Below are 72,089 nucleotides of genomic sequence, written 5' to 3' on the forward strand. Positions count from 1 at the left end.
TTAAAATAGTTTCTTTTTATTTTTATTTGTCTATTTTGTTCTCTATTTATTAATATTGAAATAAAATTTGTGTACATTCTCTGCTTATGTCGTGTGAAATTATATTGGGGTAAGTTATTGTGTTGTTATTGTTACATTATCAACTTTATCAAAAACAAGATTTTATTTTACTTTTAACTTTTAACATTAGTTATTTATTCTTCAAATTATTTCTAAGACTTGAACTTATACACAAATTAATGTGAATATTATGGTTAAATATATACTTGATGTGTTATTTCTTAAAAAAGTTAATTATAGTATGAGTTTTCGCCATTAACGTGTACCTTGTGCAGAGTAGCTTAATTTGAATTCAAAGACTAGAGTGAGCTCCTGCATTCGGAGTTGTCAGCCTCTCTCTGCTTTTGCTAGGACTAGTCTTTACTTACTTTCGAAGACAGATCTGTATATTTATATTTACTTTCTACTATTTACATTCGAAGTTTGATATGTATATTTAGATCCGATTGATACAAAGTTTTGAAGATATTTTATGTTTAATTGATTTTCTTTCTTTCCTTTATTTTGATAATTGTCCTTTATCTTCCGCATGATAGCTCGTTGCTTATAGTTCTGGGCTATGAATTCAACTTACCTATTGGTGGGACGTATAAAGTGTAATCATGATGTGAGATTTTTGATCGTGAAAACCTCGAAACAATAAAATCCTAACCGTTTGACCATTCAATATTTATTTAAAAAATGTTGATTATATCGATAAACAAATACGAGAAGAGTGAATTAAACAAAATTGTTGGAAATATAGGAGATGAGGCGAAGCAGCCTGAATTCTGCATCCTAGATGGCGAAAGTCCAGTGGCCAAAAGCATCACTAGCTTATGCTTTGACCTGAGTAGCATGGGACACGTGAAATCCTGTGTGACTCAACAAAGACCACATTGCAGGACTAAATACTCATGACTGGTGAATTTTAAGCTCATCTAAAATTTTAATTAAAAAGAAATGGGATGAGTTCTGAAAAAATAAATCTTATAAAAAAGTATAATAAACAACTCTATTTTTTCACTATGCATATATAAATCAAATTAAATACAAATATAATTAAAAAAAGAAGTTGTGAAAAAAGCCTGAAGAAGTTTGATGGAAATCACCAAATTTGCCCTAGTGCAATACAGGTAGAAAATAAAGGAACCTTTTAGTTGCATTCATTGATCAACTTAATTTCGACTCTCAGCGCCATATGAATTTTTTTATTTTTTTTTGTGAAATGTCCTTGTGCATGTGTATAATATTTTTCTAATTGTAAAGCAATATTATATTCTATATAATGTTACAATCAATTTGGTACAAAAATTAAAAGCTTAAAGTTTTTAAAGAATTGAGTGGGACTTAACTAGTGGATAGGAAGACGTATTAGGGGATTAGATTAGGAGAATGATAGGGGTAAAAAAAAACCCATATTTTTTAAATTAGTATTAAGTACCTATAATAAGATCCCATTATGATAGTCCCTCCTTTGTTTAATTACTTGTACATTACCTCTCTATTTTTACTTATTTATTTTGCTCTCTAATTTTTTAATATTGAGATAAAATCCATGTATATCTTTCACTTATGTCTTATGAATTATATTGGAGTAAGGTTATTATTATTAGGGAAAAATTACATCATCCACTTAAATAATTCAAGATTTTATTTTATTATAACTTTCAATATTAGTTATTTATTCTACAAACTATTTTCACATAAAGACTATACACAAATTAATATGGATATTATGAGAAAAAGAGAGTGAAAAATACTTTAACTTACGTTGAAATTGTTGTTATAATATCAAACTTTATGGAGAATTTTTTACTTCATGAACCATTTTATTTAATAGTATATTTTAAAGGTATATATATGTGCACACATGGATATATTACTATTTATAATTATGCAATATCTTTTATGTCCACGTGAACACATATATACCCTTAAAATACACTATTAAACAGTGCATGAGATAAAAAATTCTTTCCAAAGTTTGATATCATTATAATAATTTCAGTCAAAATTCAGATATAATTTAAAACTTTTTTTTCAATTTTATGATGCAATACATATACTTGATTTATTAATTTATTTTAAACAGTAAAACTCCATTAAAAGTGTACAAGAAAAGTAGTATATGATAAAAAAACGTAGGTGCATGTTACTGTATTACCTGAGACATTTATGCGTGGCGTAATACCAAACTAGAATTTAGAGATGTGAATATAAAAGTCTTCCATCTTCTTTTAATTTTGGGCAATATACCATTAGACTATTTTATCTTTTAAAAAATGTTGGTACAAATTGTGGTATAATTTTTGTTACAAACATGTGGAGAATAGTGCATCCAGCACATATATCATATTTTACTCCAACATTTTGTGGGACTAATAAAATCAATTTACATAATTATAATGGGGTCCTAGCCAGTTAGAGATTATAAATCTCATAGGAGAAACCTCTAATTGGCCTACTAGCATCCACACTTGTATTATATGTGCACAAGGTCTCAATAATCAAATTTTTACAGGTTAGAGCAGTTTGGATTTTATAATATATATTATATATGTATATGTTTTGTTGATAAAGAGTATGTATCACTCTATATAATATTTAATATATAGTAACAGAATAGGGAAAAGAGAGGAACTTATAAGTATGACGTTCTTGTAATAATTTAATATTTTCTTAATATTGCCTACCAATACTTAACTTTGTGTGGTCCTATTTATTTGATAAAATAAAAAAAACACGTACATGTGGTTCTGTTCTTTTCTTTTTCTTCTCTTTTTAGGCCATTTTTGTAGTATTTAACATGGTCTATCAATACGTAATCTTTTGTGGGCCTATTTATTTTTTATAACAGATATGTGGGTTTTCTTTTCTTTCATTAATAATATATATTGTGGATTTATCTATTTATTACTCTTGATGTCCTTGGTAACTCTGAAAACATAACTATAATATAAATAGTGGGATGATTGTTATCACAAATGACAATCAAATAAGATAAAAAAAAAAGATTATCTTATCATTATTTAGTTTTATTCCTCCAAACAAACAAGCCCCTCGTGTTTTTTTCAATGTTCCAGAAGTATCGACTTTTTGATGTCACGTTAGTTTTGACATCATGTTAATTGCTCTCTTCATTTCTAACGTTGACAAAAGATGGATTGTTAGCCTATCTGTTAAAAAATAAAAGTATTGATTTTGATAAAATTTTGCAGAAACACAAAGTAATCAAAGTTTACAGAATCAGTATAAGAGATGAACGGAAATTAATTAAGAAAAAATTTAAAATCTGTAATGTACCAGAATCTGGAAAAATTTGAACAGAAAAAGATCAAGTCCATTGAACTCACAATGTCCCTTTAAGGAAATTATTCCACTCTAGTATCCGAGGTTTGATTTGGAATATGACCTCCCAGGGTAAAATGATCTCAATCATCAGAGTATAGATACCAAAAACTGTGGTGTCAACGAACCAATCAACAGCAGTAAAATACACGAAGTAATTTGTTGTGCAGAAGAAGAAGAAGAGATCAGAAAAATTCGTAAGGAAAAAATCCGAAGAGTGAATGGTATTTATAGGCAAGAGGAAAGGTTGCAACCCTTTCAGAATCCACACAACCATTAATGAAAGTTTGTTACCTTTCAAATAGTACTACTGTTCCTGAAAGTTGCAACCTTCAGAACAGTCATTTCAAAAATGGCGGAAAATTTAAATAAAATGGGAAAGTTTCTAAATCTAACGGATCGTGTGCGGATCCGAGTCGGGTCGCATCGGGTTAATCAATTAAAAAGTTGAAACGTTTCGGTTAATTTCAACTAAATAATTGAAAACATTTCTGTTATCAACTAATTAATTGGAAATATTTTGGACATTTAGTTAATTAAATAAATAAATAAATAAATAAATAATTAAAACAAACTTTGTCTATAAAATAATCTCTCGATCATTTGCCAAAGCCGTAGACGAGCCGAGCGAGCGACGACGACGGCGCGAGGGGGTTCCCTCTTTCCAACCCTTTTAACAATTAATAGGAGTATTTCTATATTTAAATTCTCCCATTCTTTTTCCACCACCGATGAGGAACAAATGCCTTTTCATTAAAGCATAAGAGGACTTTCAAGTTCCCAACTCTTCAAGTTCTCAACTTTTCAAGTTTATCTCTTTCCCTCTATTTTCCATCAATTCTCGCTACGTACCCAACAATCCCCCACATTGATGGGAAATAGTTATGACATAGAAATGCATAGGCAAGTGTGTACTTTATAGGCAATGATTAATTGCATCTGGATGAGTAGGTTTCCCCTTGGACTTTCTGTAGTGAACATATGTCTGATAAACTCGATCAATCAATAGATGAAATATCTTTGAACCGTCGAGCTTTGGTGTATACCTAGACAACCATATGTCACACAATTAGCCCTTTACTATTTACGAGTTTTACGGTTGTGTTCGTTTCAGTCATGAACACCTCCTGGTTTCATGAGTGTATAGAGTATAGGCTTTTGACATAAAATTCTCTTTGGAGCGGCTTCCAATTCACACTTACATAGGTGATTTCTAACCGTGTCATCTCGTAGATACATTATTTGGTCAAATCTACCAAACTTAGAAAATCATTAAAAACTTTAAGTTTTATTACCTCATTAACACGCCTTAAGTTTTACCTTGTTCCTGAACAATGTCTTCATTATGAGAATGAATTGAGTTAATTGACAATGTCGAACCATCAGCCACAACTTTATTTTTCTCCTTGAATCTAGCTCTTGGGGTCTCCAGTCTGCTAGATAGAGTTACCGTCATGCTGACTTGTCCTAAGCCGTAAATCCATTTCCTTAGATGATCTTTCAACTAGCTCTCTCACTAGGCTTTTCGTTAGTGGATCTGACACATTATCGCTTGACTTTACATAGTCAATTGTGATAATTTCACTAGAGAGCAGTTTTCTTACGGTGTTATGTCTCCGTCATATATAACGAGACTTTCCATTGTACATAACTCTCCCTTTCCTACCTATTGCTGCTTGACTATCGCAATGTATGCAAATAGGTTCAATAGGTTTGGGACAGAATGGAATATCCTCTAGGAAATTCCGGAGCCATTCAACTTCTTCACCAGCCTTATCCAAAGCAATAAATTCAGATTCCATTGTGGAGCGAGCAATACATGTTTGTTTGAACGATTTCCAAGAGACTGCTCCTCCACCAAATATGAACACATAACCACTCGTGGATTTTACATCATTTCACCCGGTGATCCAATTTGCATCACTATATACTTCAATCACAGCAGAATATTTATTATAATGCAAAGCATAATTTTGTGTATATTTTAGATAACCCAACACATGTTTCATTGCCATCCAGTGAGTTTGAATCGTATTACTAGTGAACCACTCAGTTTACTAATAGCACATGTTAAATATGGTCGCATACAATTCATAATATACATCAATCTTCCCAACACTCTGGCATATTCCAATTGAGAGTCACTTTGACCTTCATTCTTTTTAAATGTACAACTTAAATGAATTAAAGTTTTAACAACATTGAAATTCGAATACTTGAACTTATCCAATACTTTTTCAATATAATGAGATTGAGATAATGCTAGTCCCTGGGGAGTTTTGATAATCTTGACCCCTAAGATCAAATCACAACTACTAAGTCCTTCATATTGAACTTGCTGGACAGCATGCGCTTAGTAGCATTTATATCGTCAATGTCTTTACTCATTATTAACATGTCATCAACATACAAACAAAGAATGACTTAATTATTCATAACATTTTTAATGTAAGCACATTTATCACATTCGTTAATCTTAAATCAATTTGTCAACATTGTTTGGTCAAATTTAGCATGCGATTGTTTGGGTGCTTGCTTGAGCTCTTTCCAATCCTTTTAACAATTAATAGGAGTGTTTCTATTTTTAAACTCTCGTATTTTTCTTTCCACCACCGATAAGGAACAAATGCCTTTTTATTAAAGCATAAAAGGACTTTTCAAGTTCCCAACTCTTTAAGTTCTCAACTTTTCAAGTTCCCAACTCTTTAAGTTCTCAACTTTTCAAGTTCCTCTCTTTCTTTCTATTTCCCATCAATTCTCGCTACATACCCAACAAAATATAGTTTATGTCAAAGTGATATTGTCCAGTGATATTATTAATATGGGTTATGGTGTAGCGATGGACTGTCTCAACCTTAATCAGATGTATTGGATTCGACTCCTGGATATAAAGAAAATTATGTTAGGAGTGTCATCCCTTAATTGACTAGGACCTACAATGTGTAATTTGAATTTATTCAGCTCTGAACACCGAATGGATAATTAAAAAAATTGCAATGATCTTGTAGTGATCTTTACATTGTTATGGTGTGGAGGACGCTGGATGGATAATCTTTTTGCTTAGATATTTTTCCTAGTCTTAATTTATTTTTCCAAGCAAGTTTATAGTCAAGTTCCAATACATGTCTCTCATTGAAATTCTTACGAAATAAAAAAAAACTAACATCCACCAAGAAATATCATCCAGGATTTCAAACAAAACATTTAGATCATTATTACTCTCATTTTAGGGTTCCACAATTGTAGCTCCGAGGTTAGTTATCCATAAATAGTGCAGAAACTGAAGTAAAAGATTTTCTTCAAACAATCTATCAGTTGATTACAATTCAAAATTGAATAGAATTTACGACTCTCCCTAAAGTAGCATCCAAGAACTTTAAATCAAATAAATCTTATCTTCTAAGTAAATCCTATAAAAATGTATTTATAGTTTCTAAAAATATATACACTTTTTAAATAAAACTCAAGTTTGTGCATGTATTATGATAGTACACATGTTGATTTACTGCTTCTTTTTTGCCACATAAGATAATGACGATAATTTTTTTTGCGTCAAACCTACGATGAAAGGTAGGTCTCAAACATTGTTAGTCTGACTTACTAACTTGTTGATTTTAACTTTAAATTTTTGCCTAAGTATGAGAAAAGTTGTCTAACGTGTTCCAACAAAGCCACGAGGACAGTAAGTTAAAACACAATAATTTTTACGTAAAAAACACCAGACTCAAAAGGTATAAAAAATCACAACCTGTACCCCTAAAGGATTTAGCTCCAACTTCACTAAACCACTGAGCCTCCACAGAAGATAGATTACAAACTTTGCAACCTACCTTAATTTCAAGTTATGAATTTAGATTACAACTCTTGTAATCTTAGGAACTAACTCTAATTCCTAACTTTCAATACAAACCTCCCAAGGTATGTGTTCTTTACTCTTAGATTTATCACAACCTGAAGGCAACACTTTTACTCTAGTTGTCAATGAACTAAGATTATATCAAGACTCATTCACAATGAAAAACTCCTAACACATAAACTGTGTAAAAGGATCAGGTTCTTCAATGTGTTCCTTCAGTTCACTGATAACACTTGCAAAGTAAATTTCTCAATTGCCCTTTTTTGCTTTGTAAATGCACAATTATTCTGGAGGACTTCACTTCTATTTAAGCACAATTATACCGCCCCGCCAGGCGTTACATTCAAATCCGGCAATTCCAGCCCCTCCGTCAAAGTGGCAGGATCATATCGAGACTTGAAGAGTCGAGAGAGTAAGCCAAACTTCAGCCCAATCGTTGGGGGTTGCTTGGAGGCTAAGATGAACATTAATGCTCACCATGCCCAGCCAAGAATATCCCCCAATGTTGGGACAAAACATTTCTGCCTACTTTTGAGCTTTTGTAAAGATTTTGATTTGTAGCTTTTCCTTTGGGATTTGTCTCCAAACGTTTTTGACTTTCATATAAGCACTTTGTATAGAATTTTTAGGCAACTTATCTTGTAGAAAGACTTGGAGAAATATATTGAAAAATTGGCTCTTGCCTCCCAAAAACTTTTTCTTCCTTGTATTGCCTTTCCTTGATTGTTTTATGGGCTGCATTTTGACTGTCTTGTTTGTTACATCCTTGGGTGTTGTTTTGACTGTTTGGACTGAGTTTTAAAGGGTTGTGCAAGCCTTCATAGACTGTTCCACGAGGTAAAAAATTAGCCCTGTGACATGTGATATCAGAGCAACGGTGAAGCATGACGTCAAAGTCCCAACGGAATGATGAGGCTGTCCAAAAGAAGGAGCTTAAAGTTCGGAGGGACCCTTACAAGAAACGTGACAAGAGTAAGGTAAGAGAACCTTTTTGTAACCCTTCTCTTAGTGGTAGAGCTGCTGGTGAAGAGGGGGAAGGGTCGGACATTATACAACTCGATGAAAAGATTATCGGAGTTGAGGCGGGGTTGTCAGCCCTAAATAGAAGGATTGTTGTTGTTGAGAATAACTTTAGTTCTCTTGAATCTGTGGCACTTGAAGGGTTGGATGATGTGAAGAACAACCTTGTTGAGCTTGAGGAAGTTCACTAAGAGGGTTTGTCCAACCTCGAACTCAAGCTCACCGAGGCCCTCTCCTCTCTTCATAGAGAGTTTGAGGCACTGAAACTGCAGGTTGATGAGGCTGCCGAGATGGGGGTTGCTGCTCCCGTGACTGTGCGTGAGACACGCATTGAGGCTCCCAAACCCAAGGAATTTTGTGGGGAAAGGAGTGCTCAAGATGTTGAAAATTTCTTGTGGTAGATGGATGCGTACTTTGAGCACGTGAACATGCAAAGCAAGGCTGCCAAAATCAAAACGACTGCCATGTATTTGACTGATATGGCAATGTTGTGGTGGCGGAGAAGGAAGGCGGACATGGAGAAGGGGGTTTGTATTATTGACAGATGGGAGCAGTTCAAGGGAGAACTCAAACGTCAATTTTACCTGCAGAATGTTGTCCATGAGGACAGTCGGAGGTTGAGGGAGTTGAAACAAACTTCCTCTATTCGGGATTATGTGAAAGAGTTCACGAAATTGACACTCTAAATTCCGAGCTTGACCAGTGAAGACTTGTTGTTTTACTTCTTGGATGGTCTCCAAAACTGGGCCAAACAAGAACTTCAAAGACATCAAGTTCACGATGTGGATGAGGCGATAGTAGTGGCAGAATCGCTCAACGATTTTCAGGCAGATGCGGCAAAGGAGAGGGACAATCGGAGCAAAACTGTTCCTCCCAAGGTTGACAACAACAAGATCAAAGGCAGACCAACTCCAAACCGAGGCAGCGACACGAAAGGTAACACTAGTGATCAACCTTCTAATTTCTGCAAGAGTTATGAGGACCGCAAGGAAGACGCTCCTCATCGTGAAGGTTGTTATATTTGTGAGGAGATGACACATACTGCTCGTTATTGTCCATCCTTGAGAAAATTGAGTGCAATGGTGACTGCTGAAAAGCAGCAAGAGAAGGTTGCGATGCAAACTAGAGGTTCCGCCGGGGAGCAACGGGGGCAGAATAGCAGGACAGACAAGGGAAAGAACGTTGATGTTGGTATGTTCAATCATATGGCTTTGTTTTATCATATTTCACTTGCTGCTTTGGCTGCTCAACCGGCTAGTATCAGGTCGCGCGAGTCACTGTTTGTCGATGCCAATTTGAATGGCAAGGACGTGCAGATTATGGTGGACACGGGTGCGACTCACAACTTCGTGACGGAGCAGAAGGCCAAAGATCTTGGCCTGACTTATGTTGCTAGCAACACGATGTTGAAGACGCTCAATGCCCTCCCCACTTCTATCCATGGCTTCGCTACTAAAGTCCCCATTGATTTAGGAGGTCGGACGGGGTTGACCGACTTCACCATTGCACCTATGGACGTGTTCGATATCATTTTAGGGCTGGAGTTTTGGTACGAGGTTAACGCGTTTATTTCACCGCGTCACAACCAGATGCACATCAGCGACACCGGAGGTTCATGCGTGGTACCCCTTATTCAGGTACCACAAAACGGGATGCACTTATCGGTGATGCAAATTGTTAAGGTTTTTAAGAGAGGTGAACCAACCTTTCTTGCTGCCCTTGTTGCTTTTCTGAGGCAGTTCCATTTTCTCATTGCATTGAGCACGTCCTTAGTGACAATAGGGACGTGATGCCGGAAGAACTTCCCCAACGGTTGCCACCCCGAAGGGAAGTTGATCATCAGATTGAGCTGGTTCCCGGGGCAAAGCCGCCTGCCATGACACTTTATCGTATAGTGCCCCCAGAATTAGAAGATTTGAGGAAATAACCCAAGGAGTTGCTTGATTCGGGACACATCAGACCGTCTAAGGCGCCATTTGGTGCACCTGTTTTGTTCCAAAAGAAGAAGGAGGGGACGCTGCGATTATGTATCGATTACTGAGCCCTCAACAAGGTCACGGTGAAGAACAAATATCCCATTCCTTTGATTGCTGATTTGTTTGATCGATTGGGACATGCTAATGTGTTCACGAAGATGGAATTTAGGAAGGGTTATTACCAAGTTTGGATTGCCGAAGGTGATGAACCTGAGACGACTTGCGTGACTCGTTATGGTGCCTTTGAGTGGTTGTTCATGTCCTTTGGCTTGAAAAATACACCGGCAACATTCTGTACGTTGATGAACAAGTTGTTCCATCCCTACTTGGATCAGTTTGTGGTCATCTATTTAGACGATATCGTCGTCTATAACAATAGCATGGAGGATCATGTGGAACACTTGTGCAAAGTGTTCAAGGTTTTGCGCGACAATGACTTGTGCGTGAAGCAGGAGACAAGGTGGAATCCATTCAAAATTGGGAGGCTCCAACGAAGGTACCCAAGTTGCGGCCCTTCCTTGGCCTTGCCAATTATTATCAATGTTTCATTTTTGGCTATTCGGCTATTGCTTTCCCACTCACTGATTTGATGAAAAAGAATTGTGAGTGGGAATGGTCAGATGCTTGTCAAACTGCCTTCGAGAGACTTAAGGCAGCAGTAACGAAGGAACTTGTTTTGGCCTTGCCTGATTTCACTAAGGCAATCGAGGTTCACACCAATGCTTCGGATTTTGCTATAGGTGGCGTCCTAATGCAAGAGGGCCACCCGATAGCGTTTGAAATTAGAAAATTAAATGATGCGGAGAGGTGGTACTCTGCTCATGAAAGGAAGATGACGGTCGTAGTTCATTGTCTAAGAACTTGGCGTCATTATGTGTTGGGTGCTCATTTTGTCGTCAAGACGGACAACGTCGCGACGACCTATTTTCAGTCTCAAAAGAAGCTGACTGCCAAACAAGCCCGTTGGCAGGACTTCTTGGCGGAGTTCAATTTCACATTAGAGTACAAGCCGGGGAAGGCTAACCTTCGGCGTACGTTGATCAAAGAGGGGCACGACACTACATGGGCTGGTCATCTTGGGCAGAAGAGGACTTTAGCCTTGTTAGAGGCTTCTTATTAATAGCCTCGGATGCGGGACAATATCAAGGTGTATGTGCGGACTTGTCTTATTCGTCAACAAAATAAGGTCGAGACGAAGGCACCGGGTGGATTGCTTAAGTCGCTGCCCATTGCTGAAAAGCCTTGGGACAGCGTCACTATGGATTTCATTACATGCTTGTCGAACTCGGAAGGGTTAGGAACTATCATGGTCGTGGTGGATCGCTTCTCAAAGTACGCAACATTCACTGCCACGACGGCCAGTTACAAAGCTAAGGGGAGGCAGCCCGTATCTTCTTGCGCGACGTCGTCAAGTATTGGGGCATCCCCAAGCACATTATTAGTGATAGAGACCCTCGATTCATCCGCACATTTTGGAGAGAGTTATTCAGTCTCTTGGGATCGAAATTGCACTTTTCGACCAGTTTCGATCCACAAACGAAAGGACAGATCGAACGTATCAACGCGCTCTTGGAGTGTTACTTGCGGCACTATGTTAGTGCCAACCAAAAGGATTGGGCCAAGCTGCTGGACACTGCCCAATTCTCATATAATTTGCAGCGGAGCAAAGATATGGGAAGGAGCCCTTTTGAATCAGCAACGGGGCTGCAGCCTAATACACCCCAATCTTTGCCTGTTGATGCCGGCTTGAAGAGTTCGGGTGCCTATCATATGGCGAAAGCCTGGGAGGAGCAAGTTGACCTTGCACGATCGTATCTTGATAAGGCAGCCCATAAAATGAAGAAGTTTGGTGATCGGAAGCGGTGTCCAGTTGACTACCGAATTGGGGATCGAGTTATGGTGAAACTCAATCCAAGGCAGTTCAAGTCATTGCGGAATGTGAGTCAAAGCTTTATTCCCAAGTATGAGGGGCCTTTCGAGATCATTGCCAAGGCTGGCAAGATTTCCTATCGAATCGATATGCCCCATCATTTGAGGATACACCCCGTCTTCCATGCAAGCCAATTGAAACTGTACTTTCAAGACAAAGAGTAGGGGCAGTCCGGGAGAGCTAGAATTTTCATCACACCACCGACCGTGGACAAGCAGATCGAGGACATAATTGATCATCAACTTGTTTGTGGAAAAGGCTGGAACAACTCAAGCTCGCAGTTCCTAGTCATTGGAAAGGGACAACACTGTAGGAGGTAACCTGGGAAAAGTATGAGGACTTGTGGCAGTTTTGCGACAAGGTCCACAATTATTTGCAGTTGTGTAGTGTCGGAGTCGTCATCAAATCAGGTGGGGGAGTGTGTACCTCCCCGCCAGGCGTTACATTAAAATTTGGCGATTCCAGCCCCTCCGTCAACGTGCCAGGATCATATCGAGACTCAGAGGGTCGATAGAGTATGCCAAACTTCAGCCCAACCCTTGGGGGTTGCTTAGAGGCTAAGATGAACAATTAATACTCACCATGCCCAGCCAAGAATATCCTCCAATGTTGGGACAAAATCTAATGCAGCAGTTTCCTTATTTGGCAATAAAGCAGAAAAGCATTTCTGCCTACTTTTGAGCTTTTGTAAAGATTTTCATTTGTAGATTTTCCTTTGGGATTTGTCCCCAAACGTTTTTGACTTTCATATAAGCACTTTGTATAGAGTTTTAGGCAACTTATCTTGTAGAAAGACTTGGAGAAATATATTGGAAAATTGACTCTTGCCTCCCAAACTTTGTCTTCCTTGTATTGCCTTTCCTTGACTGTTTTGTGGGCTACGTTTTGACTGTCTTTTTTGTTACATCCTTCGATGTTTGTTTGGCTATTTGGACTGAGTTTTGAAGGGCTGTGCAAGCCTTCATAGACTGTTCCACGAGGTGAAAAATTAGCCCTGTGACACAATTCTTCATAGAGTCATTATTCACTTCAAACTTTTATTTAAGCACAATTCTTCAAAGAGTTATTGTTCACTTCGAACTCTTCATTGACTTAGAGTTATACTTCAAGTAAGACTTCTTCTTCAATTCAAATTCCTAGCTTCTTCGGACTTCCTCTTCAAATTACATTTATTGATTCTTTTGTATTGTAATCGAACTCCAACACTTCAATTCAACAGTAACTTGAAGAGTTCTACTTTAAGTGAGACTCTCTCTTCAATTAAAACCCCTTACCTCTTTAGACTCCTTATTCAAATTAAAGTCATAGTGATGTCTTCTATTCAAACCATTACTATGAGTTATGTGATGATACATCGTTTAGCCTCACACTTTCAGAACCTTTTTATACTTTGATGGGGTATAGAACCTACTACTAAGAGGATCCACTAGTCTATGCCAAAAAAACATTAAGCGATCATCTAAAAAGTATGACACTTTCTACCCACATTGACTTCATAGTTTATGAGAGCTGTGAGTTATTTGAACTCTCCCTATATCGATGTTTAATACTACTCCCACAATATAACTAGCTCATATGTTTAAAACATAACTCTTGTGGTTTGACATTATTACTAAAAATCTTTATCTTAAAAGAAATGGTACTCAAAACTATGTTAGAAATCTCAATTTCTTTCTCTTTTAAATGTGAAAACATTTACTCTTAGAAATACTTGATTCCTATATATCCATTTTGAAAAAAAATCATGAACTCAACTCTACTTTTTCTGAAACTCAACTGCTCAAGTCTCACATGTTTAGAAAAAAATGTAAAAGACTTCTCAAAATATGGTTCTAGCTGAATTATGGACATAAATGACTCATTTTAAGGTTTCCAGTAACCATAAGTAGAACCCAATATTCGAAACTCAACAACTCCAGAACTCAAAAACTTCGATGATACTACTCATTTCAAGAATTCTCAACTCAAAGGGTTCGTGCGAAATTATGAGCATGAACAACTCAACTCAAGGACCTTCATGGGTAATAAGTAATAGTTCCATGATTAGGAATATAATATCAAAAAGGTAGGAACTCAATACTCAAGACTGGGAGCTTGAAGATACTCCTCCTCTCAAAGGTACTCAACTTTTGGAGTTCATGTGGAATTTATGAGCATGAACGACTCGAGTCGAGGAATACAAATCAATATGGGGCTTATGTATATGAATCTTCTCATTCTCATACTTTCTTTCTCAAAAGATAGCTCAAATTAATAGTTGATCCGAAGGATTCACAATTGAACTCTGCTGTTAACTCTTTTTTAAATGTAACTTATGAATTCAATAGTTATGATTCATGGATGATAATGTAGACTCATGAATACATTCACCTCATTCTTATACTCAATTGTTCGAGACTTGAAACAAGTTATTAGAAGTTGTAGAAGACTCCTAAAAAAGACTCAAAATGTTCGAAGAACTCTTAAGAATTAATTCTTAATTCTACCTTGAATTTGAATTGTGAATTCAAGATTATGATTCATGTTACAAATGATTTCTAGGTGTTTAGAAGTAGTTTAGAGTTATTAGCATCAAAATGGAGTGAAGGTACACTTTAAAGGGAATTAAATGGGACAACCGACAAAGAGGAAGTGGGGAAGACGACCCAGGTGCAGGGCACCTACCCCTTAACTTTAGAGGCTGCTTATTGGTGCACTGCTGGGGCGGCTTCCCAACCCTTTTAGAGAATCTGGGTCGCGCTGCCCCAGCCCTTCCCTCGGCAAAATTTGATGAATTTCGTCTCTCATTTTATGATAATAAATCGTTTCTAATCGATTTTTTTTGTTAAAGAAAATTACCCAATGCAAGTACATAAGATTTTACAAGAAAAACACAACTCTTAATCTCATCACGATTGCCTTTAAAATTTATCAAACCCATCCTAATTCAAGAATGAAATTAACAATATTTCAAACGCTTATCAAAGACTCAAATCTTTCAACTTTTGAGAATGAATTTACGTTGAAAATAACATGATTGGAGTGTGGGTGAACAAAAGCAACACTATGAAAACTTACATACCTCTTAGGGATCAAACCCATGGCAAAAATTTGCAACAACTCTCAAGAATCTCAACGAACGCCTTGATCCTTTCCTTTTTTCTCCTTTTTCTCTTCTTTTTTCTTCTTGAAATGTTAACTAAAACCTTAGGTGTATATCAATTTAGACCCCAAAAGGCTTACTAAAAATGAATTAAATCTAATTGGATAAGAAAAAAACCAAAATACCCCTCACTATTTTCGAGTAACTTTACTTAATTAGACATTTTAAATTCAACAAGGCATATCTCACTCATCCAAACTATAAACTTAGCAAACTCAGTGGTGTTGGAAAGATAATTCTATGAACTTTAATTTGATATCTTATAGGCCACCTAACTCATACTGTGCTAAAAGTTATGATCGTTTGATATTGACCCAAAAATTTAAAGGAACTTAGAATGACTTGAATAAATTCTCTTTAGCTTTTCTTGAAACTCAAAGTGCTACATCTAGTGACCTTATTATTCAAGAAATTTAAATTTCTTGGTAAAATCCTACTCACATCGAAGGATGGTTCGAGTCTTATTTCAAAAAAAATTGAGGGGTGTTTTAGAGATGAAAAAAGTACTCATTTCCTAACTAGTTTTGCCTTGTTTATTAGGTTGCTTGATGAGTACCGTGTCGATTGGTACTCACTCCTTACTTCTACACATATGTAAGTTCTGATCCTAGACCCGTGTCATCTCTTCTTCTTTATTCAAGGTTTTTAAAGAACTTTGAGAGGTAGTTGCTTGTCATTCTTGGGGGTGAGGGGTGGGTTCTGGATCCTTATTGTATGCTTTGTTATATTAGAGAAACAAATATATTCAGACTTGTAATTATCTTTTAATTTTTCACTTTATATATTAATGACTTGTACACGTGACAACTAGTTTTTGTGGTTATATTAGAATGAATATGTTTTTCACTCTTATGTTTTTCTTGTTTTACTTTCCACATTTCTTTTATTTTATTTGGTTGAAACTGACTTGTCTTGGTGAGAATAGACAAATGCTTTCATTTTTGAATCGTGATAGACAATTCAATCATGATCTAACTTAACTCATTCAAACACATTGTCAAGCTCAAGACTCATCATAAACATCACAATTACTAGAATGACTCTTTATTTCTTTTATGAGGTCAATATGCTAAGATAAAACTATCAAAACCATCAAGTTACTAGTTTTAACTATCAAATGTCCTTACAATCAAAGAATGGCATATTTTTCACTTATCATATGTATACTATCATTAGGCCATGAGGATATCAAGTCTCTCACTCTCATAAATAAATTTAAGACATATCAAAATATATAACAGGCTGACCATTAAGTCAATCAAAATATAGAATTTCAAGATCACAAGGAATTCATTTAGGTTGTAATTAATGTAGACTAAATGATATGTATAAAGTATTTGATTGAAAATAGTTACTGCTCTTCCCTATACACTTTAAGATACTGAAAAGATTAATCGAGTTCTTCCTTCTCAACTCACCCTACTTTCGACTTTTTGTGATACTTTTCTCTTTTTTATCTTTTTTGAGATATATTTTTCCTTCATTATTCAATTGGTTCAAGGTTTCGTTTCACTTTTAATTTTTTTTACTTTCTCAAACTTCTCTACTTTTTATTGTTAAGTCATATAAAATATTTTTCTTTTTATTCTTATCCTTTATTTTCAGTTTTTTCACCAAGTATAGATATTTTTATACCTTGGACACTAATTTTGTTCTCCTCTAAATCACATAACCTACTTCTCTAAGTTTATCCACCTCTTTATTTCTCATCTCCTTATTTTTCTAAATCTTTCAACATAAAATGTATTAAGTACTTTTGAATCAAAATCTGAGGTTAAATAACAAAAAGAAATTAGGATACATAATATGGTTGTCAAAGAAATAAGTTAATAGGCTTAACTGGAAAAAAATGTTTTGGTAGATATCATAATATAGTAAAAGAATTAATTTTAAATAAGAAATGTCTCTAATCACATTAATTGAGTATAATTTTTAATTTTTTTTTATCACACAAGACAAAACCTAGATATCTTAATATGAACGAATGCACAAATTCTCACCACACATGACACATTAACAATTTCGAATTTTGATTTTTACAACTTATAACCCATTGGGAGTTATTTATTGTTAGGTTGAGTTTTTTTTATACATATATTTAAAGTTCTATTCTACATAGTATCATTACAATAAAAATATCTTTTAGCGACTAAATATACACATTAATAAGGAGTGTTAAAGTTTTTACTGACATTAGTTAATTTATATTGGATCTAATGTCGGTAAATTCTTTAAGTGCATATTCAAAGAATGTTAATTGTCTTTAAAAATATATAATTAGCTGTAATTATGCTATTGCCATTGTTTAAAGACATTTAAAGATAATTTTCGATGTAGTATATGAGTCTTTACTCAAGTACTTCTATCTTTTATGGTTTTTTAAGAGAATAAACTCTCATGAAGTCTTGCAACATATATCGTTTATTTAGAGCATACATATTACTAGTATTGATGGTGTTGACCCAATTTTGGACCTCCTCCTATTACTACTATTGATGGTGTTGACCCAATTTGGATCTCCTCCGTATGGATTATTCATCGAGTTTTTTCAATTTCAAACGATTTAAAATAATTAATTATAGAAAAGTCATAATATATAAATGTGTTCTTTAACTTGGCTTCAAATCACATTTATGCCGTTCAACTTAGGATGTGCACAAATAGACACCTAAACTTGTATTAAGTTGAACAAATCGACACACATGTCCTACATTTCATCCTACATATCATTTTTGTCCTACGTGTATTGTGTCATGTAGGACTCATGTGTTTATTTATTTATAAGTTGGATAGTTAAAGTGCATGTTTGTGCATTGTAAAAGTTGGAGGTTAAAGTTAAAATTTGAAGCCAAGTTTAGGATCCAATATGTGTGTTATGCCTATAGAAAATTTCAAAAAATAAAATAAAATAATAGTTTGCACGTTATTGTAAGTAGTTTGTCATTTTTATAATTTTTAAATTATTATTATGTGTTTTTAATAATTGTATATACAATTAGTATATTTTATGAATTTCAGAAATCGTCTAAAAAAAGATTTTAATTTTACTTAAATGTTTTCTCAATTAGTTTTGGTTTAAGCATTAATTTATATATTTACATTAAAATTAAAAAACTCGTTAATTATTTAATATTAATTCGCTTTATTTAATCTTTAGTTGCCTTCGAATATATCCATCTCTTGTTGGATCAATTTTCAAGAGAAAATTTGGGCCGGAAGTCATAAACCCAGCAGCCCAAAACCCATCTGATAGCAACATACAACACACGCATACGTATACAACTACGCGCACAAACAGCAATAGAATCCCCTTCTTCTTCTTGACCCAGCGATTTACATTTGGGGCGTTCGAGTTCAAACAAAATTTCGGGGATCATCTGTTCGAAATCCAAGTTTCCGTCGGAATCTTTCGAGATTGGTGGCGGAAGCTTCATAGTTAAGCTGTAATTCCAGTTCGCTGCACCCGAAAAGGTAACTTCATGTTGACCCTTAGCTGGCATTTTGTTTGTAATCAGAAGTTTACTGTTGACTCTTGTTTTTCCTCGCTCGAATGCTTCTTTTCTTCTATGGTTTACTATTGACGCTTGGTCGTTTTGGTTCGAGTTGATATATTTTAGTTGTTGAGGCATAGACCATGTCTTTTTGTGTGATTTATGCCTAGAATGCCTTTGATTAATAGTTTGGTTTTTTACCTTTGATTATAATCTCGAAAGTTTGTTTCCTTCTTGTTCTTTGTCCTCGTTCAGTTCATATTTGTTAGGATGGCTGGAATGATGTCTTTTGTTGTTTGTTCGATTTCTATGTCTACTCGTTCTCTGCATTTCGAGTGTAATGGTTAGTAGTTTTAAGTCTTTTTGTGGGTTATTGAAAGTTTTAACTTGATTGAGATTGTTATTTCATTTGTTGAGCATCTTTAAAGCTTTCGAATGGATTTTATGGGTCTGCTGGTCTTAGTTTTATGAATGTTACTTTGGTATTTCCTTTTTCTGTTATTTAGTTCCTTAGAGTTTTCGAAAATGTAGTTGGTTCTTCCTTGTAGCCTCTTTTCGGTTTTCAGCATATCCATATTTGTTATTGTTGTTTTTCTTTTCCAAAATAGAGGCAGAATCTTAAATAACTAATACAAAGGCTGTTTGTCGTTTTATCAATTGTTTTGTTGATGTAGTAACTGGTTTTCTCCGTTTCTGAATCCCATGACTGTGCTACTGCCTAACATACCCGTTTTAATCGAGTTTATACGTCCATTTTGCTTAAATTTTAGTTGAAAATGTTTACTATTTGTCGTTGAGTTTCTTTTTCTTTAGTGTGTGGTTCTGTCGTTCTTCAGATTTCAGCTTGCTCCCGTTCTTGTTTTCTTTCAAAGTTGATGCCTCTTTTCCTTTTCAGCATGTTGTCTTGTTTGGGTTTCCGAGTTTCAAATGTCGTCTTTCTTCAAACTCTGAGTAAGTTGTTTTGATCTAAAGATAATGTTGTTTCTTTACTATTAAATCTTATTTTCTCTACTACTGGCTGTTGATATTCCTTGGTGTTCAAGGTAATGTCTTGATAGCTTGGGTTTGAATTTGTCTAACAAAGTAGTAGCCTTATTGTGTAAAATTGGGTCTGCCTTGTTGTTGACACATTCATGATTGGTACTTATTTGTTGGATCTATTGCTGTCTATATTCTGTTTTGTGTTGCAAGCATCAAGCCTTCCATGTCTCTTATCAGGTTTTTAGCATCATCTTCAATAAGTTTTAAAAGTCTTAAGGTTGTCTGTTGTGGTTTGGCTTAAGGAATATTGGTCCTATTTAATTTTATAACTGGCTACCTCCAAAAAGGGGTAATTACAGATTTCCTATCAAATCTATAATCTGGTCTATATCATCTATACAAAGCTGTTTACACCAAAAAAATAGAGATACTATACAATTCCATTTAACTTTGTGGATGGAATTGGATCTACAAAACATTTTTTAATTCTTTCTTTCCAGACTGACCACTATACACATGATGGTATTAGCTTTCACCATCTCTTCTGACTCTTACTGCCTCCCCTCCTAATCCAGCAGCTCAATAGATCTGATGTATGTTCTGGCACTGAACAGTTCATGCTTGTGATGTTGAGAAACAAGTTCCACATTTGAGCAGTAAACTTACAATGCAGGAAGAGATGGTTCTCTGTTATTAGTAGGCCTATTAGATTTGCCTTATGAGTGATATCTTTCATGATAAAATATTGAGATTTTCTTGTTCTTTAGGAAGTCATATGCTTGGCAGTAACTAATTTTCTTATTGTTTGCATCACTTAATGTAATTAATTTCTCCCTTTGTACAGTAAAGATATTATCTAAAGAGTTGATTTAGTTGGGTATTTTGTGATTAAATGGCTTAAGCTTTCATGTCTCGTTCCTTTATGCCATCACTGTTCTCCTCCCTCCCATTTCCCTTTGGTTAATTAATTCTTGTTCCCATAAACAAATACCTTTTAATGTTCATTGAGTTAATTGTGAGTAATGTTCAATTTTTTGCAAGCTTGCCTCTTTGATTTTGATACGTTAGATAAATTTTTGCCTTATTCTTAGCATGTTCATGAGCATTTATTTATTTATTTAGTTTTCTTATGCCTTGCTTTATTTATTTATTTACACCCTATGTGAAATTTCAGCTCCGCGATTGCTCTCTATCCTCCATTTTGTAAAGAGTTGAACAGTAACTACTATTCACTTCTCTATTTCACTTTTTGATTATTTTAGTATTACTTCTATTATATCATTAATTAAGTCTTTATTATTTGTAATTATATTTTAATGTAATATAACATCTAAAAATATATAATTGACAAATTACTTCTTTCACCCAAATTAATAATTTTTCTATTTTATCTTTTTCAAAAAAAATGTCACTTTAAATATGTAATTTGAAAGTATTTGAATATTATTTATATTATATAAGTCTATTAATTAAATCTCTAATATTTATAATTATTTTTTGAGTAATATAGCATCTAAAGACATATTATTGATAAGTATTAATGAACATGAAAATAATTGATGCAATAGTTCAAAATCGAATAGAGTAAGTAATTAATACACGAAATAATTGGATACAATATAAGGACAACATTGCATTGATAGAGCATTTATGTGAGCAACATAATAGTTTTAAAGTTAAGTATTTATGTACAAGATTAAAATAAATTTTACAATAATGCAGTATTTATTATGTAATTATTTTAATTAATAATATCACTTTTATTTGAATTGTTCATTAATATATATTTAGAATAAAATATAATTTTATATTAAATGAAAAATTTGAAAAAATCGAATTTTATGTTACATAATAGAGAATTTGATTGAAGTTGAATGTCGAGATAAAAATTAAGAATAGGTCTGACTTCACGGTACCGGTGATTGTTGAAGAAGTAAAGTTATTGGAGAGAACGTCGACTATTACCTTTTTCTGTGCAGAAGAAGAGAAGAGAAGAGAAGGGTGAATTGAAGATAATGGAAAGTAAAGGAGGAGGAACTGAAGCACAGAAGTATATATGGGAAGGAGCAATCCCTCTGCAGATTCATCTTCATGATACCGAAATCACTACTCTCCCTACTCCTCCCCCTGCTATGGTACTCCTTTTTCCAATCTTGACAATGCTTTAATTGCTTTATTATTACAACTTATTCATCGATTTCATTTTGATGAACTGAGTGTGTTTTTAATTTTTGAATCAATTCTTTGATTTCCTGAATATCCAATGGTAAAAAGATTCTTTGCTTTAGTGGTGGTAAAACACTATTCTATGGATCATGATTCTGGCTAACTGGAGAAACCCTGATGATTCATTAGGAAGGGGATAGAATGTTTCAATGTGAATTGATTGCCAAAGATTGGTTTGAAATCCAACTCGGATTGATAAGGGGGAACCACTGTTGAACTATTGGGAAAGGGAAATAAATGATGGTTTGGTCATAAATTGCCAGCACCCACCTCTGACCTATTTATTAGGGGTTGAAGTTGCACGGTTAATTGCTGTTGATAGTTTAGAAACTGAAACAAAGTTTGAAAAGTGGGTTGTGGCAATGTAGAATAATGTTGATGGTTTTTTAATGTGAGGTTTTGAGATTTGTGGTTTACATTAGTATTTGCGCTAATAAGGGAACCTAGTTTCAAGGAAGAAACTGGATTTACTTTTTGCTACACATGATTTACATGTCTAATATGTTTATCACAGGCACATTCTAAAGGTGGGAAGGAAATGCTAATTAAGAGCACTTTCTCAGTATTCCTACATATTTTACGTCCTTGTTGCGTGCTTCAGTCAGTGTTACAGAAAAGTTGACACCAAAGAAAATTGTTATGGGAAAGGAAGTTCCGTTCGGTTAGATGGAAGATTGTGACATATCCCAAGTGTTAGGGAGGGTTTGGAGTTGAAGATTTAAGGGCCTTCAATAAGGCATTATTTGGTATGCTATGGAGATTCGGGGGGAGGAACAAACTTTTTTTGGAGAGGGTGGTAAGCATCATTCTAGGTTACGAGTCAGGAAGACAGTTAGTTGTTGGGTCATGGTGAGGACAACACTTTAAAAGAGGATTTCCTAGAATTTATAGATATCATGTCATAAGGATTTTTGACTATCCACAAAATTCGGATAGTACAGGGTGGTAAGATATTTTTGGGCTTGAGGTTAAGGAGAAATTTTCATGATTGGGAGGTGATTGAGTTCCAAAAATTGTTAGATTTGCTTCAAAAAGCAAAGCATGACATTTTATTGCCATAATGCATGGAGGTGGGATTTGGGGAATTGCAAGTTTTTTCTATCAAGTCTGTCTATGAAAAGCTATTGATTCGGGAGGAGGCTGTCTACCATTATATTCCTTTTTTTAGTTAGTTTCACAAAGAGTGACACCTTATTTTTGGTTATAATTTAATTTTAAACTTTCCATTTTACCTTAAGATAGATAATTTACAGCCACACAAGAATCTATGACTTGTTTTATGTTAGAATAGAAATAGGTTTATATAATCCTATTGGAATAGGAATAGTTTTATACAATCCTATTAGAATAGGAATAGGTTTATACAATCCTATTAGATAGGAATATGTTTATACAATCCTATTAGAATAGGAATAGGAATATTAAATAGTATCCTATTTGGTAAAGGATTGTACTCTAGGATCTATAAATAGGGTCTCTTGTAATAATGTAGACACAACAACAATTCAATAATATTATTTTTCAATATTTCTCACATTTTAAACCACAAACTTCAAAAATCTTTTTTCATTCTTAAACTCCGAGCTTAGTCAACACCTTCAATAAATTTGGATGGTGGAAGTAGTTCGATTTGGATTCCAAAAGTTTCGAGGGAAGTGTGTTTCTTCACTTCATTTGCAGCTAGAAGGTGACCTTAGCAAACGAGAATCTTAGGAAGTGGAATGTCGTTTATGTCGATTAGTGTTTCATGTGAAAGGAGGCTAGTGAAGATGGTAATCACTCCTTCTATATTGTGTGCTTTTACCTTGAGGTTATGGTGATACATACTTAATTGGTTCACATATCATGGGTGATGCCAAACACTGTCAAAGAGTCAAGTTCAACTGGAATTGTGGTAAAAGCAGGAAGAGGCATAGAGCTGGAATGTTGCTCCGCTAGCACTCATGTGGGTTATTTGGAGAGAAAGAAAATGAGAACTTGGGTACTATTGAATTTTTGAGGATGTGAGGCCATAGCCTCTTATCCCTTACTTTCTTTTGGTGTGCTCCCATGAAGTGTCTTTTTGTATAGAAAATGGGTATTTCTTGTAAAAAAAAACATCTTTATCTATAGTTTTCTATTTTTTGGGTATACTATTATATACTGCTTTTGTTTTAGCCTAAACATTAATGGAATTTGTTTACTTTATTAAAATAAGAAGAAATAAAAATGCATTCAGGATATGTTGATATGACAAATATGAGTTCCATATTAAGTGTTTTGAGTTATTTGCTAAAATTGCCAATGGGCTGCGACATTAAAGTAGGAATGTCTCTGCTAAAATCCCAAACAAAAATATAGCTCTTTTTGGAATTGAGTACAATTAGGTTCAAATAGCATTTTTCACTCTTAATTCCAATTTCCAGTAGACCATTCTCGTTAAATTTCTTTCTGGTCAAAAAAGACCAACAATTCCCTAGGAGAAACTGTTTTTCTTTTTTTTGTGGTTCCTATCTTTTTCATCATGATTCAAATCTTGGAGACTAAAATCAGCTGTCCTCTGCAACTACTTAGTTTACTGCAGTGTTACGGTTATTGTACCAGACACATGAATGAATGCATAATAACCCGATATCCCCCCCCCCCCCCCCCCCCTCTCCACCAGACTCTCTCTCTCTCTCTCACACACACACACACACACATATATATAGAGAGATATTTTAGTTTTTATAATCTACAAAAAAACTAATTTATTTTTTATATTTGATGGTGTTCCATATTGCAGATTTTAGCTCCTCGAATTGGGTACCTGCCTCTTTTAGCACAAAAAGTAAAGCCTTTCTTCAGTAATTCACTTCCTCCAGGTGTAGATACCATATGGTTTGAGTACAATGGCTTGCCTCTCAAATGGTATGCATACTCATGCCAATCAGTAAATCTTGGACATAAGTTTATTTCTCAGTGGTTGAATTGTTGAGTCGTTATAGTATATTTTATACTGCTCGAAACAATTGTATACAGTGATAGATGAATGACTTCACTCGATGTATTCAGGATCTCTTTATTCTAGACTAAATGTCTGCAATGTTTTGATTTTTTTCTTGTTTAAGAATCATATTCTCCAGAAATATGCTACAATTCTTTTTTCAGTTTATCTAGTTCTTGTCTTTACAACTTCTTTTTTTTTAGAAGGTAACATTTGTATGTATCGACTAAAACCAGTACGTGGATTGTACTGGAACCATAATTACAGCATATAAAAAAAACACGATATCTGAATCTAAAATCTAACAAGACCGAAGAATCTCAATAATTGATTTAGTATCCTCTAGGTACATCTGTTTGCACCAGAAATTAAAAAGTTTGATACAGTTCACTTTGATCTTCTGAAGATCACAACTTTTTCTCTCAAAACACTAGCATTTCTCTTTCCAGATTGTCCACCAAATACAGGGTCTAGGACAATCCTCCATCGGTCTCTGTATGAAGCTCCCACACCTACCTCTTCCCAACTGTAGAGAAGGTGGGTGATTCTGTTGGGCATTATCCAAACAATACCCCTGAGGCTGATAAAATCCTCCAAAGTTGGGTTGTTACTGACCATCTCAACCTCTTCTCCATACAAATAGCATCTGGAGCACATAAAGAACTTCCTCTTCTTGAGACTTTCTTGTGTCAGGACTACTTCTCTTGCCAGTAATCAAGTAAAACATGCCACCTTGAAGGGGATTTTTGTATTCCAGATCTGTTTTCATGGCCATTGTGGTGGCTGTTGTCCACCTTGGTTCAAAAATTTGTATGCTGAGTTCACCTTAATCATGCCTTTGCTATCTTTGTTCCACCATAGTCTATCAACCTCATGCTTTGCCCCTTTGAACTCTTCAAGCTCTGAAAAATTCTGACGGTTACAATTTCCTAGTTATTAAAATTCCTTCTAGCTGGATGTTCTGTCCTTGTTGTGTCCAACTGTCAGCCAAACACATTTGTTGATGTACTGCCATAATATACATTTCAGGTAAAAGGTTCTTTAAACTAGCATGTCCCAGCCATTTGTCCTCCCAAAATGTCTTACTTTCATTGCCTACTCTCACACTTGTTATTTTTCAAAAAAGGCCAAAAAGTTCTGAGACCTCCCTAGACTTGCACCATAGGGTGTTTATACCTCCTTTGTCATCCATATGTTCTCCTCTCCCAGTTTAGCTTTAATTGCTTTGCCCCTGTATGCTTGAGGCTGTTGTGAGTATCTCCATAACCACTTCAGTCTAAGTGCCTTGCTTTGCATTTTCAGATTTCTTACTCCTAAAACCCCCATGCTTCTTTCCCCAAAGAACCTTGTTCAATTTGACCAAGTGCTGAACAGTAGTCATTTTCCTTAATCCCTTTCCAAAGATTATCTCTCCTAATCTTGTGTAATCTTTGTATCACTCCATCAGGAATGGGAAAGATTGACATCATGTAGGTTGGAACTTGGAAGAGCACCCAAAACAGAGTAGATGAGAGTGACTCTGCCACCTATGGAGATGTATTGAGATTTTCATCTAATTAACTTCTCACACTTTTCAATCAATGAGTTCCAATTGCTCATGGCCCTTGACTTGGCACCTAGAGGCATACCCAAGTACATAGTAGGCAGGGAGTTGTCTTTACAGCTTTCGTCGTCACATATCACATCATCCAGTGATCTTATTCTTTTTTTGTCCCTATGCATGCAAAGCAGTCTCGTCATTCATTCTCTTTATATGTGATGTCCATTGATGGTAGCCAACTATGTCAATTAGAACACTAGCTGGCATCCGCGGCTCAACTGGTATAGCAGTTGATCATCATGAATTGACTTATTGATTCTGGAACATCTTCTTTGAATAACATTTGAAGAACCTGAAGAGGATGATACTACGTTGGAAGTCTTTCTTAGCTTTTCTTGTTTTCCTCATTTAAGAGTGTTTGGATGTCCCTATATTTGTTTTGGAATGTGATTAATATTTCTTTTGTTGGATATTTGTGTTCTTTCAGGTATATACCTACTGGGGTACTCTTTGATCTTCTTTGTGCAGAACCTGAACGGCCTTGGAATCTGACGGTATGTCAACATATTTTGTTTTAAGCTAATAAGCTATGTGAAACTTTTAGCTGAAAGTAACACCGTATTTGTTGGAGTTTTCTGAGGAAGGGTAGTAGAAACTAGAAAGTGGCAACATAACTTGATTCTATAGATTTTTTTTTTATGACAAGGGAAACCCGCAGCCGCTACTCTTTTGGGTGAGCACAGGGTAAAACCTCGCTCCTATGCAATAGCTCGCAAACCACATTGGAGAGGTAATCCGCACTAGGCAAGCCTGGTACGACGAGCTCGACCCAGAAGGCAAACCCCTTGCTTTCGCTGGCAAGGGGTTTTGAACTTGAGACCTCCAACACGGAAGTCCAAAGCTCAAACCACTGGGCCACCTCGAAGGGTAACTTGATTCTATAGAATTTAGCAAGCACAAATAAGAAGTGGAAGTGCAGACATGAAATCCATCACATAATCTTTTTTCTCAAGCCCTCACTCGTCGACTAAATTGAGGTTGCAATTGATACCAATATATGAAGTTTATTTAATGTCTTAATGACTAAGGGGGTGTTTGGATGGGCTTTTTTAAAGTGACTTACAAGCCAAAAGCTAAAAGTTATAAGTTGAGGACACCCAATTGTTGACATTTTTTGGTACTTTTTCATCCTTTAAAGAAGTGCTTAAAAGCACTTTTTGAGTTACCCAAACACTTTCAAAACTAAAAAAACAACTCTAAAGCCAAAAGCCACTAAAAAATAGGTTTAATCCAAACACCCCCTAAATCACTAATCTGCTTGCTTTTACTTCACCTTTCTGTTTTGAGAAAACAGGGGTTAAAGCTATTTGTTTTATCAACTGAAGAAAGCTAAATGTTGTCCCTTAATAGGTAAAAATTGGAAATGTTTGATAATTGTACATTTGTTACTAAGATTGCAAAAATTATTGATATACAGTTTCGAAATGTATAATATTTCAGTTGAATTGATTAATAAAGATTCTAACTTAGCACACACGATTTGCAAAATATCTTGAACTACATGTTTGACCAAAAAATTACAACCATAACTTCATAACATTGTTCATATGTTTGATAAAAAATAATCTATAAATTTTGACATCACCAAGTATATATTAAGCTTCTCTATTAACCTCATTCAACAAGAAAATCCAACTTTAATGCAGTCATTATAAGTCAAGTTTGTAGATGACTCGTTGTTTCTATGAATATGAGGTAGTTTCAGAAAAATTAGAATAATAACACAATTAAGCAAAATGAAGAAAAATAAATACGAAAGAAACAAAATAGGAGAAATTATATAGAAGCACGTAAAGTGAAAGTTTGGAAATGAGAAATAAAGAAATAAAAGATAAACCATGTAAGAACATAATATATTTGAAAAAATGAAAAAGGAATATCAAAATGAAAAAGAATTATAAATAAATATAAATTAAAAGGAACAGAAATTATAGTTAAAATAAAAAATGAAGATAATTACTTTGAAATTACACCATGTAATTACCAGCAATTTTCAATCCCTTTTGAAGAATTGAAAAGTGTGATTACTACCTCAATTACTCCTAATTACGCCCTGGACAAGTAATTACTCGGTCAAACTCATACAAACATACCAAAATTATATAATTAGCACCCAAGGGTGTGGCTTAGTGGTCAATGAAGTGGTTGAGAACCCTGAGGTCTTAGGTTCAAAACTTAGCGGAAACAAAAAACACTAGGCGATTATTTTTCATGTCCTAGCCTTGGTGGACAGAGTAACCTGATACTTGTTGCTGGTGGGAGGTGACAGGTATCCTGTGGAACTAGTCGAGGTCAACACCGCTGTCATTAAAAAAGTCTATAATTACACCTATTTGCACTTAGTTCCATTAGACCTATTTACACTCAATTCCATTTACAAAGTTGGTTTTCAAACTGGCCTTACTGAATCTAACCACCTCGTTACTTTGGACTTAACTTTTATGATGTTGTAGCATGCTTTAGTTAATGAAACAAGTGATTATATTATCAGGGATGCATCATAATTTAATGGAAACGCCTTTGTGAAATCTCTCTGCAGGTACATTTTAGAGGATATCCTGGAAATATTTTAACACCCTGTGACAGTGAAGATAGTGTAAAATGGAGCTTTATCAATTCATTTAAAGAGGTGAGGTATAGTTTTTCTGGTTAGCTTCTGCACTTTTAACCTCTTCTCTTTTCTTTTTGATAAGTTAAAGTAAGTTAAGTTACCAGTTTCAAAAAAAAAAAGGTTAAAGTAAGTTTCAAAAAAAGTAGATTTCATTAAAAAATTTCAGTACCAAGTTGATACTGAGCAAGTAAAGTTGTTCGGATCTTTTCTTGTAATTACAAGATACATTGTAGCTTGTAAAAGTTTGATCACACCATATTCTTTTGTGTCCTACTGGTGCTGGATCATTTTGATAGTGGATATATCTAGTTGCAAGTGAGATTTGGTAGGCTAATTCATAATTATATACATGGGGCTCTACCCAGTGTCAAAAGGCACGCTTAATCCCTGAAGCGAGGCTCATAACATGTTGAACGCATCGTTTTATGTGTGCTTCAGTGTCATCATTTTCCTTGCCAATGAACCTCTTCTGGAGAAGTGACACCAACAGTTGATTTTTCACTTTATAGTTTATTTTTCAATTTCTTGGTTTATATGTTTGTCATTCATGTTGATGAACTACTAGTATTGGACTTTAACATATATATATGTGTATTTTTTCTCCCTTTGCGCCTTTGTCATTAAAGCCCACATTTTATTTACAATTTGCGCTTAGAGCCCAACGGACCTTAGAGATCTTCCGCAATTATTGCTTTTTATAACACTAGCTCTACCCACCGTGTCCCCAGTACTATTTCACCCTTCAAATTTATGCAAAGGTATTTGATTGAATACTAAACTAGAAAAAGAAAAGGCTTTTAAAATTTGTGAGATAAAATAAACCTGAGAAAGTTATGTGACTAAAAATTGCATACCCCCCCACCCCCCCTATATAATAGGTACTAAGTTTATCTTAAAATGTGCCTTCTGGTAGCAGATAAAATATATCTGAGGAATTTATGTGACAATAAATTGTATATTTCTGTGCTCACATACATTATAGTTACTAAGTTTATCTTAAAATGTGCCTTCTGGTAGCTAATAGCAATGCTCCAGACTGTGGGACTATGTAGGTTGTCAGAGATGTGAATCTAGAGATGTGCGATTGGGTTTTACAATCAATTCATTCATTTGCATTCAGTGGATTTTAATTGTGTGCCCATGGACAGAGGACAATACTGGTTGTAAGAGCTATGAATCACGGGGGATCAGTGTTGGGATTTAGCTTAGAACTGAGGTCTGATGATGTTGAACTTATGGGGTACATTCTGACAATTTCATTGCTTGAACTGCAGGCAGCATATATAATCAATGGGAACTGCAAAAATGTAATGAATATGTCCCAATCTGACCAATTAGAACTCTGGCGCTCCATTATGGATGGTATGCATCTTATTTGCAGGGTTTATGATACTATGGCTTCTTTCATTCCTCAAATGACTTATTTTTGTCAATTTATTATGTGCAAGGTAAAGTGCATCGTACTAGTATAACTTGTATGCAAAGTAGTTAGGCTTTTGACTTTTTAACATGGATGATAATGAAACCGCTTTGATTACCTACAAATGCTTTCAAAATTAGGGTGATCTAAATCTGGTCTTACGAACAGTGAGTTAGTATCTTTCTGTTGAATAAGTTAAACCTGTTATAACTGCGTATCAACACCATCAGAACACAAAAGGGAAAACATTGGTTATAGATCAAGAGGGTGGTAAAAATCATGCGATGTTATTTGACTTTAGTTTTCATATCTGACAGATAAAAGAATAACATCAATGTATTACTACCGATATAAAAAAAAAAAAAGGAACATCAATGTATTGCTAACGACATTAAAAAAATAAAAAAGAAGAACGTCAATGTATTGCTATATTCTCCAGGGTAAGTGTTGGTGTATTGGGGTTTCTTCTTGTATTGGACAGTGAAGTTTCCATGAGGAAAAAAAGGGTCTTTCCAGAATTCTTTTCCAAGCTTGTACCCATCCAACCTTGTTTGCTGTTTTAGAGTTGGGGTCAAACTCTTCTCCATAATCTAGATTTCCTAATTAAACACATCTGTGGCTCTGCCAAATCTTTTTTTCAGCTTAACCTTAGCGTATATTTTTATTTTCTCATAGGCAAGTGGTAAATTAGTTGCGAGTTCTGGAATCTTAATAGAACTTCTTGTAGATTTAGTTCTCAGACAATTCTTGTCTTAATCTTCTAGGATGATAGTTTCGCAGAATACGCTGAAGTGCTTGAGATAAAATATGTTAGAAGGCAAATTAGCAAATCATTTTTTTCCCAACACGGAATTGTGATGTCTTGGGGAATTTCGGGTCTCTGTATTAGCTCTTATATGGGTGTACAATTTTCTGCAATATTCTCAGTTAGGTTTGTTGTGTGAGTAGCTTGTTTGATCTATTCTAGGAAGTGTTTATTCTTTATGTAGAATATGAAGAATCCCTCTCTGTTCTGTCCTTTTTTTAAAGAGGAAGTTCATATCATTAAAAGGCAGCAAGAAGATGAAAAGGTTACAGAAGAGAGTATGTATGTCAGTTCAATTACAAGAGAGAGGCTGCGATTAGGAGGCATTTGACCATGATTTTGTTTTCTTTTTTCCGGAGTTACAAGAACAACCTACCTAGTGAAATCCACAAGTGGGGTTTGAAGAGGGTAGAATGTACACAGAACTTACCTCCACAAGGTGGAAATAGAGAGGTTGGTGATAATGAAGAAACATAACAATTGACAAGGTACTAGTAACAACCACAAACTAGTATGATAACTTAAGCACAATAAACAAAAGATGATGATTGAAATCAAAAGAAGATACTACAAGAATAAGGCTAACACCAAAGCAGGCCCCACCAAGTCTAAATCCCTCAAAAAACAAGACAACACACCGTACCTACTAACCTTCTACCCTAATTGCGACCTCCACACCCTCCTACTAAGGTCATGTGCTAAAAAATCTGAAGTTGCCATATCTTGTTGAATCACTTCTCCCCAGACCCCAATACTTTTTCTCCCTATCTCTCCTCTCTTGTAGTTCGTATCCACTATATCCAACCTCTTGCACCTCCTCACTACGGCATCTACGCATCTCCTCTTCACGTGCCTAAACCATCTGAATCTCGCATCCCTCATCTCGTCCACTACGGAGGCCACTCCCACCTTGTCCAAATATCTTCATTCCTAATCTCATCGCTTCTAGTAGGATGCTCATACATCTATCCGACATCCTTATTTCCGCAACTTGCATCTTTTGAACATGAGAGTTCTTGACTATCCAACACTCCGCCTCATACAACACAATCAATCTAACCACCACTATGTAGAACTTACTTTTAAGTTTAGGTGTTACCTTTTTATCACACAAGACTCGGGAGGCAAGCTTCCGCTTCATCCGGGCCGCACAAATACGATGTGTGACATCATCATCCATGTTCCTACTTCCCTTCCAGAAAATACGTTTGGCCATGAAATTCCAGAATTTGGAAAACACAAAAAAACTGCTTTTATTTTTTTCACTCCAAATTGCTCACAAAAATTAGATGAACTCCAATTTGTATTTATGGCCAGATACAACTCCAATTTTCAAGTATCATTTTTCCACTTCGAAAACAAAAATTACTTTTTACTATTTTCATGGCCAAAGACCCCCTAAGACGAGAACTAACAAACTCTAAAAAATGATCAGTACTATTTTCAGGAGAAAGGATAACCCAGCTAAATAAAACCAAACAGCCTGAAGTTGAGATACCCATCAAAACATCGGCAATTTGCCTCCATCCAAATACACCAAAAAATGCTAGCAGATGCCATAATCCAAATCTTTTTGGTGTCTTTATCAACTTCCTGTGAATTCCGGCGCACATAGGCTTCTCGAGCAGTGAACGGCACAGCCCTGTCCAGTCCAACAATAGTATGAACACGCACCAAAGGTCAGTTCCTACTGCACAGTAAAGGATCTGGTGATTGACACTTTCTGAATTGGATTGGCACATAAAACAACTATTGGCCAACTGAAAGTTCCTATCCTTTGCCAACACAAAGTTAAATGAATCCTGATGAATTTCCTCCACAAAAGGCTGGTTTAATTCTCCATGTATTACTTGCTGCATCTTTTACCTATGTCATGCACATGCAGTGCTAGGGGACTGTTTCATGTTTATAGGTGATTTTATCATATCCGACCATCCGTGGTTATATGACTAACTGTAGTTGTGTTCTTGATGGAACAGGTGATTTGGACTCTTATCTTCGAATCTCATCTAAGCTAAAATTCGGCATACTTGTGGATGATTTTTCGATACAATTGAACATTTCCTCTCCTAAATCACCGGAAAGCACTCAAAATGCAGATGGCACAGCACCAGCTAAAACTGGTGAGCTACACTTCTATATAGTCAGGCCAGCTTACAGAATATGGTAAAGCTGTGGATGTTCAATTGACCCTCTCTGCTCTTTGCTCTCTGCGCCCAATTCTTCACCCTACCCTTTTCGTTGATTATACATACTTTAGCATTGCTCTATAGTTTGTGAATGATGAACTCTTAATTTGACAGCTCTAGCTAGTGGGAGAGATTAAGTTGATATTCTTAGCACTGGTGCATCTTAGAGGAACTTGCCCTAGCACGTAGTTGAGTGAAGCTATATTCTTGTTATTCGTGTCTCATTGTCCCTTCATGATAATATTTCTGTTGTTTAAGTTCCTTCATATGACAAGGCTATTCTTCAATTTTTAGTCACCTGTGTTGGTTCACGATTATCTACTATCTAATCCCAGTTTAACTTTAAACCATGTCAGTGATAGTTTAAGCCCAACTGTTGGAAGTGTAATTTGATCATCCTTCAGATTTTTCTTATTGACTTGGTGAACTGTTTGAGAGAGATAATTTCATTGTGATTTGGGTTTAAAGTGATGGAAACTGATGAGTTGCCCATGACATGTTTCTTTGTTTGTTACTTGTGAGCTCACTGAAGCAACTTGACATGTGCTGTTGTGGCATTGGAGATTGGGCTCTTTCTAGGCTTAAGAGTTACTTAAAGCTATCTTGCCAGAACTGATGGCATTTTTTTTTTTTGAGGAAGTGCATTCTTGCAAGATACTGGCATTGTTTTGAATCTCAACCAAGATAAACACTTGGTGATTTCTTCCCATCTCCTCAAGTCTTGATGGCAAAGTTACCCAATACCTGTGCTAGTGCAAGCTGGCCCCGGACTTTGAAAAATAACAGAACGAAACCATTTATTGTTGTTCTGCATCTATTTGGAGTGGGCTTCAGTAGTTTATTGGTGGGGATGAAAGGAGTGGTCAATGAGATCAGTTGTCAAAGTCTCCTTGGGAAGCTATCTTAGAGATTGAAACCACCCTTGTCCATTTAGCAGTGTATATAGCACTGTTCGTTTATTAGTGAAAGTCTCCTTAATGATGCATTCTTGCTGCTTGGATCTTTTTGGGGATCATCAAAATGGTCTACTCCATCCTAATTTTTATACACTAACTCCCATATAAATTGTCTTCTGGTGGTGCTGTATTCAGGTAGAATACCGGTTCGACTGTATGTTAGAACTATCAATGAGGATTTTGACGAGTTAGAAGATGCACCTGTTGTTGAAAGTTGGGACAGAATCTCTTACATAAACAGACCTGTTCAGATCCATGGAGATGGTAAGAAATGTGCCCCATATTGTCTTTAGTTTCAATTTGTATTTGTGCACGTACAGTGACTCAAACCCATGGTAACTTCATGAACATCAACGCATACTTAACATTGGTGATTATATTTTACATTCAGGCTTAACTTTAGTCTTTATTTTCCTATGAGGTAAATGTTTGACTGGTGGGGAGGCTAGCAGTTTTGCTTCGGTAGAATAAGCTAATGCAAGTAATCTAACATCTTTTGGTCCTTTATACCACAATTAAATTTTAGGTAGAACTGAGACAAGCTTAGGATGAGGATGGATTGTGAGCAACCTTGGAATAAAAAATGTATGAAAAAAGAAGTCCCCTGCAATGAAGATCACCAATCTCATATGGGAAGAAAAAGTCACGGGAGGTTGGTGTGTGATTGTGTAACAAGTGGTGCTAGCAAAGTTTTTGTAGCCTAGGTAGTTGAGTTGAAGGTAGTATTTGATAGGGCAAAGAAGATCCAAAAGCAAACGTGGGTGAACTTTTCCTGCATTAATAGTTTAATCAGGAAATTTTTGTGATTATTGATGTATAGTACTCTCTCCTTGCAGGTAAATGCTTCACCTTGTATGATGCAGTAACAAAACTTCTGCCCGAGTTTTTTGGGGAAAAACTTCCGCCAACAGATGATGTATCTAAAGAAGAAGTTGAGGTTGAACAGAGATCATCTCCAGAAGAAACAAACAAGAGCAACACGGAACGAAGTGGGGAGATGTTGAATGAGGGCATCGTCTCTTGCTCTATTTCAGATGGTGCTGAGATCAAGCTCCTGCGCATTCAGGGAATTGAACCAAAGATGGAGATTCCTTTTGCATGGGTGGTAAACAATTTGATGAACCCTGAGTACTTTCTTCATATTTGTGTGTATGTCAAAATACAAGAACCCATCACCATATAGCAAATTGTATATTGAATTAGCTTTTCTCCAAGAGATACAGGAATTGTTTAGTTCTGATAGTGTATATATCTCAGTACTATAAACAAGTGCATATAATATCTTAGATGAGAGTTTTCCCTCTAGCTCCTGTCTATGCCTTTTCGAACCCCTCAAGCTTGGAATGATCTGAAACATAGACAAAATATATATTTGTGCGCGTCAATTTTCGTATTTGAAAAATATAAATTATGAATTCTCAAATTAGACTTCTTACGGAATTTGTAATTTTATTTCATAGATGAAATCGCATAGCAATGTGTTGTGTGTTGAAAAGTCTTTTTTTTTAAGTTGATAAATGATTTAGACCCTTCGGGGTGGCCCTGTGGTTTGAGCTTGGGACCTTCATGTTGGAAATCTCAAGTTTGAAACCCTTTGTCAGGGTTTGCCTTCTGGATCGAGTTCGTCGCATCAGGTTTGCCTAGTGCAGTTACCTTTTCTATGTGGTCTGTGAGCTATTGGGTAGGAGCGAGATTTTACGGCTACTGTTTTCCTTGTCATAAAAAAAAAAAGATTTAGGGTTTGACATTTTTGTTCCACATAGTTGGCAAATCACGAAACTCTGGTCTTGTGCTTCTTGAATTGTCTCTTTTGGGACTATTGAAAAGTCATTGTGAAATTTGTTTTACAACTTTATACATAACACTTTTTTAAACAAGAACAGGAATTAGGGCAACGCATTTAATAGTAATGGATCACTTTTTTCCCACAACTACTAGAGTCTAGAGTCTAGAGTCAGTTGCCACATGAATAATTTGTGGCATTCAAATGATTGATTTGGGACAATTCTGCAGCATGTCACCTTGCCATTGTCAATATTCAATAAGAGAACCAATCTTTGATAATATGTTCCAAGAGTTAACATGTGGACATTAATTAATGCATGGCAATCTTTGTTAAATGCTCAATATATAAAAAAAATAAAGAGATCAATAGGCTATACATATATATGTTGACAAAAATGATCATGTGAATTTGTCCCAACTTGTCTCTACATAAATTGGCAGATGATCTCCTACGATGATTTCATTCATAATTACGCCTAGATGCTAACCTAGTACTCTCCCATAGCTTGAGTGCAAGAGTGACAAAGAAAAAGAAAATAATTGATTTTTGTTATGAAGTATATTTGTTTATGTGGATGTCTCTTAACTCTAATTTCTCCACTACTCTTCACTTCATGATCTGAAATCCTTGATGCTATGTATCCACCTCCTCTGTCTCTGTGATCTTCCTTCTAATGTCATGTTTAGAATATCCGTCATATTTACGACTACCTTTTGTATGTTTTTATGTAACATTGTAAGTTAGAGGCATAAAAACTCATACTAAAAGACACTTGGAAGAGAAATAACAAATTTTCTCATATCTTAACTCTATTGCGGTGAAAACAATTTTTGGGTAGGTGGATGGCTAGTGTAGTAAGATAAGGATGAGATAATGTTTCGAAGTCCATCAACCATTGAAATAAAGTTTGGGTTGATGGATCACTAGTCACTTATAAAAGTCTGACATCAAAATAGACACTTTTTAAATCCTAAACTCTAAAAGTGATCCTCTTTAAAAATATTCACCAATACGAACAATTCGTCCATTTATGGGTGCACTACAACTACCATCTTTTAACACCGTAATCCCCATTAATTCCAAATTGATCCAAACTAAAATTACACAAATATACTACAATTCTTTTGTCAACTTCTCACTTGAATATATATCTATCTCAATTTCAAGTGTAACGTAAAATCTTTTTGATACATAAAATCATAATTTTTTTAAATAATAGAAATATTAGAAAAACTCACTATTTATTTGCTTACAATACTATTAAAAAAAAAACTAGTAAGATCGACGGAAATAACGATTCCTCTGACCAATTTCCCAACATAAACTACATTGTTGTGTGATGCCACCTGGAACAATGTCCATTTCATTTCTACGACGCCTAGTACAGTTGACTCCAGAAATTCTCCAAGATGCTCATTTTAGTTTTCTTCTGATTCTTAACAATGTCCTTAGAAGATTCTCTATCTTCTACAAATTTCATATTGATGTATGAAGTCATTGTATCACCATCGAAGGAGGGTTTCCTCACCCGTGAAAGAATAATGTTAGTTTCATTTATGAGCATGTTTTCTGTCCATTGAAAATAATACCATCCATCATTTTTCTAAATAACAAAACAATGAAACAAGTGATGAATATTTAAATAATTTGAAGTGAACAATTTAATTTTTTTACCTTTAAATGCGGACAACTCCAATACTTATAGTCGAAATTTCTTGGAGTCCTTGATGTTTTCATTTTACAATTCTCAATGCATTTACAAATGTCTACTTCAACAGAATATAAGACTTTTTCAGATTGTTGATGACACATGACCATCAAATTTCAGAAATCAAAATATAAAATATGAAAAAGTAGAAGATGAGTGAAAAATGTGGAGTGAATAATTCATATCTATTATTGAAAAAAGAGATATAGCTTCATATAAGGAAGAAAGAGATATAAATTCACATGAGCAAAGTTAGCAAAAAGAATAATAGTTCGCTCATTTGTGAGCGATATACCTTTAAGATTTGTATAATATTGATTTGGATAAATTTTGAGTTAACAAACACTATAACGTGAAAAAAATGATAGTTATAATTCGCCAATTATCGGCTTTTAATGTATATTTTAAAAAGGATTCCTTTTGATATTTAGGCTTCAAAAAGTGTTCGTTTTAAGACTGGACTCATTTATAATAGGTGCTATGAGAAAGGCCTAACATTTACTATTACTGAAGCTTAACTACAAAAGCTCCATATGACACATGCTCACTTTATACCTCTAATACATTGTTCTACTTGTTATTGTTCTTTAATTCATTTGTCATGTGTTGTTGTTTTTTCCCCACTATTTTATTATAAGATCAATTTAATTTGCATACGTTTAAATTACACTTATAATTGCGTATTTAAAACTGGGGGGGGGGGGGGGGGTTGCCATAGTCCTTCCATCTAAATTTAAAACCAATTTGTGTCCAAGTCTAACGAAAATGATATATTTGAATTAATACTATCAAAAGAATATATTTAAATTGAAATTATAACGAAAGATATATTTAAAATTTTAAAATTATATTTAGATTGAAATTATAACGAGGGATATATTTAAAATTTTGGAAGTAGATTAGATTGAAATTTAAATATGCACATTATGTTGTTTTAAAAAATTCATTTTTTTCATTTTTTGAATTTCAAAATTTTGAAATATTCATTTTTTCCTCCTCTTAAGTAATCACAGTATATATATCTTAACATATAATTGACAAATCCAAAAAAAAAGGTAAATTGATTAGTTCCAAAGATAATACTAAACTTTGAAAAATAATACTTTCCCTCCTAATTCGCAATTAAGGTGATTCAGTTTCTTTTCTCAGTTTATTCCAAAAAGATAATACTTTGATATTATTTTTAAAAATAATTTAATTTTAACCATTATTTTTAGTTAATGATATAATTTATAGTTATAGTAACGCCTATAACAATTTTAGATCACAAATTTAAAATGATGATAACTAAAAAAAATGTTGAATCTTTGGTTTGAAGAAATGGTAAAAGCAAAAATAATTGTAGGATATAGTGTTTGTGAAATTAAAAAACGAAAAATAAAAATATATAGTGAAAAAAATAAGCAAAAAAAGGCATATCATATCATATCATATGTGGTAATTGTGTTTATACTATTGCTTAAAATAAATTATAAAGAATACATGTATTTATGGAAAATGTATATATCACAATTATTTCTCTCTGCACCAATATGGCCCAAGATTACAAGGAACTCTTTTGAGTTTTTTTTTTTTTTAAAGTATAGAATTAATAATCAAGAAAAGGAATTTTTTTTTTTTGGTCATTTTGTACTAAGGTTTATTATTCTTAGTTGTAGATACTTACATGTGAAAATGAGTGAAGAGCATTTAGCCATTGTCCCTTCTGATAGAGCTGTTGAACAGGTTTCTACTTTAATTGTGATTACCTTATACTATAGAGGCTTGATACAACATATTACAGTAACGATATGGTGTCTGTTTACTCATATAGTAGATGATTTAGTGTGTGTATCGAGCTAATTAGCTCATGTTTTCAGCATGCTTGCTAATTGTCTAATCACTATCCTATATATACATGTTCTGTTTCACATTTCATTCAGCAAGCACAAGTATTATTTGTACTTGCATTGTTCTTTTTACAATTTTTTACATTGTACAGGCAATAATTGCGCTGAAGAAAGGCGCGTTATTGAAGTATGGTAGAAGAGGGAAGCCCAAATTCTGCCCTCTCAGGTTATCCGCGGTAAAGCACTACATGGAACTTGTCAACTAAATACGTCGAAAGACAAATGTGTTTTCTAGCTGCTGATCTAAATGATCTTTTATTTTTCTTTGTTGACAGGATGAGAAGTTTTTGATTTGGTATTCGGGTGAGAAGGAAAACAAACTGAGCTTAAGTGCAGTTACAAATATCATCCGTGGCCAAAACACTGTAAGTAGTGAAGCAGTCTAACTTGTTTAGCTGAATATTGTAATCAAGCTTGTCCATAGTTTAGCATTATATGATTTCGTTGTTGTTTTTAATAAGGTAAATCAACAGAAACAACTTAAGGCAGAGATGGATAGTCAATGCATTTCTCTAATATATGGAAATGATGATCATTCTCTTGATTTGGTAAGTTATTCATTAGTTCTCAAAAGTTAATGGAAAGGTTACATTGATTCATATACTGTTACTCATAATCCGTCGGATCAATGCAGATATGCAAGGATAAAGTTCAGGCTGCGACATGGTTTCTAGGATTGAGAGCTGTAATATCGCGGAGTAGACATGGACTAGTGGACCATATGAAAAACAAAAGAGGAGTGCAAAGTTGCATCAGTAGTCCAGTAGGTTATTTGAGGAGGAAACATAATCTTGGATTTTCACTGAAGAAAAGCAGATCTTCTCAGGTTCTTGATGTCTTTTGTTTATCAAGTTCTGAATGTTTCTTTCACCTTGTTATTAATTGATACTTTGCCCTTTGCAATCGGTCAAATTGTATTGAAGACAAGTGCATAGATCATTAGTTAATTCAATTCTTCCATGTTCCCAATAGCATGTACTGTATTTATATGAATGAAGAGCCTGTTTGGCTCAGCTTAAAAGCTGGTCAAACTGACTTAAAAGCTGGTTTTTGACTTATTTAGCTGTTTGACAATTCTCAAAATAACTTATTTTAACTTAAAAAACACTTATTTTAAGCCAAAAGTTAAAATCTAGGGTAGGCGTGCTTCTTTTTTTTCCACCTTATAAGCTGTTTTAAGTTGATCACATTTTTACCTTTTTACCCTTAATATTTTTATACAATCTCCAACTTACCCACATAACCCTAACATCTCTTTCTTCTATTTTTCCCTTTTCACGTGTGGATGATAGACAATTACTATTACTAATGAATGAAAATAAAATAAATCTTAAATCTTTCAAGTGATCTATTCAAATTATATATTATTAAAATGTAACATAAGTTGCACATATAACTTAAATAAAAATTTATATTCCTCTTATAAATAATTTGTGATAATAAAGAAATATGTGAATGATAGACTATTATTATTACCTGTGGATGAAACTAAAATAAAATCTTAAATCGTTCTTTGATCTATTCAAATTATATATCTTTAAAATCTATAATAAGTTTATATTCCTCTTATAAATAATTTGTGATGAGAAAGAAATATGTGAATGATAGCAAAATATAATTATTTATGGCTGTAAAATATAAATTAATTAACTTTTATTATGTTAACAACTTTTAAGGCTATTTCAGATATTTTAATTTAAAAAGCTATTTATCAACACTTATTTGCCAAACACATCAACAATTTTTTTTTTTAACTTCAGTACTTTTATCCAAACGCATAACTGTTTATTTTAAAAATACGTTTCAGCACTTTCAAAAGTACTTTTTTAAAACTGCTTTTATTAAGCCCATCCAAACGGGCCCGAAATCTAGTGTAATAATCCAACATCCCCTTCAAGATAGATTTGTCATTCCATTACTCTATAAATGATGTAAACTTATTTGTTCAAGGTTCGAAGCTTTTCAAGGAGTCCCACTCGATCATTTTCAGATAAGTGTAATGCTGATGGCGGCTTATCATGTTCCTCTGACATCTTTCTTCCTCTATCAAGTGTGCACAACGGAATGGATAATGTCATCGCAAATTCTTCATCAGACGATCCAAGACAGAAAAGAGCAACTTGTGATGACACTGCTATCCAGTATGTTTTAAGGGATGTTTTTATTTGGGGAGAAGGAGCAGAAGGAGGATGTTTTGGTGATGCAGGGGAAGTAAAGATGGATGCTTTATTACCCAAACTTATGGAGTCAACTACGACGCTTGATGTACAAACAATATCAATTGGGAGTGGTCATGCTGCCTTAGTCACCAAACAAGGTGAAGTTTTTTGCTGGGGTGAAGGCAAGAATGGAAGGCTTGGACATAAAGTTGATATAGACATTTCATGTCCAAAAATCGTCGACTCCCTTAATGGGGTTCATGTAAAATCTGTCAGTTGCGGTGAATACCATACATGTGCCTTGACAACTTCAGGTGAATTATATACATGGGGTGACAATTTAGTTGTTGAAAGAAAGACAAGAAGCTACTGGCTTCCAAGCAGAGTTTGTGGTTCTTTGGATGGTGTGAAAATATCTCACGTCGCTTGTGGAGTATGGCACACAGGACTTGTGTCAACATCTGGACAACTGTTTACTTATGGAGATGGAACTTTTGGTGCTCTTGGTCATGGAAATCGCAAAAGTATGGCTCACCCGAAAGAAGTTGAGTCCCTCAGAGGTTTGTGTGTGAAATCTGTTGCTTGTGGACTGAGGCATACAGCTGCATTAGTCGAAATATCTGTTCATGATCACCTTAAATCCAATCATTGCAGCGTGAAGCTTTTTACATGGGGTGAAGGGGATAACGGAAACCTTGGTCATTCTGATAATGAGATGAAGCTTTTACCAACACGTGTTTCTCAACTTGATGATCATGATTTCATTCAAGTTACCTGTGCAAGCACCTTAACCGTTGGTCTGTCAAACACCGGAGAGGTTTACACAATGGGAAGTTTGGTGGATAGACAGGCCAAAGATAAATCACTAGTCGCGGTGCAAGAGAAACTTAAAGACAAGTTTGTTACACAGATATCCTCAGGATCTAATCATGTTGCTGTGCTTACATCAAAGGGAAATGTGTACACTTGGGGTAAAGGTTCAAATGGACAGTTGGGGCTAGGCGATACGAAAAATAGAAACTTCCCAGCTTTAGTTGAGGGTTTAAGAGACAGACAAGTGGAACATGTTGCTTGTGGATCAAACTCCACAGCAGCTATATGTTTGCATAAATCGATATCAAGTAGTGATCAATCAGTTTGCAGGGGATGTGGCACAACTTTTCGGATTACAAGAAAGAAACATAATTGTTACAATTGTGGTCATTCATTTTGCCATGCATGCTGCAGAAAGAAAACCACAAATGCATCTCTAAGCTCAGACAAAACCAAAGCTTTTCGAGTATGTGATCCATGTTTCTGCCAACTTCGTAGAGCATCCAAGAAGGAAAAGCATAGCCCCAGACAAGCTATTGATAACTCACAAGAGTCAGATAGTATATCGAGTCGAATGATGTCAACTAGAAAGTATTCTAGTGAGAACAATCAATGCTTAGATCCCATTGAATCTTTGTTGGATGATTTTCCAAGATGGGGACAAGTTCCTTGTCCTGAATTCCTCAGAAGGGGAACAGAACACTCAAGAAATTCATCACCTTCCCCAACCGCGCGAATTATGCAAGATAAATTGTCTGAATCAAATAAGTTCCTCCTTGAACAAGTTTCTAAGCTAAGAACTCAGGTACATTTCCCATTTTCTGGTTTTCTTAAATCATAATTGTGCAAGGTCGCTACAAAATTACACTGTATAAATATGTATAATTTTTGTTAGGTATTATTCCATTCTTTGTATCACAATTACAATCTTTTTAATCAGTTTAAAAAAAACGATACATTTCTATATTAAGCAACTTTTTTAACTTTGAAATATCCGAGGAGTACTATAAATTGTTATTGTAGGAATCATAAAATATAATGCCCTAATTAGCTTGTTCTGGATTATTGCAGATTCAGACAATGTCAGAGAGACATTATTTTGCTACTAACAATGAGTGTATGGAGGCTGGAAAAGTCGATAGACTAGTTTCTCCAATTGTAGTTTCCAACAAATTAAGTTCATAATATACTTCATTCGTTTCAAAAAGAGTGAGTAACGTATTTTGATTTGATATGAAATTTAAGAAAATAAAATAGAACTTTTTGAATCTTGTGATGCTAAACTAAAATTAAATTATATATAAAAAGAATTTTTTTTTGAAACATATTAAAAAGATACTAAAAAGAAAAATAGACCATCTTTATATATATACTAGTTTCCGAAACGTGTGTTGCACGTTTCCTCATACAATTATTATAAAGTTGAATTATTATATAATGTTGAAATTAGAAATATTAGTTTTACCAATTTATATTTTATTTATTAAATAAAATTCATGATAATCGAATAGTACATTGACCATCAAGCAAGAAATATGAAAAAATAATTATATTATTATAGCATCTAATAATATGTGTTATGCGGATTCGAGATAGTACGAGAAAATATAAATGCGAAAAACAAGACAACAGATTTACGTGGTTCACCAATAAATTGGCTACGTCCACGGGAAGAGGGGGAGCAGTTTTATTATGGAGAGACAAGAACAGAATTACAGAATAGGGTTTGTCATAGCGTCTATATATAGTGCTAAACTACGCCCTAACAGGCTTGGGCCCAAAATACAGAATTGACATATAATTAAGGGCCCAATACAACAACATTGTATACGGGTCCGATTCAAGGCATTCAACAAATCTCCACCTTGACTTGAATTCTTCAAACAGATTCTTCAAACGCACTATGATAGTGCCAGGCCTCCCCCTCTTCCTCAGAATTTCCCCGCAGGGCAATTAACAACTTCTGATGTTGAGCAAGTCCAAACAGTGTTGAAACTTGCTCTGTGGAACCGGCTTTGTGAACATATCAGCAGGATTATCAGCAGTTCCTACTTTCTTCACCTTGATTCTCTTTTCACTTCTCAGAAAATGATACCTCACGTCAATATGCTTGGTTCTCTCATGATGGACTTGATCCTTGGCTAGACAAATTGCGCTCAAACTGTCACAATACACCTTAGCCTGATCATGATGCAGACCAAGATCACTAACCAGCCCTTTCAGCCAAATCCCTTCTTTTGCAGCCTCTGTCAAGGCCATGTACTCCGCTTCCGTAGTAGACAAAGTCATTGTAGGTTGCAAAGTTGCCTTCCAACTGACGACAGATCCTCAAGGGTAAACACATAGTCAGTCCTCGATCTTCTTGTGTCAACATCTCCAGCATAGTCAGAATCAGAATAGCCAGAAACCAAGCACTGAGTATCACCTCCATAAATGAGACCAACGTCAGATGTACCTCTAAGGTACCGGAAAATTCTCTTCACAGCCTGCCAATGTTCTTTCCCTGGTTGTCCCATGAATCTGCTCACTACACTGACTGCATGTGCTAAATCTGACCTTGTACAGACCATAGCATACATCAAACTTCCTACGGCACTGGCATAAGGGACTCGTGACATATACTCCTTCTCTTCTTCTGACTGTGGAGCGAACATGCAGTGAGATGGATATTGGCAGCACTGGGGGTATCAATAGGCTTAGATGAAGACATGTCAAACCTCGCCAAGACCTTCTGAATGTAGCTTCTTTGTGACAAGAAAAGTTTCCTTCTCTCTCTGTCTCTAATGATCTCCATCCCTAGAATCTTCCGAGCGGCTCCCAGATCCTTCATCTCAAACTCAGCACTAAGTAAACCCTTCAGCTTCTGAATGTCATACTTCTTCTTTGCAGCTATCAGCATATCATCTACATAAAGCACCAGATAGATGAATGAATCATCCTTGAGCCTATTGTAGTAGACACAACAATCATATGAGCTCCGAGTATAGCCCAACTTCACCATATAGCTGTCAAACCTTTTGTACCACTGCCTTGGAGACTGCTTAAGTCCATATAAGGACTTCTTCAACTTGCAGACGTGATTTTCCTTCCCTGGAACTTGGAAACCATCCGGCTGAGTCATGTATATCTCTTCCTCCAACTCTCCATGTAGAAATGTTGTCTTCACATCAAGTTGTTCAAGCTCCAGATTCTGATGTGTAACTATCGCTAGTAACACTCGGATGGAAGTATGTCTGACCACTGGTGAGAAGATCTCATTGTAGTCCACTCCCTCTCTTTGGTTGAAACATCTGGCAACAACCCTGGCTTTATACTTGACTCCTTCTGCTGGTGATATCCCTTCCTTCTTCTTGAAAACCCATTTGCAAGTAATAATCTTTCTCCCCGAAGGCTGTATGACCAGATCCCTTGTCGGATTCATGTAGGGACTCCATCTCATCTCCCATAGCAGCAAACCATTTTTCAGAATCAGGACTTAAAATGGCTTCTTTGTAAGTAGACGGCTCAGATGTATCTACCTCTTCAACAACCTGCAGTGCATAACCCACCATGTCCTCAAAACCATACCTCGTAGGTGGCCGAACTCCAACCCTCCTTTGCCGATCTTGAGCTATACTCTGATGGATATCTGATGGCATAGATTCTGGAATATCAGTTTTTGTCTGTGGCTCTTGATCCTCCTCTTCAGGTTCTTTCAAATCGCTCTCGTTCTGAATGACTTAAAACTCCACCTGTTTATCAAGACTCCCAGTTTTTGACGTAGTTGTAGGCTTCACAATGGTTCTAAGCAGAGAACTTTCATCAAAGACAACGTTCCTGCTCATAATAACCCTCTTTTCTGCTGGAGACCAGATTCTGAAACCTTTCACTCCATCTCCGTAGCCCACAAATACTCCCTTTTTAGCTCTTGGTTCTAACTTACCTTCACTGACGTGATAGTAAGCCGTACAACCAAAAGCTTTCAGATTTGAATAATCAGCAACTTTTCCTGACCACATCTCCATAGGTGTCTTGCACTGTATGCCTGTATGTGGTCCGCGGTTAATCAAGTAGCAAGTTGTACTAACCGCTTCTGCCCAGAATCTTCTTTCTAGCCCAGCATTAGAGAGCATGCACCTTGCTCTCTCCAGAAGTGTTTGATTCATTCGCTCAGCTACACCGTTCTGCTGTGGTGTATTTCTGACTGTACGATGTCGAGCAATCCCTTCACCCTTACAGAATTGATCAAATTCAGACCAGCAGAATTCCAGCCCATTATCAGTTCGCAACCTCTTGATCTTCTTCCCTGTTTGATTTTCCATCAAAATTTTTCCACTCCTTGAACTTCTGGAAAGCTTCACTTTTATGCTTCATCATGTACACCCAAGTCATCCTTGAGTAGTCATCAATAATGGACACAAAAAATTTGCAGCCTCCCAAAGACTCACACGGCATGGACCCCAACAATCAGAATGGATATAATCAAGTGTGCCTTTTGTTCTGTGAATGGCCTTTGGAAACTTGTTGCGATGTAGTTTTCCAAAGACACAATGTTCACAAAACTCTAGGCTCTTAACCTTATGACCAGCAAGAAGATCCTCCTTTGACAGAATTTGCATCCCTCTTTCACCCATATGACCAAGTCTCATGTGCCATAACTTAGTCATATCCTCCTGGTGAAATTCTGACGATGCAACATGGGCTAAACCTGTAACCGTGGAACCTTGTAGAAAATACAAAGTACCACGCATGACACCTTTCAGAATCAGATTTGAACCCTTCCAGACCCGCAAAACTCCATCTTTTCCCGACCAGCTGAATCTCTTGCTGTCCAAAAGACTGAGAGATATCAGATTTTTCGTCATCAATGGAACGTGCCTGACCTCGTTCAATGTGCAGAAGCTACCGTCATGTGTCCTTATCTTGATCGAGCCTGTCCCAACCACCTTGCAGACAGAACTATTGGCCATTGAGATGCTGCCTCCGTCTATCTGCTCATAAGTCGTGAACCACTCTCTCCTAGGACAGATGTGATAGGATGCCCCAGAATAGAGAACCCACACATCTGAATGATGAGTGTGTTCATCCACAACTAGGGCAATGTCTTCTTCAGAATTGGTGCCTTCTTCAGCAACAGCAGCAGACACTGATTGTTTTTCCGATTGCTTCTTCTTCTTCGGACAATCAAATTTCCAATGTCCCTTCTCCTTGCAGTAATTACAAACATCATCCGGCTTTGCACCCTTCGACATCGGATTATTTTTATTTCCACCGTTTTTCCTTCCCTTTCCGCTATTGGTGAACAGACCGGAAGGCTGTATGTCCGTACTTGTGCCGTTAGCCTTATGCCGTAATTCCCTGCTATGAAGGGTCGATCTGACTTCTTCCAGTGACACAGTATCTTTCCCAACAATGAATGATTGAACAAAATTCTCAAACAACATTGGGAGAGATACTAACAGAATCAGGGCAGCATCTTCATCCTCGATCTTCACATCGATATTACGCAATTCTAATAACAAAGTATTCAATTGCTCTAAATGTTCCCTGAGTTGTGTACCTTTAGCCATTCGTAAATCGAATAGACGTTGTTTTAGAAGCAGCTTGTTGGTTAGAGATTTTGTCATGTACAAACTCTCCAGCTTCAACCACAGACCAACAGCAGTCTCTTCATCTGAGACCTCCGTGATGACGTCATCCGTGAGACACAGCATGATCTTCGAGTGAGCCTTTTCCTCTAGAATCGCCATCTCAGGAGTAACGACGACGTTCTTCTCTTTCGACAACGGCGCCCAGAAGCCTTGCTGTTTCAACAAAGCCCGCATCTTGAACTGCCATAAACTGAAATTGTTCCTCCCTGTGAATTTGTCGATTTTCACGTTCAAAGCAGACATCTCGAATTCTCCAAGAACACCGATTAACCGAGAGGCTCTGATACCAATTTGTTATGCGGAATTTGAGATAGTACGAGAAAATATAAACGCGAAAAATAAGACAACAGATTTACGTGGTTCACCAATAAATTGGCTACGTCCACGGGAAGAGGGGGAGCAGTTTTATTAATGGAGAGGCAAGAACAGAATTACAGAATAGGGTTTGCCATAGCGTCTATATATAGTGCTAAACTACGCCCTAACAGGCTTGGGCCCAAAATACAGAATTGACAGATAATTAAGGGTCCAATACAACAACATTGTATACGGGTCCGATTCAAGGCATTCAACAATATGAATATATCGATATGACTTATTCTTAATAATCTCTCATTACGCCCTATATTAGTAAGTACACAAATGTGTAGCTACTTAAAGAAACTATATTAGTAAGGAAAGATAAAAGTAAATAAATATTATAAAAGTACATTTAAAAACGAATCTAAATGTCATAAATTAGTAATTTTAGCACTAATAAAAATAGACTTATAACATTCATAATTTCATAGAAGATGATATTAAAGAAGTATAATCAGTAAAGAATACAAAAAAATTAAACAGATAAGAATAAATACAACATTCATATCATTCTTAAGACTTTTATTATAACAATATATATAGTAAAACAAATACACAAGGAGTAAAAAAAAATTTCTCCCGTAACAAAAAAAAAATCTAAAATAGTAAAGATAAAATTTATAATTCAAAATATCATTCTAATGAGGATCAACAAATATTAATATTTCAAAACAAAAAAAAAGTACCTGAAAATTGCCTAATGATTCACATCAACACGAGGCAAATGGTAAAGAACAATTATTTTTAAATGATACATATATATAGCTAAAGATTCATTGGATAAGATGAAAAGGTGAAGAGTTGTTTAAGTTAAGGGAAAATGCACAAGTACTCCCTCAACCTATGCCCGAAATCCCAGAGACACACTTATACTATATTAAGGTCCTATTACCCCCTTGAAATTATTTTATAAGTAATTTTCTACCCCTTTTTGGCCTACGTGGCACTAGCTTGAAAAAAAAGTCAACCAGCGTTGGGCCCACAAGATACTGTCACGTAGGCTGAAAAGGGGTAGAAAATTATTAATAATATAAGTTCAGGGGGGTAATAGGACCTTAGTATAGTATAAGCGTGTCTCTGAGATTTCGGGCATAGGTTGAAGGGGTACTTGTGCATTATCCATTAAGTTAATTTCAGAAGTTGAATGATCTTAGACATGCGGTAGAGGAAAGGTAGAGAGAGGATAACAAATTTAGTTATTTAACCACATTAATTATAAAGAAAGAATAAATAACTTTTATTTTTTAAAAAACAAGTAATTCCTAACAATTTCCTATGAAATAATTTCTAACAATTTTCTATCAAAAATTTTTGTCTTTCAAAGTTTGACTTTACACCTTCTTAGTTTTAGTATAATATAATTATTACTTAGTATGTAAATAATTAGAATTTAAATTATTTTGTCTAGATGCATGTATTTGAATATGATTATTTAATATTAAATTAATTATATATTAATATTTAATTTAGTTTAGGGATAAAACAAGGGCAAAATGGTAGTTCAACTTTTAAGTTAAGGACTTCCCACTTATAATAATACGAGTATATGTTATATCATTAAAAAAAATCATCTACCAGACTAAGTACAAATATGTCATAAATATTTTCTTGGGATAGCTTAATATATATAGGTTGTAGACTACTGAATGTGAATATAATAGATGACATCTATAATCTTTTTCAACACGTCGCATTAGTACCAATTTATACTATATCAATAGTTATTTCTCCAAACTCAAAAGAGAATTTAAGAAAATTATAAAAATATTGAACCAAACTAAATAAGTATCAAGAGAATGATTTCTATAATCTGGTCATGTACAAAATTACACTAATAACTTATGCTTTTAAGTGTAGCAGGACACTCTTATAATCGAAGGTTCTGATACCATCATTCCGCTATGGAAAAAGAAAAGCATATCAAAGAAATCATAAGAGTTTTCAGAATGTTCATCTATGTATTTTTCTTTGTACCTACAAAATTAGAATATGCAAAGATGAAACAAAAAGAAAAGAAATAATACATACTTACTGGAGTATCTCCGATGAACATATGAAATTAGGAGATGGTAGATTAGATTTTTGAATGATTAACATAGAATACACACAATATATTATAGTAAATGAGACTCTTTGTTTTCCTTGTCTGTTATGCCTTTTCAGTTGCATCATTTAAATATGTCTTCATTATTATATGATAGAATTACTGAAGACTGAAACTAATAATTATACATTGTAATTAAGATACTATAAATTAAAAGTTTTATATTTAATATTAAAAATTAACTCCAAGAAATTGAACAAATTACAAAAAAATTAACTCTCATTAAAATAATTTTCTCACCTATTAGAGCATCAAATAAGAATTAAGGAAACATAAATCAAACACTTGTAAACAAATTAACAATTAATTAATTTTTAAATAGGCTAAGAGATAAACTTCAAAAATTTTAAACTATTTTTAAAAAAATAATAACAGGAAAACGTGTCTTTAAGATAATTAAACTTTATTATATACTTTATATACTAATATTTTACTAATAACCAATTAGATGATTTTTACAATTTCAATGTAAGGATAGGGTTACGACAATCAAATTTAAAAATTAAGAGTAATTAAGTTAAGACTATAAAATAATTAGTAATTTATTTACTAATATTTAATTACTTTGATTATGATTTAGTACAGGGCAAAATAGTAATTCAACTTTTGCCTAACTTTCTTCCCACTTATAATAATATATGATGATAATAGGAGAGGTGAAAAGTGCCATAAAAAACCGACTTTTAAAATAATTAAAATAAATTAAATGTAAAGTGAATAATAATAAATTATTATTATTATATTTTTAAAAAATCATTTTAAATATGCTGATGTAACGTGTGTTTGTGATTCCCTTTTTTTGGGAAGTTAACTCATTTTTTATTTAAATAATATTAATAGTAATAATAAGAAAAAAAACTGACAATATATATATATATATATATATATATATATATATATATATATATATATATACGCGCGCGTGTGTATTATTTATTTTTTAAAAAAAATTTCTTACAAAAATAACTATGTGATCCTTTTCTTTTGGAAAAATAATTTCATGATCGATTTTTTTAATATTAAATATTTGAAGTAGCTTTTCATCGTTACTCCTTCGTTATAATAAAAATAAAATGTAAATTCACACACACATATATAAAATCAGGAAAAACAAAATATGCCAGTACCTTAAACTGAAAAATAAATAATAAATAAAATTTTTTATTCATTATTAACGTATGTTTTAAGAAAAATAACCAATTTAAAAATATATAAAGTTTTACCATCCCATTATAAAAGAAATATGAATTATTAAATTAAATAAATTAAAAATTGCATGAAATTGTGTTTTAACGTGTTTATTGGCTGGCTTTTTTAATAAAAAGAAACTAATTTTAAAGTTGGTTTTGAGTTTATTCTTATTGGTTGAGATAATTTAATTATTTAAAAATTCTGTAATCGAAAGTTATTGAGTAGTAAAGTTAGTAACCGCATACATTTATCTATCTATAAAATAGTAAAAGCACGAACAACTTTTTGTTTCATCCGAATAGATACTTTTTGTCAATTGCTTCAGTAGAAGAATTTCAAATTGAGACAACGACCGATGTCATTTTTATAGTAACTTCTTCAACAAAATTTCAACGAAAAAACCAAAGAAATAGTGGTTGTAAAGTTATGAAGATGGAGATGCAAGAAAATGGTTGTAAGAGGTTTGAAGTTTATGACGTGTATTCGATAAATTAGATCTGTATTTTGCATTTGAAACTCTTCTAATCACAATTATGAGGGAACAAACATGGATGGTGATAATGAACTTCTGGATGACTCTGAATTCTATGAGCAATTGTTGGATGTGTTCTTAATTTGAGGTAGTAGATCATTATTTGGTAAGATTTTCAACCACATTTACCCTCTTCACATGCTATCTTCATATAGCATGACTGTCAAATATATTGTTTTCATTGCATGTATGCAGCATTTAAAAGTTTCTACATATTACAGTAATAGATGAGATTTTCTCACAATATTATTAGTATGATTATAGTTCCTCTTTTTGGCTGAGAATGCACTTAAAATAAGTTCATTCAAAAAGTCACTTACTCAGTCCTTTTGTAAAGATGAATAAAAAAAAACATATATGAACATATCAAAATGTCAAGATAAATATACCAATGTTATTTTTAATATGTACAAACAAAAAACACAAATATAGAGTTAATAAGAAGCAAGACCTTTTATGAATTTAGTGATTAACTTATGAATTTGCTTATGAAACAACTCGATTGTTGAATTTATGAAATATCTTAAACTATTTGAAATTTTTGTAGAAATGATATATTAAAGTTTACTAATATTTCTTTTTCCATAGAGCTATCACTACTAATTATCATGTAATATATCTGATAAGTTATACATCTTTTAGTACATAATTTACATAAACTTTCTTTTCTTAGTAAAATAAAGGATAATGTATTTTCTATTTGAATAGGAGATAAACCACATTTTTAATTAAAATTACAAAAAACTCTATGTAGATTGTGACAAATATAAGTTTTTTTGGCCTTCTATTTTATACTGTTAATTTGTTTAAGATGGATAGGAGTTGTTATAGAGGTCTAAAACTTACAATAGGTTTAGAAAATCATTTTATTTTGGCAATAAAAGTAATAGTAACACAAAAAAAGACATCTTTGAAAAAACATCTAACAATAAAAAATATATGCATTTAATTTTTAATAAACCAATTCTTTTTAAAATTGGAAAGTTACCATAGTTAATACAAAATCCATATCCTTTTCTTTTTTTTAAAAAAAAGCAACTGATTTTTGTATATGGCTAATATGGGGAGAGAGTAGTCTATTTTGTTTTTTTTAACTTACAAAAAAGAGAAATATTGTATTATTTGTGAATAAGTAGAGGTAATTTTATTCATATAGTTTAGTTTACTTTTTTTTTATCGTTTTTTCTTTTTTACTACTGAATATTTTAAACTTTGAATATTTAGTATTAGTTATATTTTATTTCTAAAAACATAAAATCAAATCAAACAGATTAACATAAATTAAAACACGAGAGAATATCTGTTGTCTTTTTAAAATTTGAGGGCAATGAATTATGTTGCACTTTATTTTAGAAACCATATAGAAGTAATTATTGTTGTCCACACAAAAATAGTATTTATCATTAAAATAAAAATACATCTATATATAATATAAGAGGAAAAATAAGTCACGCACGATAAAAGTATCATGTTTCAATATCATAATTATTTTTTTCAATTTTTTTTAACAGTAAAAATTAATTATTTGTAATTATAAATAATAATAGATTACAATTATAAAAGCAGATTTTTTTTAAACTGCCAATTTTAAAAATTACCCATTAACAAAATGCTCCTTATTTACATCAACTAAATATATATATGAAGTTTAATATCCTTTTTTCTCTATTTTATTAATATTATACTTCTCCAAAATCAAAATCAACATCAAAATTCCAATTTCTTTGTATAACTAAAATTAATTATTTGTAATTATATATATAAATAAATTACAATTCAAAAAAGAATACATTTATTTTGAAACTGTTGTAAATTAAAGTGGAACAGTTTTAAAATTTATCTATTATAATTTAAAACATTTAAAACCAAATTTTCCTTATTTGTAGCAATTTAAATTTTCTTTTTCCACCTATTTTTAAATTTCTAAATATTGTACTTATCCAAATCTACATTCTAAATAATTGAAGTTCTTGAATTTTATTGATAATGTTCCACAAATTTAAATGTCATTATCTTAATTGTTCATTTTAAGTGTTCGCTTTGTGTTTGCTTCATGATTTATTTATATATAGTAAATATACCCGCGCTTCGCGCGAACCTCATTAGATTTATGAATAATCTTTTTTTATTTAAATATTTTGAGTCAAATATTATTATCATTGAACCCAATAAATTATATTTCAACTTGTAGTTCACTATCTATATTTTTAGTACTTTAATTATAGTTGATTTTGTATAATCTATTTGATATAGTATGTTTAGAAACATGTAAAGAAAGAAAAATAATTTCAAGAAAATTTTCTTTTTGTTTCTGCGACTGTAATAAATTCTAAATTATATTTTTAGGATGTTAAATTATACGGCGTTCATAAAAAATATTGAAAAAAGTTACTCTAAGTAGATAGATAACCAATAATTTAATATATATATATATATATATATATATATATATATATATATATATATATATATATATATATATATATATATATATATATGAAATTCCTAGAGGGGAAATATACAATTAATTTCAAGTCATGCTTATCATATTATTTTATCTAAGATAATTACATCTTTTAGAATCTATTGTTTGTAAAATGATAAACGGTAAACTTTTATTTTAGTGAAAATAATCTTCGGTATATTAAGAAATCATGTCAACACTACATAAGTAATTCAATAGGAGTATCATATTTGCATTATTCAACTAACAAAATATTCCACTTAATTTTTTTAATTTAACATGAGTCTAATATGAAAATCAAACATTCAAGATAAAAAAAAATAGCAACACAGTAATTATTAATACAAAACGGAGAAAAAAAGCAACAGTTGCAATATACGAAAACTATTAGTACATTCTACCAAAAAAAACTATTAGTACACACTGATAAATATATATAATATATAAAAAATAAAAAAATTGTAATAAAATACAAAACTCTATAGAAAATCTCCTTAAAATTGTTACTTATAGTAATAAAAAAGATAAGAAAAACTACATAACTTGCACATTAATTACTTCAGGAGGTTATCCACCTGAAAGGTTTTGAAGTCATGAATATTATTAATTACCAATTAAAAATAAAAGTTACATAGATAAAAGAAAATATAAATTATGCAGAATAATACTATTGAGTAACTATTTGAAGAAGATATTTTGAAACTTCTTATTAAATATCACACTGGTGAAGAAAAACAAAACAAAAAAAAGCTAAAAATTTTAGAAAAAAAGATAAATGTAATTGGAGGTGATAGGAATGTAGCACATCATCTTATTTATATCTAACATTCTAACTTTATATGTAAATAGACATATTGATTGTAAGTAAATAATAAAGAGAAAACAACTTCAAATATTTTTTAAAAATTGTTATTTTGAAATTTATAATTAGAAAAAGGTAAAAAAAAGAGAAAGAAAATGAATCTATTAAGAGTGGAAATTAGAAAGATGTGAGTTATGGATAGTTATTATTTACTTCTTATAAATTAGTATGTGAAAAGTTTTTATTGTAAATGTTCCTCTATTAATAAAAAATTATTTTCAATTAATTGAGTAAACTATTTTTACCAAAAGTCAATTAATTTAAATAAGAAAAGGATCAAAAAAGAGAAGATAAAAATGTCACATCACTTTTTTATGTTTCTCATTTACAATAACTAAGAGAAGTTAAATAAATTACATTTTTTAGTTCCAATATAATTAATGTGACCGAGGGAAATTTTGTTCTTCATTCTTTTCATTAAATAATTTATTTATTCATTAAATATTTTAAAATACTAAAAAGAAGATTTATTTATTTACTATTTTTTAATATGACAAATCAATCATATATTTTTTAGGGGCATCAATTTGCAATAGCTATAAGAAATGTATCATGTGCAATATTATATCTTTCATTTATGACAAAATTAACATATTAATTAGAACTTGACGAAAAGATATACATAAAAATGAAACCGTGTAAATTTTCATCTTCATCAATAATAATAATAATAATAATAATAATAATAATAATAATAATAATAATAATAATAATAATAATAATAAAAAGAGCAAAGTAAAATGAGTTAAAAAATGTCAATTGAGCTTTCTAATGTGTTGATTAGTAGAATTTCATCATTTATTTTTTGTTGAATGACATGAAATTATATATCTAATTAAAAAAAAGAGAGATAAATATAATCAAAACAATACATGAATGAATGAATCTTCAAAATATTTGGAAATCATTCAAACTTTTGTACTAATATGATCATTTTCTTGTTGAAATCTTGAAATAATTAAGATTCCTTCTTCATTTTGATAAACTTGTACCAAACTAATGCAAACATCTATTTGATGAATCTTGAAAAATATATCTATGATCTTTATCAAAATGAAGACCATATGGTGAAATTATTACGTACATGATTGATGAAAAAGATGAAGAAAAAATTTAAAAAAGGAAAAAACTATGCTAATAAAAAGAAAGAATGAGAAAATGAAAATGATCATTGACATTGAACTTAAATGGTTATTATTTATAGATGGTGTAAACGATAAAAATAATTAAAAATAAGTTGAAGAGACATATTAATTAAGTAGGGAATGTAAATAGATAGAGATTTTGTTGTAACTCATTTTAGATATAATTATAATAATAAATATGAATAAATTTTTTAATTAATAAACAAATTATTTAATGAAAAGAAATAAAAAAAAAGGAAGAAAAAGGAAGAAAAAAAGAAATTGAAATGGAGGCCATAGAAAGGTGCCACATCACCTCCTCTATGATCATCCTATATATACACACACACGCACACACACACATATATATATATATACACTCACACGCACACACACACACACACACACACACACACACACACACATATATATATATATATATATATATATATATATATATCTGTGTGTGTGTGTGTGTGTGATTTTATGTTTGATTCTTTTTGTGTCTTTATGCCAAAGGAACAATTATTCAGATGAATGTCTTTGTTAAGTTATTTCGTAATTGAATGAAACGAATCCTAATTTCTCTTTTACTCCTTCTACAATTTTTTATTTATATATCTAATTATAAAATGAGGTTATCTTAAGTGGTTAATAAGTTCTAGAAAATTCATTGAATTTTTGCGGTGTCAATTTACAATTTTACATATTTATAGTTATTACCTCACAACTACATACAGTAGTCCTCTTATCATTTATTATTGTGCCTATTTATCTTCACTTAAAATACCATCAAAACTAGATATTAAATTTCTTAATTATTTTTGTCCATCTCTCTTTGTTTCGTATTCAAGAGAGTATCAATTGAGTAAAAGATCAAAGTATAAATTATAATTGAAAAATATCTATTTAGTGAAAGATTAGATACCAAACAATCGAAAAAGTGTAAGTGAATGAAAATTTATATTTATTGCTATTATAGAAGAGATATTCTTATAAAAGAGCTAATTATCTCGATTGAGATTGAGAAATGAGTACTTAAAAATTAATGAGATAGGAATTACTTAATGATGTGTATAAAGTTAGTTAAAGTTAGTTAGAAAGTTGTTAGAAGGTTGTTAGTTAGTTAGTATAAGAAACCATATTAGTTAGTCCTTTGTATTCTGCTTCTTCTTCTTCAAGCTTTGAATCAATGAAGAACTCTTCTCTTTCTTCTTTTTCTCTCTAAACACACATGTGATCTGCCATGGATGATGAGCTCATATAGTGAAGATTAGGTGCGTTTAACATGGTATCAGAGCTATACATCCACAATTACAAGTTCTGCTAAACTTGTGTTCTGCAATTACTGTTTCGCTGATGGCATCAATGGCGAATCTCAAGTTTGATCACAGTCATCCACTCTTTCTACATCCATCCGATACTACAGGTACATCCATCATTCCGATGCAGCTAACAGGATCAGATAATTACTCCATTTGGAGCAGAGCCATGCGAATCCAATTGCTTGGGAAGAACAAGCTGGGTATTGTTGACAGCAGCTGGAAAAAGGAGGATTTCGGAACTGAATTAGGGCATCAATGGGATCGATGTAATGCGATTGTTCAAGGTTGGATTATGAGCTTTGTAACTCAGGATTTGCATACAGGAATTGTTTATGCAACAAGTGCACGAGCTGTTTGGGAGGATCTTCGAGAGCGTTTTGACAAAGTGAATGCATCAAGGATCTATCAGTTGCATAAGGCCATAGCCACCACTGTACAGGATGTTGACAGTATAGCAACCTATTTCTCTAAGCTGAGAAATTTATGGGATGAGTTTGCTAGTATTACACCTCCACCCTGTAACTGTCCAAATTCTAAGGATCTGTCTATGCATATGGAGAAACAAAAGTTGATGCAATTTTTGATGGGGTTGAATGAAACCTATGAACAATCACGTAGTCAGATATTGATGGTTGAACCTACACCCACTATTAACAAAGCCTATGCTATGCTTATTGAAAGGGAGAGTCAAAGATCACTCACATCTACATCTATGAGTGAAGAAGGTGCAGATTTAGCTGCTCTAATGGCAGGAAGAGGAGGACCTCCTCGTTACAGTAAAGGAGTTACTTCACAGTCTAACTCTAATCAATATTATAAAGGGAAGAAGAATTGGGATTTGAAGTGTGCTTATTGCAAGAATCAAGGACATGTAGAGGCTAACTATTTTCGACTTCATGGTTATCCACCAGATTGGAAATTCAAGAAGAAAGGGACAGGTAAAAATGCCTATAATACTAATAATGTCCAGACTGATAATTCTTCAATGCATTCAGGTGCAAGAAATCCACCTAGAGCACCTTCTTTGACTGATGAGCAACATGATCACATTTAACATATTCTAGATGGAGATACTTCCACAGTTAATGTGATGGCCAATATGGCAGGTATGGCTCACATAAATGTTATTAAACTTATAGATTTGCCTTGGATAATTGATAGTGGTGCAACAAATCATATGGTTTCTACCTTAGAAGTGCTACATAATGTACAAACTGTTAGGCCTGATCAAAATAGAAAGGTTCATTTACCCAATGGAGGTGTGACTTTTGTGACTCATATGGGTAATTGCAGTTTCACAGATACAGGAGAATTGCATGATGTTCTATATGTGCCTGAGTTTAAATACAATCTCTTGTCTGTAGCCAAAGTTACTAAGGAGCTTAATTGCTTTGTATCATTTTACCCTGAATTTTGTGTGTTCCAGGATCTTTCCAGTGGGAAACTGAAGGGGATTCGTAAAGAAAAGGATGGTCTCTATTTTTTGGTTCGAACAAGTTCATCAAAACATTAAGGTTCAGAAATTAGCAATGTCAAAAACTTTGCTGCTCATGCTGACAAACTGGACATCATGCTTTGGCATAGAAGATTAGCTCATGCATCAGTAAGATCTATAAAGGATTTGTTAGGCTATTCTGTTGACAATTGCAAATCAGTTTTAAGTACTTGTGAGATATGTTCACTAGCTAGACATACTCGACTTCCTTTCTACAGTAGTAGCACTAAATCTACAAGGATTTTTGATTTGCTTCATTTAGATGTATGGGGGCCTTATGACACTCCAACATTTGATGGAAATAAGTTCTTTTTCACTATTGTTGATGATTTTTCGAGAACAGTATGGGTTTTCTTATTGAAGTTCAAATATGATGTGCTGGTTATTTTGAAGCATTTTTTAAAGATGATTGCTACTCAGTTTAATGCAAAAATTAAAGGAGTAAGGACTGATAATGGGGGAGAATTCATCAGTAATTCTATGCAGGATTTGTTCAAAGGCTTAGGAATTATTCATTACAGGACTTGTGTTCATACTCCTCAACAAAATGGTATTGTTGAGAGGAAACATAGAAATCTTCTTGAGGTTGCTAGAGCTCTAAGATTCCAAGGCCACATTCCAATCAAATTCTGGGGATATTGTGTTCTTACTGCAGCATACATTATAAATCGATTGCCTTCACAAACTCTTGAAAGAAAATCACCTTATGAAGCATTTTTTGGGAAGAAGCCATGTATCACACACTTAAGAACTTTTGGTTGTTTGTGTTTTGCAAGCACATTGCCTAGGATTGATAAGTTTGCACCCAGAGCTGTGAGATCAATGTTTATGGGTTACTCTAGTGTCACAAAGGGATATGTTTGTTTTGATCTACAAAAGCAGAAGTTCTTTTTGAACAGAGATGTGATATTTCATGAGGATCAATTTCCTTTTCAATCTCATTCACCTGCACCTAAATCTTGTCCTATGTCTTCTTCATGTCCAATTGATGATTTAGAAACATCTCATGATTCATCACCCCCAATGTATACAGCAACAGAATCACTACATCCATCATCATCTTCACCTATTGTTTCTCATGCTGTGCCTCTCAGAAGATCCACAAGGATTACTAAACAACCTTTATGGCTATCTGAATATGTTTCTAAGCCATCAACAAATAATGTTCTGTATCCTATAGCAACCTCTATTTCATATACCAATCTATCCCCAACTTATCAATAATACTTACATGTTTTTTCCGTTGTTACTGAACCAACTACATACAAGGAAGCTATATTAGATGTCAGATGGCTAGAAGCTATGCAATCTGAAATAAAAGCTCTTCAGGATAATCATACATGGGATTTGGTTCCTCTACCAACAGGCAAAGTTCCTATAGGCTGTAAGTGGGTTTATAAAGTCAAGTTGAAGACTAATGGTGATGTTGAGAGATTTAAAGCAAGATTGGTGGCAAAGGGTTACACACAAATAGAGGGGCTTGATTTCCATGAGACTTTCTCACCAGTGGTTAAGATTGCTACTGTCCGGACTGTTTTATCTTTAGCTGCTCAACATAATTGGTTTGTTCATCAATTAGATGTCTATAATGCTTTCTTACAAGGTGATCTTCATGATGAGGTGTATATGTAGTTGCCAGAGGGTTTTGACAGTCAGGGGGAATCTGGTTTAGTATGCAGACTTGTCAAATCCCTCTATGGTCTCAAACAAGCAAGCAGGCAATGAAACTTGAAGTTAAGTGAAGCATTACTGGAATCTGGTGTTGTTCAGAGTAGTCTAGATCATTCCTTATTCATTAAAAGGAAAGGATCAGACATGGTAGTGATTCTTGTCTATGTAGATGACATGTTAGTGACAGGTAGCAATCTGGGACTTATAGAGCACACAAAAGCCATTCTACACAAGGCTTTTAAGATTAAGGATCTTGGAGATTTGAAATTCTTTTTGGGAATGGAATTCAGTAGATCAGCAAAAGGCATTTTGATGAATCAAATGAAGTATGCCTCGGAAATTATTTCAGATTTGGGTTTAGGAAATGCTAAACCAGCTTGGACACCTCTTGAAGCCAATGTTAGACTAACAATCCAAGAATTAGATCATCTAACTGGAGAAGTAGATGATGAGCTATTTGAAGACAAGGAACAGTATCAAAGATTGATAAGGAAGATGTTATATTTGACTATGACAAGGCCAGACATAGCTTATTCTGTTCAAACATTTAGTCAATTTTTACGCCAACCCAAGAGATCACACTGGGAAGCAGCTGTGAGAGTAATGAAATATATCAAGAGGGAGCCAGGACTTGGAGTACTACTGAGCAGCAAAAGATCAAACAAATTGAATGTGTATTGTGATGCAGATTGGGCAGCATGCCCAAATACAAGGAGATCAGTATCAGGTTATCTAGTTAAACATGGTGAAACATTATTGTCATGGAAATCTAAGAAGCAAAATGTAGTTTCGAGGAGCTCAGCTGAAGCTGAATACAGAAGTATGGCTAATGCAGTTTCAGAGTTAGTATGGATTGATGCTTTGCTGAAAGAATTGGGAAGTGAAGTTGAGCAACCAGCTATAGTATACAGCGACAGTAAGGCAGCCTTGCAAATAGCAGTCAATCCAGTGTTTCACGAGAGAACTAAGCACATAGAAATTGATTGCCATTTTATCAGGCAAAAAATACAAACAGGACTGATCAGAACAGAATATATAAGTTCCAAGGAGCAGCTGGCAGACATATTGACAAAAGGATTACCTAGAGCTCAACATGAACATTTGATAAGCAAGCTTGGTGTGTTGAATGTCTTTGCACCCACAAGCTTGAGGGGGAATAATGAGATAGGAATTACTTAATGATGTGTATAAAGTTAGTTAAAGTTAGTTAGAAAGTTGTTAGAAGGTTGTTAGTTAGTTAGTATAAGAAACCATATTAGTTAGTCCTTTGTATTCTGCTTCTTCTTCTTCAAGCTTTGAATCAATGAAGAACTCTTCTCTTTCTTCTTTTTCTCTCTAAACACACATGTGATCTGCCATGGATGATGAGCTCATATAGTGAAGATTAGGTGCGTTTAACAAAAATACATATATTTTTCTCATCTATTTGATGATGAGAAATGAGTACTTAAAAATACATATATTTTTCTCATCTATTTGATGATAATTAATTTAACACAGACTTTAATTGAAGTGATATTAATCTATACAACACTGCTATGTATTTATATTTTAACTTATGTGTCTTTTAAATTCATATACATTATTGATTTGAAAGAAGTTCTATTTTTGTAAGTGATAAATTACATGATTAATTTGTATCTTCCTACAAATTGCATAGAAATCCAACATAAACAAACGTATATCAAATTCTCTTTACCTTGCACTTATTTTCAATTGTATGTGAATATTAAAATTTGATGATTGTCTAACGATAATTTTTCCTAATACATGTATCTTTGTTACAAGTATTTAATTCAGTTTAAATGAAGGACATGTAAATACATAATATGTCTATAAAAAATATTTTTGATAACATTGCATATTAAAAGTATATGTGTGGTTTTATTTACTTTTAAACTGTAAAACATAATTCACAAATAATAAAAGGAGGTCAATTGCCTATTGATATTAACATTTTATTAACTTTATAATCTAAGTTGCAATAACTTTTTATATTTGGCCTTTTAAGCTAATTTAACTTTTAATTTTTAAATTAGAATTAAATTTTAAATTGTTTGTAAATATGTTTAAAAAAACACAAGTTACATTACAGAAGCTGTAAATAAGGAGAACATATAGGCCTTTGATGAAGTGGTGGGGTCAATATTACCATGAAATTGCGGGAAAATGTTAATTATCTAATTAGTTTAAAACTAATTTAAAAAGTATTTTCGTAAATTTTCTAAAATGTATAAATACATAAATTATTAATTTTACTGAGTAAAATGATATATGATTTAAAAGTTTTTATGTTGTTCCTATATATTTTAATATAAAATATGAATTGTCTATGAATTTAAAATCTCAATTTTTTAAAAAAAAAATTATGCAAAAGAATGTATATTCTCTATTGCAAAAATTCCCCTCATCAACTGGGGCATAAGTCATATGCATTGCTCTAAAGGGACTCTTGCGAATAAGAAAGTAAGCATCTATTTAAAAATAAAAATAAAAAACCGTAAAATAGGTATATAGAATTTTTTATTATAATATTCTCAAGTTATAGTATTAGAGTTTGTATTTCAATATTTAACATTTAATATCTCACTCTATAGCATATTATTAAAAAATAGAATGTTAATTATAAATAATTAAAAGAATTTGTTTAAAAATAAAAATTGAAGAAAAAAAACGGACGGAATCATAAATGGAAAATTGAATCCTGTATTACTGAAATGAATTTTAAAAAATATTCAGATTAGTTAGTTGACTTAAATCTCTCAAATTAGTTTAAATGAGATTAAATTTTGATTTAATTTCTTAAAAAACTCTACCAAATTGACATTAACATACAACCGTTTTTTTTTTAATTTTCGCTATTCTTGCATATTTACAGCATATAAGTTCCTTTTTTTTTGCTTTTAGTAATTGAAGTTTTTTTGCCGTTGAAACAAAATTGATTTATTGTGATGGAGAATATTGTGTCGATATTAATTAAATATGATGAAAGGCGAAATTTATCTTGTTGATTTTAATTATGATTTGTTTGTTTTAATTATGAATTGTTGATTTTTAACATGGAGAACATTGTGTTGATTTCTTTGGGTATTTTAAGATCTGAAATATAGAAATATAGAACGTAAATGTATATGAGTTTGAGTTTAAATAAAATTACAGTTTTGCATAATATTTCAATTATCAACAAAGTAGAAAAAATGAATTTGATGGTAAAGTGTGTTTAGTTACTAGTAAAGAAAAATACTGGATATAATTATGTGGACCGGTGAAGAATTAAAATTGTATTAAGCAAGTAAAAAAACTAATTATAACCACTTAAGGATAATATGTATTATAATCTTAAATTTTAACATCTCAATTTAGACTAATTAATTAGTTGTCCTAATTAATTTTAATGATCACACATTAACTACTTCAAGCCTTCACTCTATTTAGTTTTGTTTTATTTCATGGCCTTTAGACATTAAGTAGTATTATTATGAAGAGTATAATGTTTAAACATATGTTATTTAAGTTTTTTATAAAGTTCGATAAAACTATTAATTGTCATATAGATCGGGTATCTTTGATAATTCTATTTTTTTATTTGAGCATATTTGGATAGATTTATAACTTAGTCACAAAATAAAATTTCTAAGTTCTTATTGCATCATAAAAAAATAAATGTACTCATTAAAATTAATTATTTTTAGTTTGTAATCATATGTAGTACATATTATTTAAATATATTAATTTTTAAAAGAATTTTTTATATATATAAATAACAAAATATTAATGGGAAGAAAATAATAAGCTATAGTTAATTATTTTCATTTTTTTTAAAAAAATAAAGTGTTATATCATTTTATAGGGGACTTGGAGGTTGGAAACGAAGTGATGGAATCATATTATATGTAATTTATTTGAAAAGTGAATTTTTTTTAAATATTGATATATTTAAGATAAAAATGAATTGTTTTTTAACTTTTAAAATATAGAAATCTATAAATTGTCCATAGATCCTTACAGAAATGGTACGAAAAGGAATAATATTTTTCAATTCTATTCTTATACTAATTTATACTAATTTAAGAATGTAAAAAATATTTTGAAGTTTTTTATTCGAAGAAAAACATATGCAAAACAAATCAACATGTTATTTAATCTTATGATTTTTAACAATTCATGTGAAAAATTTAAATTAAAAAATTGCTAACATGAAAATTTTTTTTATTAATACAACATAAAAATAAAACAAGACAAATGTGTAAAAATATTTAAACTATTTAATATTTTTTAAAATTAAAATAATTAAAAATTAATATATCCGCGCGCTCGAATACATATACTAGTTTTTTTTAAGCAGAGAAACAAAAAACAAAACTACGTTAACGATGATTTGGAAGTGGAATGGGTGGAAGAGTACAAACGTGGTTTCTTCATCACTTTCAAAATATTATTTAGTGGGAAAAAGGAATCAAGCAAGTCAACTTCAGGTAAATTCTTACGCCTATTCTCTCGGTCTCAATTTATATGACACAATTAAAATGTAAAGAATTGATTAAATTTTTTTCATTTGGATGAATTCTTACAACAACCGCGACACAATTATTAAATGTATATATTATTATATGTTCCAGTGTATCATCAAATTTATATAAAAAATTACTTTAAGCGGAAAAAAAAAGAAATAAATAAAGATATGATGACATTTATAATAAAAGACATTACATTTTAAAATATATAGATACAAATATTCTCATACTAATTGAATTATATTTTATTAGAAGTCAACTTGTTATAGATAAAATATATCGTACGTGTAAAAAATTATAATCATAAAAAAAGATAAACAGAAAAAGAAAGCATGAATCTGTTAAGAATAAAGATACATTATATTTTCTGAAAAATTCAATATAACATTTAGTCATTTTTTTTACTTTACATTATTTTATTTTATTTTTACTTTTACGCTAATTTTTGTACTTCTCTATAACAGTTAAGTACATGAATTTTTTAAATATTTGAGATTATATATAAAAAGGAAAAAGTACAAATATGTTGTTTTAGAAAAATAAATGATTATCAAATAAAGAAGAAGACATAATTATTATTCTATGAGATTTAACATGCTTACCCTCAAAATAATTAATAATAAATATACATTTTAATTATTTTAATTATATTTATGCCGAGAATATTGAAGAAAGGAAGAATAGAAAATACAATAATTACTTACGAAGGTATATTTAAAAATTCAAAAAGATGGAGACATAAAAAATAAAAATTCACTTACAACTTCATATTAGAGAATATTCATTTTGTAACTATGATAATTTACATATTTCTCGACAAAAAGAAGATGAATATGCATGAAATTTTAAAGAATACTAATAAATAAAATGGTAAGAATTCTTAGAATTACAAATTTGTAATGAAAATTTTATAACTGATCATGTAGACAAACCTATTGTAGAATGCAAAAGAGTTTTGGCCAAAAACAACTTTAAACTATACACCAAAATTAAACTACATTTTTAAAGTATCATTCTTAGCAGTAAACATCCTTCAAATATTTAAAGTGAATAACTTTCATCCTTATATTAGATATCATCAAAAAATTGAGGGATCCTACAAAAAGATGAGCAGTTCACATGCCCATTAACAAAGTTTTCTTTTATAATTTCATTATCTGCTATAAGAAGTTCCTGAAAAAAACATATTAAAAATCTTAGACACTATTGCTAATCGAAAAATGTTTGGAAGGTGTGAGGATACATAATCTGTTTTTTTTTTATCATTTAGTAACGGAAAGAAGTTGGAGCTTAATTACCTTTGCTTTTTTCATAGCCAAACTGTATTCAGATCAAAAACTTTTTTTGTTAACATGATATTGAAGTGATCAAAATATCAATTATGTCTCGCATTTGAATTTCATTGCTACATTATTAGAAACGGAAGTCTCCAACAAGGCCGTTTTAGCCACTACGCCACTAAAGGCATATCTTGTGGCCCATATTTTTTTTTTGGGGGGGGGGGGGGGAGGGGGCAAATTTTTTTTAAAACATACTCATACGTATTACTTAAGATTATATGTATGTTATAATTTTTTTAAAGAAACATGTAAGAAGTATAAGAAAACAAAATAGCCGTTAGTTTTTCTCACTTTTCTAAGGAAATGAAATATTTTATGAAAATAATTTCCTTAGGTGAGAATTTGTGTTTTCTTATTTATCTCCAAAATATTTGACCTTATATTATCATTTACCTTATAATCATCTTTTTTTATTCTGTATTTTATTATTTTTATTCTAAATATTGAACTCTCTCCTAAAAAAATGATTTATTGTTGCTTACAAGTAAAAAAATATCAAAATTTATTTTTGAGTGTCTTCTTCAAAATCTTAAGAAGTGCAACAAGCAATCAATTATATTGAAAGGACACAAGACTATTTCAATATTATTATATCAACTTATCAAATTCGTGATCCAGATTTTATTATTCTAACTTTATTTTATAATTTGTCTTGAACTTTTGGTATTGTTGATACTCTTAGTTACTAAGTATATATATTCTCGTTTTAGTTAATATTAAGAGAAATAATACAGGTAGAAGATAATGATTTAATGAAATACTCAATCAAATAAAAAGAATTGATTCATTTTCTAGTGCATATATTGTTTATAGAATAATGTTAATAATTCTTGTAACTATTGTCGGCCGAAATTTTTTTTTCGAAACTCAATTTGATAAAATCTTATCTAAGATCAATAATGTGAGATTGAGTGTGTTAGTTGTATTATCAATTGAAAAGGAACTAGTAAAACAAATTGATTAGAAAACAATAATTAACGACTTCACATCTAAATAGAAAAAAAAATAGATTTTAAATAAATATATAGTATATGAATATTTTTTAAAAATTAAAAAAATATTAGGACCCCTCTTTAAGGTTTGGCTTTAGGCCCCCAATCTTGTAGAGTCGGCGATGGTCTTCAATAAACGATGCTTCTATAATATTCAGTTGAGAAGAAACATATTCAATTAATAATATTTTTAGTATCAAATTACATAAAAAAAACTGTCAGATTAAAAGATTTTGCATAATACTAAACTCAATTATAAAAAAAAATCATGATTATTATTTTTGGCATATCTAAGAATATAATAATTACGAATGAATGACTTGATTTTTGTTGGATTTTTGGTTTTCTAATATATTCAAGTAGAAGGATGAAAACTGCTCACTTTTAAATATTTGAAGGATGTTTTCCGCTAAGAACGATACTTTAAAGATGTAGTTTAATTTTAAGGTAGAGTTTAAGGATGATTTTGGCTAAAAACTCAATGCAAGATGATCACAAACTTGACTTAAAGAAGGAATATACATAATGTGGTGTAAGCGTGTTTGATAGACTATTCATTACCCCCACTTATCTTACAAATTAAAATTGAAAGGTTATTAAACTCTTCATTGCCCACATTTAATTAATACATGAATATATAATGCATTAAAATCTTGTTTGATGAATGAATTTAAATACAGAAAAGGGTCAAAATTGCCCCTCAACATGAGATACAGATCAATTATACCCTCGGTTATATTTTAGGATAAAAAATGCCCCTACCGTTATCCTTATAGACCACAATTACCCTTAAGACTTAACAGAAGTGATTTGGCAAGCCACATAACACAAATTCCGCCACATATGCTTGTCAACTAGGATATCCACTAAAATTTTTACCCAATTAATAATTCAATCCTATCCCTTTTTTGCTATACCCAATCCACTAAAATTAGGACTTTCTGTCACGGGGCTAATTTTTCACCTCGTGGGACAGTCTATGAAGTCTTGCACAGCCCTTCAAAACTCAGTCCAAACAGCCAAACAAACACCCAAGGATGTAAAAAACAAGACAGTCAAAACGCAGCCCACAAAACAGTCAAGGAAAGGCAATACAAGGAAGACAAAGTTTGGGAGGCAAGAGCCAATTTTCCAATATATTTTTCCAAGTCTTTCTACAAGATAAGTTCACTAAAAACTCTATACAAAGTGCTTATATGAAAGTAAAAAACGTTTGGGGACAAATCCCAAAGGAAAAACTACAAATGGAAATCTTTACAAAAGCTCAAAAGTAGGCAGAGAAGCATTTCCGCTTTATTGCCAAATAAGGAAACTGCTGCATTAGATTTTGTCCCAACAGTGGGGGATGTTCTTGGCTGGGCATGGTGAGCACTAATTGTTCATCTTAGCCTCCAAGCAACCTCCAAGGGTTGGGCTGAAGTTTGGCATACTCTCTCGACCCTCTGAATCTCGATATGATCCTGCCACGTTGACGGAGGTGCTAGAATTGCCGAGTTTTAATGTAACACCTTGCGAGGTGGTACATGCTCCCCCACCTGATTTGGCGATGAACCCGACACCACACAACCTCAAATAATTGTGGACCTTGTTGCGAAACTGCCACAAGTCCTCATACTTTTCCCATGATGCCTGATCCGGTGCTGTCCCTTTCCAATGAACTAGGAAGTGCGAGCTTGAGTTGTTCTAGCCCTTTCCACGAACAAGTTGATAATCAATTATGTCCTCGATTTGCTTGTCCATGGTCGGCGGTGTGATGAAAATTCTAGCTCTCCCTGACCGCCCCCGCTCTTTGTCTTCCATGTCTTCAAAGTACGATTTCAATTAGCTTGCATGGAAGACAGGGTGTATCTTCAAATGATGGGGCATATTGGCTAGATAGGAAATCTTGCCAGCCTTGGCAATGATCTCGAAAGGCCCCTCATACTTGCGAATCAAACTTTGACTCACACTCCACAATGACTTGAACTACCTTGGATTGAGTTTCACCATAACTTGATCCCCAATTCGGTAGTCAACTGGACTCCACTTCCGATCAGCAAACTTATTAATTTTCCGGGCTGCCTTATCAAAATACGACCGTGCAAGGTCAACTTGCTCCTCCCAGGCTCTCCCCATATGATAGGCACCCGAACTCTTCAAGCCGGCATCAACGTGCAAAGATTGGGGTGTATTAGGCTGCTGCCCCGTTGCTAATTCAAAAGGGCTCATTCCTGTAGTTGCGCTCTGCTGCAAATTATATGAGAACTAGGCAGTGTCCAACAGCTTGGCCCAATTTTATTGGTTGGCACTAACATAGTGCCGCAAGTAACACTCCAAGAGCGCGTTGATACGCTCGGTCTGCCCATCCGTTTGTGGATAGAAGCTGGTCGAAAAGTGAAATTCCGATCCCAAGAGACTGAATAACTCTCTCCAAAATGTGCCGATGAATCAAGGGTCTCAATCACTAATGATGTGCTTGGGGATGCCCCAATACTTGACGACGTCGCGCAAGAAGATACGGGCTGCCTCCTTAGCTTTGCAACTGGCTGTCGTGGCAGTGAACGTTGTGTACTTTGAGAAGTGATCCACCAAGACCATGATAGTTCCAAACCCTTTCGAGTTCGGCAAGCATGTAATGAAATCCATAGTGACGTTGTCCCAAGGATTTTTAGCAATGGGCAGCGGCTCAAGCAGTCCACCCGACGCCTTCGTCTCGACCTTGTCTTGTTGACAAATAAGACAAGTCCACACATACACCTCAATGTCGTCCCGCATCCGAGGCCAATAATAAGAAGCCTCTAACAAGGCTAAGGTCCTCTTTTGCCCAGGATGACCAGCCCATGTAGTGTCGTGACCCTCTTTGATCAACGTACGCCAAAGGTTAGCCCACTTCGGGATGTACACACGTCTGCCCGTAGTGTAGAGCAGACCACCCTCTTCCCAGAACTTCTTCGTCTTGTCTTGTTGGGCCAAGGCGAAGAGTTGTTTTGCTACGGGATCATGCTGCATGCCCTCCTTTATCTCCTCAACAATAGAGCTGCAACTCGAGCTCATGATCGCAGCCAAGGCAGCCTTGCGACTAAGAGTGTTAGCTACAACATTAGCCTTCCCCGGCTTGTACTCGAATGTGAAATTGAACTCCGCCAAGAAGTCCTACCAACGGGCTTGTTTGGCAATCAGCTTCTTTTGAGACTGAAAATAGGTCGTTGAGACGTTGTCCGTCTTGACGACAAAATGAGCACCCAACACTTAATAACGCCAAGTTCTTAAACAATGAACTACGGTTGTCATTTCCCTTTCATGAGCAGAGTACCGCCTCTCTGCATCATTCAATTTTCTGCTTTCAAATGCTATTGGGTGGACCTCTTGCATTAGGACGCCACCAATAGCAAAATCTGAAGCATCGGTGTAAACCTCAAATGCCTTAGTGAAATCAAGCAAGGCTAAAACAGGTTCTTCTGTTACTGCTGCCTTAAGTCTCTCGAAGGCAGTTTGACTAGCATCTGACCATTCCCACTCACGATTCTTTTTCAGCAAATCAGTGAATGGGGCAGCAATAGCCAAATAGCTAAAAATGAAACATCGATAATAAT

General features: G+C 33.3%; 3 protein-coding genes across 22 annotated transcripts; all 3 read left to right on the top strand.

The window, feature by feature from the left end:
* Positions 1 to 8,667: 8,667 nt before the first annotated feature.
* Positions 8,668 to 10,193, top strand: LOC138342100 (uncharacterized). The gene is made up of 3 exons (XM_069294288.1): positions 8,668 to 8,882; positions 8,970 to 9,961; positions 10,006 to 10,193. The coding sequence occupies exons 1-3, from the start codon at positions 8,668 to 8,670 to the stop codon at positions 10,191 to 10,193; spliced, it is 1,395 nt and encodes a 464-aa protein (XP_069150389.1).
* Positions 10,194 to 18,513: 8,320 nt separating this feature from the next.
* Positions 18,514 to 35,863, top strand: LOC101261376 (autophagy protein 5). Of its 20 annotated transcripts, none has more exons than XM_010317407.3 (11): positions 18,591 to 18,785; positions 19,701 to 19,756; positions 20,961 to 21,004; positions 21,718 to 21,921; positions 24,777 to 24,901; positions 27,005 to 27,071; positions 29,117 to 29,206; positions 30,463 to 30,550; positions 33,393 to 33,536; positions 34,694 to 34,822; positions 35,395 to 35,863. In XM_010317407.3, the coding sequence occupies exons 4-11, from the start codon at positions 21,802 to 21,804 to the stop codon at positions 35,739 to 35,741; spliced, it is 1,110 nt and encodes a 369-aa protein (XP_010315709.2). In that variant the 5' UTR covers positions 18,591 to 18,785; positions 19,701 to 19,756; positions 20,961 to 21,004; positions 21,718 to 21,801; the 3' UTR covers positions 35,742 to 35,863. The 20 variants fall into 20 exon arrangements, with proteins under 20 accessions (XP_010315718.2, XP_010315711.2, XP_010315709.2 ...); XM_069293318.1 differs by having other exon boundaries at positions 18,603 to 18,785; positions 21,721 to 21,921; XM_069293320.1 differs by having other exon boundaries at positions 18,623 to 18,785; positions 21,726 to 21,921.
* Positions 35,864 to 39,666: 3,803 nt separating this feature from the next.
* LOC101256142 (PH, RCC1 and FYVE domains-containing protein 1-like) lies at positions 39,667 to 43,754 on the top strand. Its single transcript, XM_069294289.1, has 5 exons — positions 39,667 to 40,117; positions 40,217 to 40,306; positions 40,403 to 40,489; positions 40,576 to 40,767; positions 41,892 to 43,754. Exons 1-5 carry the CDS (start codon positions 39,950 to 39,952, stop codon positions 43,752 to 43,754), a joined length of 2,400 nt encoding a protein of 799 aa, XP_069150390.1. The 5' UTR covers positions 39,667 to 39,949.
* The last annotated feature ends 28,335 nt before the right edge of the window (positions 43,755 to 72,089 follow it).

The sequence above is a fragment of the Solanum lycopersicum genome, chromosome 2 (genome assembly GCF_036512215.1).
Source record: "Solanum lycopersicum chromosome 2, SLM_r2.1".
Taxonomy (NCBI): domain Eukaryota; kingdom Viridiplantae; phylum Streptophyta; class Magnoliopsida; order Solanales; family Solanaceae; genus Solanum; species Solanum lycopersicum.

Bases quoted from the DNA above. Each gene is read 5' to 3' on its own strand.
- LOC101261376 (XM_010317416.3), top strand. From the start codon at position 21,802: ATGGAAAGTAAAGGAGGAGGAACTGAAGCACAGAAGTATATATGGGAA. The intron at 21,922-24,776 runs GTACTCCTTTTT...TCCATATTGCAG, and splicing joins CTACTCCTCCCCCTGCTATG to ATTTTAGCTCCTCGAATTGG. The intron at 34,823-35,394 runs GTAAGAAATGTG...CTCTCCTTGCAG, and splicing joins TGTTCAGATCCATGGAGATG to GTAAATGCTTCACCTTGTAT.
- LOC138342100 (XM_069294288.1), top strand. From the start codon at position 8,668: ATGGATGCGTACTTTGAGCACGTGAACATGCAAAGCAAGGCTGCCAAA. The intron at 8,883-8,969 runs GTTGAGGGAGTT...GAGCTTGACCAG, and splicing joins GTCCATGAGGACAGTCGGAG to TGAAGACTTGTTGTTTTACT. The intron at 9,962-10,005 runs GTGAACCAACCT...TTTCTGAGGCAG, and splicing joins TGTTAAGGTTTTTAAGAGAG to TTCCATTTTCTCATTGCATT.
- LOC101256142 (XM_069294289.1), top strand. From the start codon at position 39,950: ATGTTCTGTTTCACATTTCATTCAGCAAGCACAAGTATTATTTGTACT. The intron at 40,307-40,402 runs GTAAGTAGTGAA...GTTTTTAATAAG, and splicing joins TCATCCGTGGCCAAAACACT to GTAAATCAACAGAAACAACT. The intron at 40,490-40,575 runs GTAAGTTATTCA...GGATCAATGCAG, and splicing joins ATGATCATTCTCTTGATTTG to ATATGCAAGGATAAAGTTCA.